Below are 72,089 nucleotides of genomic sequence, written 5' to 3'. Positions count from 1 at the left end.
GAATATACACTGGAGAAAAGACAGCCTCTTCAATAAGTGGTGCTCGGAAAAGTGGACTGCTACATGTAAAAGAATGAAATTAGAACACTCCTTAACACCATATACAAAAATGAACTCAAAGTGGATTAAAAACTAAATGTAAGGCCAGATACTATAAACTCTTAGTGGAAATCATAGAATACTTCTTGACATAAATCGCAGCAAGATCTTTTTTGACCCACCTCCTAGAATAATGAAAATATAAACAAAAATAAACAAATGGGACCTAATGAAACTTAAAAGCTTTTGCACAGCACAGGAAACCATAAACAACATGAAAAGACAGCCCTCAGTATGGGAGAAATATTTGCAAAAGAAACAACTGACAAAGATTAATCTCCAAAATGTGCAAACAGCTCATGCAGCTCAATATCAAAAGGATAAACAACCCAATCCAAAAATGGGCAGAAGAGCTAAATAGACATTTCTGCAAAGAAGACATACAGATGGTCAAGAGGTACATGAAAAGCTGCTCAACATCACTAATTATTAGAGAAATGCAAATCAAAACTGCAATGAGGAATCACCTCACACCAGTCAGAATGGCCATCATCAAAAAATCTACCAACAATGAAGGCTGGAGAGGATGTGGAGAAAAGGAAACCCTCTTGCACTGTTGGTGGTAATGTAAATTGAGACTACCACTTTGGAGAACGGTATAGAGTTTCCTTAAAAAACTAAAAATAGAACTACCATATGACCCAGCAACCCCACTCCTAGGCATATACCCAGAGAAAACCATAATTCAAAAAGACACATGCACCCCCATATTCACTGCAGCACTATTTACAATAGCCAGGACTTGGAAGCAACCTAAATGTCCATCAACAGAGGAATGGATAAAGAAGATGTGGTACATATATACATGGAATATTACTCAGCCATAAAAGGGAACGAAATTGGGTCATTTGTAGAGTTGTGGATGGACCTAGAGACTGTCATACAGAATGAAGTAAGTCAGAAAGCGAAAAACAAATATCATATATTAATGCATATATGTGAATTCTAAAAAAATGTTATAGATGAACTTATTTGCAAAGAAGAAATAGAGACACAGATATAGAGAATAAACTTATGGATACCAAGGGGGAAGGGGGCATGGGATTAATTAGGAGATTGTCATTGACATATACACATTACCATATATAAAATAGGTAACTAATGTGAACCTACTGTATAGCACAGGGAACTCTACTCAGTGATCTGCGGTGACCTAAATGGGAAGGAAATCCAAAAAAGAGGGGATATATGTATACATATAGCTGATTCACTTTGCTGTACAGTAGAAACTAACAGAACATTGTAAAGCAGCTATACTCCATTAAAAATTAAAGAAAAGGAATGATTCATTTTCATTTTGTAATCTGAAAACATTAGGCAGTATACTCCCAACTATGATTCATGCCTGCATTTATCCTCTATTCCCAGAGACATAAAAGTGTACAGTGCCTTCTTCATTCCTATACTTAAGAATATATTCTTTTACTCTCAGTCTAAATACCTAGTTTTGAATGTTGACAGAGAAAATATCCTAAGGTTAATATAGTGACAGATCTGATTATCTGTTCAGCTAAGGCTCTGGGCATTGAAATACTATTCTACAAATACTACATCTACCAAGGGAGTTCCTCAATATCAGTAATGAGTTCACCAGTGAGAATTAGTTTTGTTTCAAGGAGCCTTAGGCAAGAAAGTAATTTAATATATAGTATAATGCTTCATTTTAATTATGTCATTCAAAAACAAATAACACATGTGTTAGAGCTGATTTCAAGTGGATGTACCTAATCAGATACTAAACTGTTAAAATTTGGGGTTCCCATCAGAAAGCTGAACATATTCTCCAGTCCTGTGTTTGGAAGGTAAACACGCTATTGCCAGATGTCGGCTTTCTTAAAAGGAAAACGATTCTGTGAATTGCAGGCTTCTAACGCACATTTTGACTCTCATTTGGGGACCATAACTGGACCTTTATCTTACCTAACACAGAAAGGAAATCCTGGCAAGCTTATCAGGACTTCAGAGTTTCAAGAACTTTTTGAAAAGACGAAACATGCTCTGATTTCATTACTAATGTTGAAAGTTCCAGTCTTTTCAAATCCATTCATAGTGGCCTACTACAAAGTTGGATGCAGCTTTGTTTTAGGAACATGAAAATATAAAGCATCTTGTAATATATTTCAATAGAATGTTATTGCTAAACGAAAGAAAATTGTTTTCTTTCTAGAAATATAACCTAGTAATTTTGCAGGATATAATTTTTTTTTTTTTTTTGCTGTACGTGGGCCTCTCACTGTTGTGGCCTTTTCTGTTGCCGAGCACAGGCTCTGGACGCGCAGGCTCAGTGGCCTTGGCTCACGGGCCCAGCTGCTCCGCGGCATGTGGGATCTTCCCGGACCAGGGCACGAACCCGTGTTCCCTGCATCGGCAGGCAGACTCTCAACCACTGCGCCACCAGGGAAGCCCCAATAGGTGTTTTGTAGGAGTTGTTTCACACGTAGATGTATTTCTGATGTATTTGTGGGGAAGAAGGTGATTTCCACGTCTTACTATTCCGCCATCTTGAAGGTCTTCTCTCTCAATATTTTTTTTTACTTGGTCGCCATCTTGAAGGTCTTCTCTCTCAATTTTTTTTTTTACTTGGTTTATTATCATCTAAAGGTCCTTCCTCTGCAGGAATGCTGTTCTTCACTTCACTGCGTGGGAGAAGAGGGAGCAATATTGAAGGCTTTAAGAAGAGAAGTAACATTAGATTTGTATTTTTTATTGAAATATAAATGAAGTAAAATATGTTGATTTCAGGTGTATTACATAATGACTTCATGTTTGCATACATCATGAAATGATCACCATGATAAGTCTTTGTATTTGTCCCCATATAAAGTTTTTACAGTATTTTTGACAATATTACTTATGCTGCATATTACAGCATAATGTGACCTATTTATTATATGACTGGAGGCTTGTACCTCTTAATCCCCTTCATCTATTTTGCCTACTCCCCATCCCCCACCCTTCTGGCAACCATCCATTTGTTCTCTGTATCTATTAGTCTATTTTCATTTTGTTTTGTTTTTTAAATTCCACGTATTCAGTGGATCATGGGGTATTTGTCTTTGTCTGACTTATCTCACTTAGCATAATACCATCCAGATGCATCCACATTTTTGCAAATGGCAAGATTTCATTTTATATTTGGCTGAGTAATATTCAATTGTGCATATATATATGTATATATATACACACACACATACATACAATATCACGTTTCTTTATCCATTCCTCTATCATTGGATACTTATGTTGATTCCATATCTTGGCTATTGTAAATAATGCTGTAATGAATATTTGAGTTCATATGTCTTTTCAAATGATTGTTTTTGTTTTATTGTTATAAATACCCAGAAGTGAAATTGCTGGATCACGTGGCCGTTCTATTTTTATTTTTTTGAGGAAACTCCATACTGTTTTCCATAATGCCTGCACTAATTTTCAATCCCACCAACAGCGCATGAGGATTCCCTTTTTCCACAGCCTCGCCAACACTTGTTATTTGTTTTCTTTTTGATGATAGGCATTCTGACAGATGTGAGGTGGTATTTCATTGTAGTTTTGATTTGCATTTCTCTAATATCAATTTCTCTTTCTGTTAATTGTTAATGTATAGAAATGCAACAAATTTCTTTACATTAATTTTGTATCCTGTAACTTTACTGAATTCATTTATTAGTTCCAATAGTTTTTTCATGGTATTTTTAGGATTTTCTATATATGGTATCATGTCATCTGCAGAGTGACAGTTTTCCTTCTTCCTTTCCAGTTTGGATTCTTTTTATTTCTTTTTTCTTGTCTGGTTGCTGTGGCTAGGACTACCAATGCAATGTTGGATAAAAGTGGCAAGAGTGGGCATCCTTGCCCTCTTCCTGATGTTAGAGGAAATGCTTTCAGCTTTTTACCCTTGAGTATGTTAACTATGGGATTGTCATATATGGCCTTTATTATATTGAGGTATGTGCCCCCTATAACCACTTTGTTGAGAGTTTTTTTTTTACCATAGATGGATGTTGAATTTTGTGAGATGCTTTTTCCTGCATCTATTGAGATGATCATATGATTTTTTTTAAACATCTTTATTGGAGTATAATTGCTTTACAATGATATGTTAGTTTCTGCTTTATAACAAAGTGAATCAGTTATACATATACATATGCCCCCATATCTCTTCCCTCTTGCATCTCCCTCCCTCCCTCCCTCCCTATCCCACCTCTCTATGTGGTCACAAAGCACTGAGCTGATCTCCCTGTGCTATGCGGCTGCTTCCCACTAGCTATCTATTTTACATTTGGTAGTGTATATATGTCCATGCCACTCTCTCACTTTGTCCCGGCTTACCCTTCCCCCTCCCCATATCCTCAAGTTCATTCTCTAGTAGGTCTGCATCTTTATTCCCGTCTTGCCCTTAGGTTCTTCATGAAGATCATATGACTTTTATTCTTCAATTTGTTGATGTGGTGTATCACACTGATTTATTTGCAGATATTGAACTATCCTTGCATCCCTGGGATAAATCCCACTTAATCATGGTGTGTGATCCTTTTAATGTATTGTTGAATTTGGTTTACTAATATTTTGTTGAAGATTTTTGCATCTATGTTCATCCATGATATTGGACTATAATTTTCTTCTTTTGTAGTTTCTTTGTGATGTATCTTAAATTCGGGGGGTGGACAATTGCTCTCTTACCATAATGTTAGTGTTAGTGGAGAAATTGATTTTAGGTACTCTAAAGAAGAACTAGCCTCACTGTAACTTAGACTAGAAGACCTCTACATTCTCTTCCTCCCACTACATCCACAGGCTCTGAACAGCTTCTACATTTAACACTAGAGATCATGGAATTTGCGAAACTTTCCCAACTTTGGAACAATCATATGAATCCCTTCTCTCCAGTTGTTGGCTAACAATTTAGCTGGAGAAACAGCTAAGCCAATCCCCCATCAACCCATCTCCATCTGCCTTTCTGTGAGGGAAAAATGGTGCTGCATGGGTTAGAATTATATTGGAGGAATGTGGCAGACACTTCTGGATGCCATTCCAACACCCATTTTCTCCTTTCCTCTTGCCAACAAAACCTTTATTGTGATCAAAGTCTTGAATGATACAATAGTAAGAATAATGCCCTTCCCCCAAAGATGTCCATGTCATAATCCATAGAACTTGTGGGTTTTACCTTAAATGGTAAAGGGGAATTTAAGTTGCAGATGTACCAAAGGATGCTAATCATCTAATGTCAAGATAGGGAGATTACCCTGGATTTATCTGGGTGGATCCAATGTAATTCTTAAAAGTGGAAGAGAAAGGCAGAAGAGGTATTTGGAGTGATGCAATGTGAGAAGGACTCAACCCACCATTGCTGGCTTTGATGGGGACCATAAGCAAAGAGATGTGAGCAGTTTAGAAGCTGGAAAAGGCAAGGGAACAGATTTTCCCCTAGAGCAGGAGCAATACAGCCATGTCCATACCTTAATTTTAGCCCAGTGAGAGTCATGTTCAGACTTTGACCTACAGAATTGTAAGACAGTAAGTTAGTGTTATAAACCAACTAAGTTCTTGGTGATTTGTTACAGTGGCCATAGGAAACTAATATGAGCAACTAGATAGATGAGCTCACTTTTAGAAATATTGGGTTTTCAATGCTTTTGAGATATCCAAGTTTACAGTGACATTAATCTGCCTCTATCCTCCCAGCTCTTTTGTTCTCTTACCCCTCTCCCAGTCTGCTCATTGACCTGTTGATCTGTTAACAACCTACATCATTGAATAGTCCCAACATCCTTTCAATCATAATAACTTCTTCCTCCCATCTGTGACATCTCATGAGTCTCCATGTCCTGTCAGTTTACTTAGAATTTGCTTCAATCTGCCTTTCTTCTCAATCTATTTCTCTCACTGCTACAGTGATAGGATTCCTCATCTCTACCTTCTAACTGGCCGCTCTGCCTCTCATCTTGTCTCCTTTATTTTTTAAAAAACATTTATTTATTTATTTGGCAGTGCCGGGTCTTAGTTGTAGCATTCAAGATCTTCATTGTGGCATGCAGGATCTTTAGTTGCATCATGCAGGATCTAGTTCCCTAATCAGTGATCAAACCTGGGCCCCCTGCATTGGGAACACTGAGTCTTAACCACAGGACCACCAGGGAAGTCCCTCATCTCCTTTAAATCCATCCTCCACTTAGCCATCAAAGTGATCAATCTAAACATAAAATCTGATTATGATTATTTAAAACCCTTCAAAGGATCCCCATAACCAATAAAATTTAGTCTAAACTCATTAACAAGACATATGAGATCCTCCATGACCTAGTTTTTGGCTACCACCTCAGCCTCATCTTTTATCTTATGCCCTTGCTCACTTTTACATGCCAGCAGTACTTGAAGTTCCCTGCATACTCCATGTTGTTTTTCATTTCTCCACTTTTTGCTTTCCCTCTGTCTCAAAAACTCTCTCCCAACCTCACTTCATAAAGCTAACTCCCACTCACCTTTTATGACAGCTTAGGCATCACCTTCTTTTATGGCCTTCGTCCTTCACCATTATCATCACACTTCTCCCTAGGCTTGGTTAATTGTTCTTTGAACTCCTACTTCCTTGTATACATTTTTATCATTGTATTGATAACATTGGATAATAAGTGTTTTTTGTTTCTGTCTCTTCTACCAGCCTGAGCTCCAGGGACTATCTCAGATTCATCTTCGTACCTTTGCAACTAACCAGTGCTTGGCACATAGTTGGTGTGAAATAAGTGCCTTTTAAAGAAAGGAGGGATGAAGGAAGAGAAGTAGGAATAAGGGAAGAAAGGAAAAGGGGAAGGAGCAACCCAGATCTTGGGATCATTCCACAATACCACTCAGTTACGGAAATCATTTAACAATTCTTAGTTTATTTTAAGGAATTAATTTATAATCAAATCACACATTTCAAATAAAATTCATTATTTATATGCCAATGCTTTGGTGCAATTCCATAGATTTATCCAGTAACTAAAAAGTATTCAATATTCTCTATAAGCAATTTGCAACCAACCTTCTATGCATTTCACTGAGTACTTCATAAAGATACATGTCATAAATCAGTAAGCAAGTGTTATGCTGAATTTTGGAGATAACAAGTATTTGCCATCCCTGCTGGTCAAAGAAGTTGGATATTGGAAGTGAAAGTTTCGCTCTGTGGTCATAGAAGGAAGGGTTGGGGGAAGGAAAAGTTAAACATATAAAGAGATAACAATTGATGGCATTAATACAGAAAGAAAGGTAAAGTATAATTTATAGCATAGGTAACTCATACCCATAGTTTTCTAAAAATATTCCAAGTATGCTTTGAAAATGATCAAATTATATTATATATATAAATTATATATATATACAGATTTTTTTCTGCCGGAAACGTTTAATAGTTGGGTTTTGTCTGCACACGTCCTATCTTATAAGGGATTTCTGGCTCTTCAGAAATTGGGTATCCAACTTGTTGTCTCTCTCTTTGAGTGTAGCTTGACTTTGGAACTCCTGGTGTGGCCAAACTCTGCAAGGAAGTTAAAAATATCAAACATAATTAAATGATATTTAATAAAATTTCTATTCTTGTTTAGATACGTTGTGTATTAGAAAATTGTGCATATAATATCTGAATCATTTTAGAAATTTGTTTAACCACCATTATACATTTTAGTTATTTAAAAACACACACACAGAGAATTTTTTTTTAGCAACTGAATTGTTGGCTGCTTTTAAATAACCATTAAATACTGTACTCATAGTACAGTTTCCCTAGACAAGTTTAGATATTGTCCAATCCAGAATCTCTGTACTAAAGTAAGAACCTAACATTACAGGAGCAAATTTATGGAAGAAAAACAGATACCTCTTTTTTCTGAAATTACAGTACCAAAGTCCACACTCTAATCTTGCAGTGATGAATGTTAGTACTATATAACTGCACAATTACATTTGTTGCTTTTATGAAGTATCTCACTTTTCTTTTGTTGTATGATCTTATTCACAAATATTAAACTACATTACTAGTGTTTCCACATCATATGTTATTATAACAACATTGTTTATGTCATAGTAGCCCAGACTTCTGTTACCACTATAATATTGTTTTATGATAGGGGTTCATGCTAAAACCTCATTTTCTCAGCATAACGTGTTACTTTTTGACAATTAATCTATACTCACAGATGCACTTTTCTATTGCAAAGACCCTCAGAAACATGTTCATGAGCATTTAAAAATACCATTTTAAAACAGATCTGAGAAAGAAATGAAGGCCTTTATTTTGAGAATTCTCTATTTTTATTGGAAAACATTGCACTGATCACTTTCCTCAGTTGTAAGAGAATGGTTCAAAGATAAACACACATATGTGCACATATACACATATGTTGACCACCACTCTGTGGCAGGCATTGTACTTGGCACTAAGGATACAATAATGAATAAGTGAGGGTTCTTGATCTGGATGAATTAAAAATCAAGTGGAAGATACATACCAATAGTCAGGTAGATAAATAATTATAACATAATATCTTAGTATAAGAATGAAGGCAATAATAGTGCTGCTGGGAGGGCAGAGGATAGAGCACTACCTCTGCTTAAAGGTTTGGGAAAGGCTTCATGAATGTGATATTCAAAGTGCATATTAGGATGACTAGGAGTTTTCCAGGCATGGAACCATAAATGCTTTGGAACCATATACTTGAGAAACCATACATGTGGTATGGCTGGAACATAGAGTGCAAACCTAAGATCAGCCAGAGATGAAGCTGTAGAGCTGGAGAGATGAGGGGAGCTAAAATCTTTCACATTATGCTTACTTGAGGAATTTTGACTTTGACCTATTGGTAATAAGGATCAAGTATGGTCTTTTAAGCTAGATAACAATAAGATCATATTTGGTTTTAAGATAATAACTTTGGCAGCTGTGTGACAGTTAAGCCTGAAATAGAGACACAGGTGGCAGAGGAATTAGTTGGTGATAATTTAGAAGGGACATGCTGAAGACCTGAATTTAGTCCGTGGCAGAGGGATTGAGTTTTCCCAGAACTGAGCGGGTTCCTGGAATGTGGGACTTTCACTTTTAAAACCAGGACTGTCCCAAGCAAATTGTGGTGAGATGGTCACCCTAGATTTAAGGGAAAAAATTAATAACACATGACTTTGTGCATGATTAGATTTAGAGAGAGTAGTAAAGGAGAGAAAAGAGCCTCCTAGTGCTCACAGACTTCAGTTTTAGATGATTGGGTAGATGGCACTATTCACTTTAATACAGAATACAGGAGAGGAGCAGGGTGGAGTGAAGAGATAATGACATAGGTCTTTAAAGGGCCTGCTAGACATACAAATGTACAGATATCCTGTAGATTACTCAAATCACTGGTCTAGATCTAGAGAAACTTCTATGAGTTGAAATTAGATTTGAAATTCACAAACAAGATGGAACTCTGAAAAAACAGCACCATTTAAATTGTGGACAGAGTTGGAAGTGTTTCAGAAGGAGTTTGAGGAATAATAATCAGAGAAGTATGCAGAGAACAAGGGCAGTGGTACCCTGGCAGTCAAATGATGAGTCAGGAAGCAGTGAGTGTCAAATGCCAACAGAGACGTCAAGTAAGGTAAAGTCTTAAAATAAGCCTTTAGGTTTGCTTATCAGGGGCTTACACGTATATGTAATGAGAGCAATCTTAATAATATGGTTTAATAAAATGCTGAGCTTGGTCTCCTGTGTCCTTTAAATGATAGTACAATGGAAGATTTCTTGAGAAAAAGATAAGTTGAAGTTGTTAAAAGAAACTCAGATGAAAATTTCCCTAGGTATTAAGTAAGGAGCTCTTGGCATATTGTTTTCTTGTTTGGTGCACTACCTTCTACCCTTATCAATATCAACTTCACTTCAACCTTTTCTCTTACCTTGCCTCCTCCATTTCCAGCCCTGCCCCTACTTAGAAATTGCTACTACTTTTTGACTGAGGTAGCCACAAAAGGGAGCTACAGCCCACTTCTTCCCTTTTAAGTCTCTTGTCCAACTCTTGTATATTACTGCTTTTCTTTTAGTGACTGTAATTAAGGGTAAAATTGATATGCGCACTCCATTGAAAGTGACTGCACCAACTTTGTTATTTTCTCTCACTACCCTCTGAGCTATTTCCTCATAGCACTTATTACAATTAGTAATCCTATATGTGTTTATTTGCTTAATATATTTCCCCCACTATATTACAGCTCCATGGAGCAGGAACTTTTCTTTCATCATTCTTTAACTACCACAGCAGTGCTTGGCATGTAATGGGCAACAAATTAGTTGAGTGAATGAAAAATGTCATGTTACTCTGTTAGCTTCACTCAGTTTTAAAAGATTAATCTGTCTGTCCCAAGATTTCTATAACTCTATAATCTTTAAGGGTCACTATTTTTTTTCTGTTCACCTAGTCTTCCAGTAAAATGCTGTTTTAGTACCATTTTAGTCCACTTTAAGAGGTAACCTGCTATTTATCTGGACACACCCTAAAGAATGACCCTCCAATGAGTCATGTCCCCTGTGTAACCCCCTACCCTTGAGTGTGAGCAGAACCTGTGACTCGCTTTTAGCCAATAGAATATGGAGAAAATAATAGGAAATGTCAATGGAATAGTTATTCCCTTGAATAGATTTTCTTATATGACTCCATCTTAGGAGAATGGAGCTGAAGCTTCTTCTGCTGGCCTTGAAGAAAGCTGTAATGTTGTGAGAGAGTCTGTCAGAAGGCCAAGTGGCAACTGTAGGTAGCCTCTACGGACCGACAGTGACCCCCTAGTTGACAGCCAGCAAGGAAAGATATGGGGCAGGGTGGGCGGAATCACCTAAGTGATTCCTAAGGAACTGGATTCTACCAACAACCATGTGAACTTAGAAGAGGACCCAAACTCCAGATGAGAATACAGCCTGCCTGACACCTTGATTGCAGCTTGGTGCAACCCTGAGCAGAGCACCCAGAAAAGCCATATCCAGACTCCTGATCCACGTAAATTGTGACACAATAAATGTATAATGCTTTAAACTGCAGAGTCTATGGTAATTTGTTATGCAGCAACAGAGAACTAATACATAGATCAAAACTAATCATGATGTCACCTGCATTCAAACCCAGACAGTTTACCTGTTATATTTTCAATATTAGTCTTTCCTCTTTCATTATTTAGATTGTATTTTCTCTTGGATTTCCACGTATATTGACCCACAATGAGTTCAGTACCATTCTCTATTTCCTTCTCTTTCTGATTTAATATGTCACTTAAAAATTCCCAGTTTCTTCCCAGTTCTATCTTCCAGAATCACTGGTCCACATACATAGTACCATTTATCTAATGTGTGAAAAATCAGTTTTTATTCCATCACACATCCAGCATTTTGCCTTTTTCTTGTACGTTACTAAAACTCCACATTTGTATTTCCTTTCTTTACCTCTCTGAGATCACTCATCAATTCACAGTGTTTTTTTCTCCCAATTTTAATGAGAAATAATTAACATGCATCACTGTATAAGATTAAGGGGTACAGCACGATGGTTTGATTTACATATATCGTGAAATAATTACAACAGGTTTAGTTAACATCCATCATCTCATATAGCTACAATAAGACGGAAAAAACTTTTTTTCCTTGTGATGAGAATACTTAGGATCTACTCTCTTAACAACTTTCCTATGTATCATACATGAGTGTTAACTATAGTTATCATGTGGTACATTACATCCCTAGTAGTTATTTATCTTATAACTGGAAATTTATACCTTTTGACCACCTTCCTCCAATTCCCCTCCCTTCACCCCCACTTCTGGTAACCACAAATCTGATTTCTTTTTCTATGAGTTTGGTGGTTTTTCATTTGTTTGTTTTACATTCCACTTCAAGGACCATCCATGTTGTTGCAAATGGTAGGATTTCCTCGTTTTTATCTTGCTGAATAATATTCCATTGTGTGTGGTATATATATATATATATATATATATATATATATATATATATACACATACCACAACTTCTTCATCTATCGATGGATGTTTAGGTTGTTTCCATGTCTTGGCCATTGTAAATAATGCTGCTATGGGCATGAGGGTGCAGATCTCTTTTTGAATTAATGTTTTCATTTCTTTTGGATATATTCCCAGAAATGAAATTGCTGGATCATATGGTAGCTCTGTTTTTAAGTTTTTGAAAAATCTTATACCAATTTACAATCCCACCAACAGTGCACCAGGGTTCCCTTTTCTCCACATCCACATCAGCATTTGTTATCACTTGTCTTTTTAACTATGACCATTCTAACAGGTGTGAGGTGATATCTTATTGTGGTTTTAATTTGCTTTTCCCTAATGAATAGTGATGTTGAGCATTATTTTCATGTAACCATTGGCCATTAATATATCTTCCTTGGAAAAATGTCTATACAGGTCCTTTGACTATTTTAAATTTAATTATTATTTTCCTGTTAAGTTGGATTAGTTCTTTATATATTTTGGATATTAACCCCTTATCAGATATATGGTTTGCAAATATTTTCCCCATTCTGTAGGTTGTCTTTTTACTCTGTTGATGGTTTCTTTTGCTGTACAGAAGCTTTTTAGTTTGATGTTATCCCACTTGTTTATTTTTTATTTTGTTGTTTGTGCTTTAGGTGTGAGTTTCCAAAAAATAATTACTGAGACTTGTGTCAAGAAGATTTGTTCCTATGCTTTCTCTTAGAATTTTCATGGTTTCAGGTCTTACATTTAAGTTTTTAACACATTTTGAGTTAATTTTTGTAAGTGGTATAAGAGAGGGGTCAAGTTTCATTCTATTACATGTGAATATCCAATTTTCCCAGCACCATTTATTGAAAAGACTGTCTTTTCTCCATTGAGTATTCTTGGATCTTTCACATCATTGGTTAAATTTATTCCTAAGTAGTTTACTGTTTTTGATACTATTGTAAATAGCTCAGTTAGTTCTTCTTTTTCTATTACTTAAGGCATAGAGTTAGGTTGTTTATTTGGGATCTTTCTTGCTTCATAATGTAGTCATTTATTGCTATGAAATTCCCTCTTAGAACTGCTTTTGCTGCATCCCATAAGTTCTCATACGTTGTGCTTCCATTTTCGTTTGTCTCAAGAAATTTTTAATTTCTCTTTTAATGTATTTTTTGATCCAGTGGTTGTTCAGGAGAGTGTTGTTTAATTTCTATGTGTTTGTGAATTTACCAATTTTCTCTTGTTATTGATTTCTAGTTTCATGCCATTGTGGTCAGAAAAGGTAATTGGTATGATTTCAGTCTTCTTCAAGTCACTAAGACTTGTTTTGTGGCCTAATGTATGGTCTATTCTAAATAATGTTCCATGTGCAATTGAGAAGAATGTATATTCCGATGTTGTTTGATAGAATGTTCTGTAAGGTCAATTGGACTATAGCGTTGTTCAAATCCAAATCCACTGTTTCTTTATTAATTCTCTGGCTGATCTATCAATTGTTGAGAATAGGGTATTAAAGTCCCCAAATGTTATTGTATTACTGTTTATTTCTCCTTTTAATGTGTTATTGTTTGTTTTATATATTTAGGTGCTCCAATGTTGGGTGCATAAATATTTGCAATTGTTATATCTTCTTGATGGATTGACTACTTTATCATTATATTATGACCTTCTTTGTCTCTTTTTACCAATTTTAGTTTAAAGTCCATCTTTTTCTCATATAAGAATAGCTACTTCTGCTTTTGTTTTTGGTCACCATTTGTTTGAAATGTCTTTTTCTATCCCTTCACTCTCAGTGTATTCATCTAAGGCTAAAGTAAGTCTCTCGTAGGCAACCAATCATTGGATCTTGCTTTTATTTTTTTTAAATCCATTCAGCTATTTCATGTCTTTTGATTGGAGAATTTAATCTATTTCAGTTTAAGGTAATTATTGATAAATAAGGACTTACTATTACCAATTTGTTAATTTTTTTCTGGTTGTTTTGTAGATCCATTGATTCTTGTTTCTTATCCTGCTCTCTTTTTTTGTGTTTTGATGCTTTTGGTATCAGTAAGCTTTGACATCTTTATCCTATTCTTTTGTGTAATTGCAGCAGATTTTTTCCCTTATGGTTATCATGAGGCTTACATAAAATATATATAAAAGCTTAACTTCAATGAAATTCCTAAACTCTACACTTTTCCTTCTCTTCCCTCTTACATTTTATGTTACTGCTGTTATAATTTACATATATTATGTTGTGTAACTAATAACAGATTATTGTAGTTATGGTTATCTTTACCACATTCATTTTCTTAAACATTTAAACTAGAGTTGTAAGTGAATTACGCACCACCATTACCATATTATAGAATCTAACTTTGAGTATATATTTACCATTAACAGTGAGTTTTTGCTACCTTTTTAATGTTTTTATGATGTTAATTAATGTGCTTTTGCTTCCACTCAGAGAACTCCCTTTAGCATTTCTTGTAAGGTAGGTCACATGGTAATAAACTCCTTTAGCTTTTTTATTTTTTCAGGAAAGTCATTATCCCTCCTTCAGTTCTGAAGGACAGCTTCACTGGGTATACAATTATTGGTTGACAGGTTTTTTTCTTTCAATATTTTGAATGTCATCCCATTCTCTCCTGGCCTGAAAAGTTTCTTTGGAGAAATCTGCTGATAATCTCATGGGGGTTCCCTTTTATGTAACTTCTCTCTTTAGTCTTGCTGCTTTTAAAATTCTTCATTGCCTTTGACTTTTGACAATTTAAATAATGTCTCAGTGTAGCCCTATTTGGGTTCAACCTATTTGGGGTCCTTTGGGCCTCATGGATCTGGATGTCAATTTCTCTCCCCAGGTTCAGAAGTTTTCAGCCATTATTGCTATAAATATACTTTCTGTTTCTTTCTCTTTCTTTTCTCCTTCTGGAATTCCAATCATGCAAATATTGTTTCTTTTCATTGTGTCCCATAAGTCCCATAGTCTTTCTTCACTCTTTTGCATTCTTCTTTCCTTTGCTTCTCTGACCGGATAATTTTAAATGTCCAGTCTTCCAGGTTGCTGATTGCTTCTTCTGCATGGTCGAGTCTGCTTTTGAAACTCTATTGGATTCTTCAGTTCAGTTTTCATATTTTCCAACTCTAGGATTTCTGGTTGGGTTGTTCTGATAATTTCTATTTCTTTGCTGAACTTGTCATTTTGCTCATGTACTGTTTTTGTAATTTCAGTTTTTTGTTATCTATTCCTTGTTTTTAATTACAGGGTAACACAGTAAACTCCAACACAAAGGTAGGGATGGGGGAGTGCAAAAGGAATAAAGAAAACAGAACCAGTATTTCACAAAAGAATCAAGCCAGTGATGAAGTAGCAGTTAATGCTTTGCAGAGTCTTGAGGGTAGAATTTGCTCAGGGTGCTCTGAGGGATTCTCTTCAGCATTTCTTTGGAGAAGGTTTGAAGCAGCTGCCAGCCAATGTTCAAAGTCTCATAGACAGGGCAATTTTCACAAGGACTCTGAGCAATAAAGTTCTTCTCAAACTTCTGCAGAAATTCTAAGTAAAGAACATCATCTGAGGTAAGGGCTTCATATCCAACTACAGCTTTCATGGCTTGTGCATCCTTACCAATAGCATAGCATGCATACAGCTGGTTAGATACATTGGCATGATCCTTTCTGGTTATACCTTCTTCAATAGTAGACTTCATTAACTGTGATAATGAAGGCAGCACATTAATAGGTGGGGAAATCTGTCCGTGTGTAGATCTGCCCCTCTGTAATATATCCAGTCAAGTCAGGGATTCAGTGAGTGATATCATTGTTATGCATAGTGAGAATAGGAATTTGAGTAATAGAGTCATTTCTACCTTCCACTCGACCAGCACATTCATATATTGTGGGTAAATCTGTATACATATAATTTTGGAAGCCTCGTTGACCAGGAACCTCCTTCCTGGCTGCTGAAACCTCTCAAAGTGCTTCAGCATAAGAACTCATGTCTGTTAGTGTAACCAATACATGTTTTTCATACTGATCTTCACTACTCAGCTGTGGTTAGAGCCAAATGAGGAGTGATAATTTGCTCAATAGCTGGGTCTTTAGCCAAGTTAAAAAAGAGGCAGGCATTGCCCCTTGAGTCATTTTCTTCAAAGTCAGATTTGAAGAACCGGGCAGTTTCCATGTTTACACCCATAGCAGCAAATACAATCACAAAATTTTCCTCATTGTAGTCCACTACATCTTTGGATTTTTTTTACCATACCAGGCGGGCAATAGATTAGAGCTGCAATCTAATTGTGTGGTAAGCCAGCTTCAGAGAAGACAGGAATTTTCATGCCATCTATGGGCAAAATACCAGTCTGAATCATCTCCTCTGAATAGCTTCGACACTGAGGATTGATTGCCTGGCCCATGATGTCAATGAACTCTTCAGCCAGTACAATAGGACCTCTGTTGATTGTTTTTTCTAATCCATTGAATACCCCACCAAGCACCTCCTTAGACACTGGTGTTTGGAGAATATCCTCAGTAAACTCACAGGACGTTTTCTTGACATCTATACCTGAAGTCCCTTCAAATACCTGAACGACTGCTTTGGAACCACTGACATCTAGAACTTGCCCACTCCGCTTCATGCCATCAGGTAATGTCAAGTGCACAATCTTAGCGTATCTGGGAAACTTAACATGAACTAAGATCACTAGTGGACCATTGACTCCTGATACTGTCTTGTATGCCCTAAAACAATTTCTTCATTGTTCTCATTTTAAAAGCATGCAAATATTGTTTTTCAAAGACTTTCTAAAATCAACTGTCTGGCTCATCACTTGTTCTTTAACTCTATGCTGCTGCTCAAATTCTAAAACTGAACTGTTCATTTTTTTGTGGTCTGGGACACTCTGTATCATTACTGAAAAACAACCTTTCTCCAGTGGAGTGTAGCCACTGGAGAAGTTCTTTGGTCACTGGCTAAGCACACACTGAATGTTGAGAAATCATAGTTATCTCCCTTAAGGGTTTACAACCTTAATCATGGAGTACTCTTTAAACTATGTTATTGTTTCAGTTGATACTCTCTGAATTGAGATTGAGTGAATAATTATATGGAAAAGTGACAGCTGCCCCTTATAATCTTTTCCTAGAAGCTGCCCCTCCTAGGGGCAAAACATATAAATGAAATTCATAAAAGAGTATTTATAATTGTTAGGTATAAATTTATTGTCATAAGAATGCAACATCTGTCAGTTACTTGACACATCTACTTCAGCTCACATAAACTCCCCAAAGGCATTCTCTAATGCAAATAATTCCCATTATAAAAAGCACATCTGGGAGAGGAGGGATAAATTAGGAGTTTGGGATTAAAATATACACACTACTGTTTATAAAATAGATCACCAACAGGGACCTAGTGTATAGCACAGGGAACTATACTCAATATCTTGTAATAACCTATAAGGGAAAAGAGTCTTAAAAAGAGTATATAGGGCTTCCCTGGTGGCGCAGTGGTTGAGAGTCCGCCTGCCGATGCAGGGGACACGGGTTCGTGCCCCAGTCCGGGAAGATCTCACATGCCGCGGAGCGGCTGGGCCCGTGAGCCATGGCCGCTGAGCCTGCGCGTCCGGAGCCTGTGCTCCGCAACGGGAGAGGCCACAACAGTGAGAGGCCCGCGTACCGCAAAAAAAAAAAAAAAAAAAAAAAAAAAGAGTATATATACGGAATCACTTTGCTGTACACCTGAAACTAACACAATATTCTAAATCAACAAAATTTTTTTTTATAAAAGCACATCTCCTCAAACCATAGAATCAAGTCTTTTCCTTCTTCCTTACACTGCAGTGCTGTCACATGACCCAGTGACTGATCAGGACAGGATTAGTCAGGCAGGAGAGCGCCCAGACTGATACTCTTCATCTGAAATTCTTTTTAACCAATGAGCCACAAACAGGCACTCTGGCAATTAACCAGTGCAAACATAGTCTTACAACTTGGGGAAACATCAGGTGCTTTCCTAAGTTTTAAAGAGTCTACTTCCAGGGCTCATCACCAGTTCCTAAGGAAGCTATGAAGAGGTCTGATGCTACACAATTGTATTGTTTAGTAATCAAGAACCATTTCTTTCAGAACTGCTGAGCAGTCCACTTAAGCCTGGTTTATTAAGGTCTTTTTACAATCACAACACTTAAACATATCAGTGCATATGCTTTGGATATATGCTATATAATATGGGCAAAGCTGCTTGTCTTCCCCAAAGAGAGCCTTGAGCTGAAAAAAGTTAATGGTAGAAAAAGGTCAAACAAGACTTAAGAAACCTGGAATTTTCCTGCTCTGCCAATAATCAGGTGTCTAAATCCTGCCAAGCCCTGTCCCTCCCATAACCTTAGGCTTCTCACTGTAAAATGAGAGGGTTAGACTAGATGACCTGCAGGGTACTTTTCAGCTCTAGCCTTCTCTGATATCTAGGTGTCCTCCTGCAGAGCAGCCTCTCCACTGAACAACACCTCCCTCTGGCTGCGGGCCTGACCTCCATCCATGAAAGCAGTTTTCCTAATTTCATTTAGTTTTTTTTGTGTGTGTTCTTGTATTTTGCTAGATTTCCTTAAGAGAATTATTCTGAATTATTTGTCTGACAGTTCATAGATCTCCATTTTGTTAGCGTCAGTTCTTGGAGCTTTATTAGTTTCCTTTGTTGGTGTCATATTTTCTTGGTTTTTCGTTATCCTTGATTCCTTACATTGGTACCTGCACATTTGAGTAATTGGGGTCCTCATACAGACTTTACAGGTTTGCCTTGGCAGAGACAGATCTTCACCAGTCAGCTCAGTTTGGATCTCTAGGCATATTTGTTGGTAATATGCTTAGGCAAGTGGGGCCTACTCTTATGCTGGGGGTGGAGGGAGGCAACTGTTCAAGCTCTGAGGTTGGGGGTGGGAAGGTGTGCCACTGGCTGAGAACAGTTGGATAGGACTGCTGGCTTGGTTCCCTACCCAAGTAAGGCTGTTAGATGGTGCTGTACTTTCCTGGATTCTCTGGTCAGGCTTACTAAATGGTTGGGACTGGGTACTATATTCAGTAGTAGATGGGGCTATGAATTAGCTTCACTCCCTGGTAGGGTAGCAAGGACCTGTATGGGCTTATTGTTTGGGAACCCAGATCAGGCGACAGTGTACACTGAATTCCCTGATCAGGTGAGACCACCAGTTTTTTTCTGCAAATGGGGAAAGACATGGCTTGTGCTCTCTGTTCAAGTGCCACTCTAGTCTGGGCTGTTGGATGGGCTATGCAGCTTCCTGTGTGCTCTGATTAGGTTCCCTGGTTAGGCAGGCTAGAGGCTGTATTCAGCAATGAGCAGGGCTATGAATTAATTTTCCTGCCTGGGTGCAGTGAGAGAAGCAACATAAAGCCAGTAAAGCTCTTTGTTGTCTTAACTAAAGCCAACCTGCACTCCAAGTTCTCTGGCCGAACAGGTTCATTGGCTTTGCTCTGCGAACTATCAGCTCTGCCTGCCTGCCTCTTGCCTTGAGTGCTGCTAGGCTGCACAGCTTCCAGTTTTTTTGCCAGCCTTTCTGATCAGATGGGGTGAGAGATACAGTCCACAGTGAGTGGGGATATGTCTCAGTTCCCTTGCCTGGGCAGGCCCGCATCTTGGCTCAAGCATTGTTGGTTACACAGCTTCTAGGGGTTCTTGCCAGCTCTTGTGGTCAGATGGAGCTCTGGAGCCACAATGGGCAGGGCTATGTTTCAGGTCACTTGCTTGAGTGGGACAGTGAAGGGTCACTCCAGGCAACTCCCATTTTTCTCCAAGCAGGCTTTCTGGTCTTGAGGGGTTGGGAGCTACCCTCAGCCTTGGCTATGAGTTAATCCCCCTGCCTGGGCTTAGCAAGAGAACCCTCCATGCCCAGTATTGGCTTTACTCTGGGGGCAATCAGCTCTGCATGTCTCTCAGCTGGAGTGTTGCTAGGCTACACAACTTCCCGGTGCTCTCACTAGCTACTCATCAGATGGGGCTGGGAGACACTCTTCCTAGTGGATGGATCTATGACTCAGCTCCTTGCCTCAGACTCCTTGGTCCAGGCTCTACGGCCAGAAAAACTCCTCATTTGAGTACCCAAATCAATCAGATCTGCATCTTAATGGGTTCCCTAGTCAAAGTGCACCACTGACTTGGTTCTGCATATGGGCAAAGCCATTAATTAGGATTACTACTTGGGCACTGCAGGTATGAACTTGGTCTGCCAAGATCTTTGTTGCAAGCCCCTTCTCTCTTCTCCATAACAGTCAGATTCCCAGTGGTTGAGCCCTGCAGATTTCCCTGCAGTCTCCATGTAGCGAGACCAGAGTAGGGGCTCCCACATGAGTAGGGGCTCCAAGAAACTTAGGAGGTTTGTTGTCCCCCTTGCCTCTCCTTTCCCACTGGAGGAACCAGAGACTCAGGGAAGACCTCTCTGTGTGTTGCTACACTGGCAATGGGAGGGACAATGCAGTCATTGTGTAGCAGCTTCTCTTATCCTTCTGAAGCAGTATCTTTTGCTCTCTGTGGTGCAGGGGGTGCTTTAGTCTCACCCTTATTTCTAGAATTCTTTCAGTAGTGCCATGTACTTGAATAGATATTAGTTTTCCTTCTGAGGGGGAGTGAAGTCAGGAATGACATATGTTGCCATCTTGGTGATATCACTCTCTCCACTGTGGGTTTTTTGGGGAAGGTTATTTTGTCAGTGGTCACTCAACTAAAAATGACCCTTCCCCCCAAAAAACACAAAAATTCAATATGTCAACAAACATAAGGTATTCATTTTTGGTGAATTATTTTCATTTTTCTATAATTCATTGCATTTGTCAAGAACATTCATAAAGATAACTTTCGGGTGATGATCCATTTCACTTTTTTTTCTGATTTCTGGTTTTAAACACTTATACAGAGAAACACAGTTTGCACTTCATGATAATTGTTAATATGTCTTGTAATTAGAGATCAGCAATTAGCCAGTATTCAGCATTAGCTTGAGCAATGTACTATTTAATGTATTAAGTACACTAAAACACAAAATAGCAGTTGCCTTGTAAAATTATGATAATTTAATGATTATCATAAGACCAGTCTCACGGAATTTAACCAGTCTTCCTTTGATCTCAAATCTCCTTTCTAAAGATTGCAAATTTAAGTTACATACATAGTATATTTATACATATGAAGTATTATATATACTATACCTTTGACTCATATTTCCTAATCCCATTTAACAAAATGAAATAGTAGTGATAGTGAGTCTTATAAGCTAAACTTTCCATATCTTTATCTCAAATGATTCTGTCATATCATTTTGCTATAGCAAAGTCTTAGTATTCATTATATTACCTTTACTAGAACTACGGTGATGATAACCATATATAGAAATGGAAATGCATGATACATACGAAAAGTGGCTTCATATGCATGGCTGAAGAATACTTGTCCCCATAATTTGCTTCAGGTCTAGCTGTTCCCAGAGAGCCATTCCAATTAAAAGATGGATGGATGTAAGGATTGTCCTCTTTGGGCTCATAAGTCATAATGCTATTTTAAATGAAAAAACAAACATGAAATATTTCAGGATATTTTAAAAATATCAAACACACATAGATTCTTATCACTATATTCTCTAGGAAGCAAATAAATGAAACCATCCAGAAGGCACATTAGATCGATATACTAAAATAATGGCATCTTCATAAAACAAAGAAAATGGTTCTGCTTTTATTCTATTCCTCACTAAGACTAGGGTTTTTTTAGGGAATATTTCCTATGGTCTAAGAATGTCTGAGAAATTACTATGGTACTTAGATAAGTGAAGGAAATACAATTTAAAAAATCTTACAGATTAATCTAGGTCAGTGCTTTTTTCCTCAGGAAATGTGTTATCTTCTGGCATAAACACAATTATGTATATATTCATAGTTAGAAACACTGTTATCTCTGACTATGCCTCTCCTTCTCTGCAACCCCACCTCCTACTGAAAAATAAATACATAAAACTTTCTGCTAAAATTCTTTCCAAATAATATCCTGCTTTCTTTCTTTTTCAGTATTTACAAGCTTTAAATTTCCTTTTAAGGGATTGCTTACTTGTAATTTCTTCCAGAGAACTGTTGTGGTGGAGATACAGGACTTCTAGGAAGGATGCTCTGAAGGGATGAACTCCAGGGATTCTGCAGGTAGATTTTGTTTTTTGTTTAAGGGAGAGAGGAAAGGTTTAGCCATGATTTTAAGGAAATTTGAAATACAATGGCTCATATTGATACCACATGCTAAATATCTAAATGTTAAGATACCTCCAGGCCTGCTCCTAAAAAATGACAAATAAGCAAAGGTATTATTAAAAGGCAAATGTTTACATATTATAGTGGTAATTTAGCAGGTCTTTGTCTATTTCTATCTATTATCTATTTATATTTATCTATCTTTCTCTCTATGTTGTAGAATGGCTTACTGAAGGGGAAATGCAAATGGAAGATTCATTTCAGCTGGTACTCTAAGCAATACGTGAAGCTTCCAGTCAAAAGAATTAAATATAAATCCCCCTTCCTATTGTCATAGTGTGAAAAACGCTAATCCCCAGACAAAACAGAGTTGACAAAAAGTAACTTAGAGAATACTGAAGCTGAATATAGAGAACTGCAACATTAAACAGTTACAGCATACAGCAGAGTTTTGGAGGGAAACAAATACAAATCAATTGATAAAGAGTTGGTTCTTAAAGACCATACTTTAAGTACATAAGCAAAGAGTAAATTGTAGCAATACGGACTTTGAAATAAGGAATTGGCATTTTAACACAGACGTGAGGCATATAAGTGGATGCAGACCAGATCTACACAGAGCCTATTCTTACAGCCATACTGGTTATGTGTGGGTACATAACATTCTGACATAGCCATTTTGATGGAGCCATATTGAAATCAAGGATATTTTTATATAGGTACTTTGATAGAGACATTTTGACACAGGGGAATTTGATGCAGACTATAAAATAATCCATTGCACTTTCTGATTAAAATAAGATTAAATTGGATGTGAAATATATACCATGACTCATTTTTAAGTTTAAGCTCATGTCCATCCACAACCACCCCTGGAGGAGGAACCTTGGATTGATAATAATGTTGGAGATGAGATAAAGGTTAAGTATCATCTGGGGAAAAAAAAAACTGATACAAACAGGAAGAATGAGACAGACTCAATATTTTTCCTCTATTGTTTAAATATTTGTCTTTGAGCTTTCCTTTTCTGCTTTGTTTTTGCAATCTTCTTTAAAATAAAATTTAAAAAACCCACAAAACTAAAAAAGAAAACCATGACTCTTGAAAGTGTGATTTCAGTGAAGCTTGGCAAGAAAGCTTCACTTGTGTCTATAGCCAGTCCCTCTTTTCTTGGCTCCCTGATGTCATAGTAGACAGAATCACGGGTTTCTGAGCATTCTGTACATCAGTTCTTAAAGGGGCTACCTTTCCTTCCATGGACTTAATTTCATTGGTCCAGGCCTTTTTCTCCAGCAGGCAAGAGAGAATAGCATATCTGATGCAATGAAAAGAGAGCTATCTAAAATTTGGATTTGCGGACCACAGAACAGATTTTCTAGCTGAAGCAGTATGGATATATTTGGGGAGAAGGATCCCATAGGAAGTAGTAGGTGAGTCTCCGCTACTATATAGAGGAATGCTGCATACTTCCCACTTGTCCATTTTGGGCCTAATTTAAATTCATTAAGCCAGACCTGGGCCTTGATACAGCTAGATAGATGTAGAAAAGTGTTTCAGGCAGAACCTAAGGAGTATAAACTTATAGAATACAAGGCAGGGTCAGACTGACATGGTGACTTATTTATTTATTTATTTTTTGAGATCAGGTCCTAGGGGTGGTGGTGATGGTCATGTGATCATAGTGTGACACCCTACTCTTTTTTTTTAACATCTTTATTGAAGTGTAATTGCTTTAAAATGGTGTGTTACTTTCTGTTTCATAACAAAGTGAATCAGTTATACATATATATATGTCCCCATATCTCTTCCCTCTTGCACCTCCCTCCCTCCCACCCTCCCTATCCCACCCCTCTAGGTGGTCACAAAGCACCGAGCTGATCTCCCTGTGCTATGCGGCTGCTTCCCACTAGCTATCTATTTTATGTTTGGTAGTGTATGTATGTCCATGCCACTCTCTCACTTTGTCACAGCTTACCCTTCCCCCTCCCCATATCCTCAAGTCCATGCTCTAGTAGGTCTGTGTCTTTATTCCTGTCTTGCCCCTCAGTTCTTCATGAACTTTTTTTTTCTTAGATTCCATATATATGTGTTAGCGTACAGTATTTGTTTTTCTCTTTCTGATTTACTTCACTCTGTATGACAGACTCTAGGTCCATCCATCTCACTACAAATAACTCAATTTCATTTCTTTTTATGGCTGAGTAATATTCCATTTTATATATGTGCCACATCTTCTTTATCCATTCATCTGTTGATGGACACTTAGGTTGCTTCCATGTCCTGGCTATTGTAAACAGAGCTGTAATGAACATTTTTGTACATGACTCTTTTTGAATTATGGTTTTCTCAGGGTATATGCCCAGTAGTGGGATTGCTGGGTCATATGGGAGTTCTATTTTTAGTGTTTTAAGGAACCTCCATACTGTTCTCCATAGTGGCTGTATCAATCTACATTCCCACCAACAGTGCAAGAGGGTTCCCTTTTCTCCACACCCCCTCCAGCCTTTATTGCTAGTAGATTTTTTTGATGATGGCCATTCTGAATGGTGAGAGATGATATCTCATTGTAGTTTTGATTTGCATTTCTCTAATGATTAATGATGTTGAGCATTCTTTCATGTGTTTGTTGGCAGTCTGTATATCTTCTTTGGAGAAATGTCTATTTAGGTCTTCTGCCCATTTTTGGATTAGGTTGTTTGTTTTTTTGTTATTGAGCTGCACGAGCTGCTTGTAAACTTTGGAGATTAATCCTTTGTCAGTTGCTTCATTTGCAAATATTTTCTCCCATTCTGAGGGTTGTCTTTTGGTCTTGTTTATGGTTTCCTTTGCTGTGCAAAAGCTTTGAAGTTTCATTAGGTCCCATTTGTTTATCTTTGTTTTTACTTCCATTTCTCTAGGAGGTGGGTCAAAAAGGATCTTGCTGTGATTTATGTCATAGAGTGTTCTGCCTATGTTTTCCTCTAAGAGTTTGATAGTGACATCCTACTCTTATGAGCCCATAGGGGTTCAGAAAGAATAGCAGCTAGCTATGAAGACATTTTTCTCCACAATCAATGACTGTATCAGCTTCTTGAGGTAGAATGACTATATAATTTATTGCCCAAACCAGAACACTTATGAAAGTGACAGGGGTAACTGTTCATGTTTACATTGGAACAACCAACAGAAAGTGGGGCTATCCTGATCACCCTACATTGAAATCACTGTTGTTGTAACCAAAAGCTGAGCCTCCACCTGTTTTTCAGAAATACAGTCAATACGGCTTCCACTTTCTCCATCAAAAGAAATTTCTCTTCTATATCTTACTTCAGAAAACCTTGAAATACCCTATTTGGTATTACATAGGCACAATCATTAATTCCATTGTTCAGCACCCACAAGTAGGTTGACCCTGTGAGTGTGTGAGACAGATGTGTTCAGTAAAGCATTAAGCCATGGTCCATCTTGACAATTTCAAAGGAGAATGAAAAAGCCATGTGGAGGGAAAAATTAGCATATGATAAGTGTAGAAAAGTCAGCAGATTCTGATTTAAATCTATGATCAAAGAGCAAAACATCATGTGAGGGTTGGGAAAATTAAAGAAATCAAGAGAAGTCTCTGGAACTCTGTGATGACATTCCAAAGAGCAAAATTTGTATGTAGGAAGACCCACAGGTCATTCTAATATATCTGGGACAGCCTGACTAGGTGCCCCATGTATTGAGAGTCAGAGGCAAATTACTTGTCCTATTCATTCTCTTCTCCAATGCCAGTGAAGTTTTTCCAATTGTTACAATCAAGGCTCTTTCTAGGGTATCAATACCTGGAACCAGGAGTAGACTGCGCCAATGGAGGACTGGATTTTAGTTTCTCAGATGAATTTCGTATTTTAAAATGTATGATTAAAAATCTCCAAAGGGCCAAACAGCACTGTCTAGCAATCCTACAATTTCCTAATTTATTTTCCTATTCTCTGAGACAACTATTTCACCATTCCGTCTCTCCACAAATCTTCAACTTCTCCTCTATGTTCTTTATTCCCAGTTAATGGCCTCACATCTTATTTCACTAAGAAAATAGGAACAGTCAGAAGAGAACTATTTCATTTTCCAACCAGCAAATTTACCAACCGACCTGAATCTGTATCCACATACTCTATTATGGATAAAATGTCTCTTGTATCAAAGACCAACTCTTCCAAATGTTCTCAGGATCCCTCTTTTTGCCCTTCCATGGCTTTTCTTCATGCAATTATTAGCATTCTATCCCATAGTGTCACATTTTTCCCTCTCAACTGGATCATTCCTATTAATATGTAGATTTGCATTACACAAAACTCTCTTAACTCCACATAATTTCCCAGCTGCTGCCTCATTTTTCTGCTTCTTACATTAAAACATCACAAAAAAATGACACCCTCATTGTAACCGTTTTCTCACCTCTCTTTCACTGTTCAGTCCGTGTCAGTCTTGCTTCTGTCCCCACCACTCTGCTGAAACAGCTCTTGTGAAGGTTACCAGCCATCTCATTTTACCAAATCTAATGTTATTTCTCAGTCTTCACCTGACTTTATCTCTCAGTATCATTTAATATAGTGGATCATTCCCTAATTCTTGAAATACTTTCTTTTCTCTCTTTGCTTCCTTGAGACTACACTCTCCTAGTTTTTCTCCTATTGCTGTATATGATCCATCCCAGATCCTTTTTCTGGCCCAGCTTCTCCTTTGCTACATGATCTCTAAATGTTGGAACACCTGAGGGCTTGTTACCAACTTCTCTTTTCCTCTATATTTATACTCTGTCTATAAGTCCAGTAACATGACTTTAATTAGCACTCATATCCTGATGACTATCAAATTCATATCTCCAGTTTGTACTTGTCCCCTGAGATCTAAATTCATATATCCAACTGCCAACTCAAGGCCTCCACTTGGAAGTCTAATAGACATACCCAACTAACCATGAAAAACCCAAAAAATTTGACCCCTCTTCCATCTAAAAACACTCTGCTTTTCCTCCAGTATTCCTCATACATCCGGTTGCTCAAATCAAAATCCTTGAAGTCATCCTTTGTTCCTCTCTTTTCCTCATGCTTCATATACACTCTGTCAGTAAGTTTTCAGCATTCAGAATCATTCCCATGGAGAAAGTCCTCCAGTGTGACTTTCCACTGAACTAATAACAAAATCAAATCCTACATACCTTACCATATCCTACAAAAACCCAGTATAATCTGCTTACCTCACCAGCAATTCAGTCATGTTGAATTTCTTTTTTTGAGCACATCAAGCCTGTTTTTTTCCCTTAGGGTTTTTGTACTCTTTCTGCTTAGAAAGTTCTTTCCCTGACTTTTTATATGGAAGTGTTTTTTACAACTTTCAGTCTTAATTTAAATATCACATTTTCAAAAAGTCATCTCTGACTTTCCCATCTAACGTTTCCCCACTCCAAGTCACTATTATATCACTGTTTATTGTACTTATAGAATTTATCACAATCTGAAATTATCTTATTTATTTACTTGCTTATTTGTTTATTGTCTGCCTCCTCTCCCTTCTCTAATGTAAGATCAATGAGGACAAGACTTAATCTCAAATACCACTGTATCCTCAGAGTATAGAACAGTTCCAAGAACATAGTAGGCATTTGGTAAATTTTTTGTTCAATGGATAAATGAATAATGATATCTAATGAACACAACTGAGTACATTTTTATGTTAAGAACCAAAGTGAAACATTGGTTCCTTCTTGTTTGGGGTCTGCAATCCCTTTGCTGTGACCTTCTACTTTAATGGCCTCATAATATACCTATCTTGAAAGAATATCAAGCACAGATGAGGAATAATCTGAACAATAATAAGGCATAGTGGGCTCTCAATCAGAACTAGTGTACTGATTATCTAGGATATTTTACTTCTCTATCCTTCTTACTGCCTGCCTGTTGGTACCTTTGTGCCCTCCTAAGGTGAATAAGAATGAAAAAATAAAATTTGATACTCAAACTTATCAATTTGGTTTCCATTAGCAGCTTTAATCAAAAGTTGGTAGAAGAAAAATTATTCTGAAAGGAAATTTGATTAATTTTCTGTTTAGAGATTTAATATATCCACATTTCCTCTTGTCTCACCTCTTGGTCAGGACTAAAGATAATTAAGCATTAGGAATTTAAGATCTGGTGAATAGTGGTCACCTATCCAGGGAAAAAGTGAGTCAAAGAAACGGAAGAAAGTGAAAGAGGTAAGTACTCTTTAAACCCCACTCTAAGATTACTCCAACAGAAAGGAACTGTTTCTTTTCCTGCTTCTGCCTCAAATAATAGTCTTGTCCACCAAAAACAGTGACTCTAGACCTGCTAGAGTTCTTTTGGATCAGTTGTGAAGTGAGTTTTTAACTTGCTAGACTGGCCTGTGAAACTCAGAGAAAAGTTTCACACCCATGACAAACAAAACAAAACAAAACAAAGAAACACATCCATAAGTAAAGTATGTATAAACAGAGTTAAAACAACTCATTGAGAGTACAACTTAAAAAAGATCAAGTCTATATTAACACATGATACAGTCTTTAAAATGGGCCTTGAAACTAGCATAATAGAGCCTTAATCTCCTTTAAAAATTCATGTTAATTAGCAACATCCTAGGCTGTGTTTAAATTCTCTCTAGCCAGAAGCACCAAAGTCTAATGAAATTAGTATTTTAAAGTTTCGAGTAAAATTTTTCTTACTTTTGATCTAAGAAACACATACACATACATGCACACAAAAACATACACACAAACACACATTTATGTGAGTGTGTTGGAAGCTACATTAAAATGCAGTCACCTCTTTGGGTTCTATTTAGTACCACAAAACAGTATCCTGAGGTATTGTAGACCAGAAAGAGTGAATGCATTTGCCAAAGGTATACATTTTACAACGGTTGTAATTTAAATCCTGAGACAGTATGACTCATGTTACTCACAGTTTCCTCCATTAGCACTACACCTAATAGAGCAACCATATGTCTTACCTTTTTATAGGGACAACACTGACTTCATGTAACTTTTTTTTCAATAATGGAAATTTGCTAAATGTATTATAATGCCAGGGACTTCCCTGGTGGCACAGTGGTTAAGAATCCACCTGCCAATGCAGGGGACACAGGTTCAGTCCCTGGTCCAGGAAGATCCTACATGCCATGGAGCAACTAAGCCGTGCACCACAACTACTGAGCCTGCACACCACAACTACTGAAGCCTGATCACTTAGAGTCTGTGCTCTGCAACAAGAGAAGCCACCGCAATGAGAAGCCTGTGCACCGCAATAGTAGTCCCCGCAACTAGAAAAAGCCCACGCACAGCAACGAAGACCCAACGCAGTCAAAAAGAAATAAAATTAATGAAAAAATAAGCATGATGCCATACCTCTGCAAGAACTAGCATTGACATATATACACTACCAAATGTAAAATAGATAGCTAGTGGGAAGCAGCTGCATCGCACGGGGTGATCAGCTCAGTGCTTTGTGACCTAGAGGGGGGGGATAGGGCGGGTGGAAGGGAGAGCAAGAGGGAGGGGATATGGGGATATATGTGTACAAATAGCTGATTCACTTTGTTATACAGCAGAAAATAACACAACACATTGTAAAGCAATTATACTCCAATAAAGATGTTAAAAAAAGATTAGATGAGGTGACTATTTACCTCCCAATAAAAGAAATATACATTGCAAATAATAAATAAATACACAGGGTAAACAAAGAATGTTGCCTGCCCTTCTAGTTCTACAAGGATTAAGTTGCAGCGCACTGCAGTGTGGCCTGAGGGGAATTCAGGATGGAAAAACAGGAAGCATTCTGTGTTTTGGGTATACGGGGCCCCTCAATAGTTAAGATGCACATCTAAGGAAGAATTTCAGTGACCCTAGATTCTTGCATCTTCCCATACATAGAAAAGCACTAAAATCATTAACTTCAGATTTTTTCTTTAGCTTATGAGAACTGGCTTCATTATTTTATAGTAGAATTTTGAACTTGTGTCTCTTTTGAACGAATGACAGGGTCTAGTGATAAGACAATAAAGTACAACTGCTAACTGAATAAGTTCCATTTCATTATTAATTTTATTAAATAGTAGAGTATTTGTTCTAACATCTAGTATATCTTTTAGTGGGTATTACCTAAGATATCCTGTCATTAATGTTCATAGTTCTCTTATAGCACATTTCCTAGTGATTAGCCTTAACCCAGTTATCATGCCTATTAGGAGAATAATACAAACTGGATTGAGTTCCTTGAAAAATAAGACCATCACCTTTATCCAGCTGGGTTAGACACCAACATGTGTGGATTAACCATCTGTAGAAATCATGAGTTTTTAGTATTATTACTATTATTAATTTATTTTTATATCAGATGACTATATCTTATTCAAACAGGTCAGACACTATTGGATATGGACATTGGTTATTAGAATAGAATTTTCCTGGTGAGAGAAAAAGTCCTTTATTTTTGTTATTTCTAAATTTTATTTCTGCTATTTCTAATTTTATGTATCTATATTACAGGCTAGACTATTTTGTCCTTAGCTCATGATGACAAATAGAGGCACATTATTGGCCAAGTGTAGCTGTTTTATAACCATAATTTCAGAATAAATATGTTTCAAAATAATTGTATTAAGACCATTCTGCAATAACTGTAAAGGCTACAACTGGACATTATATTTATTTGTAATTCAGTAAAAGAACATTTTTAAGCATGAATACATAAATGCTCATATTTTTAAGTTTTTTCATTTCTAAAAAAGAGTTTGACAATCATACTTTTCAGTTTAGTAATAGATTGGTATGGGACTAAATCAGCAAGGAAATGATTAAAAAAGAGATAAGAGGTTACTTTCTGTGAGCATTCACTTATTGAATGCTGCTATTAACTATTCTGACCATGCTGTATAGTTAGCGGCTGTCTGGCTCCAACTGTGCAACATCCATATTAGAGCGCTACATGACAATTGAATATTAAATCTTGCCAAGTAGCATTCATAGTCTCATGTTACAGATATCTTGCTGTGCCTGATGTCTGAAAGCTCCATGTATGATTCAAGTGGTTATTAGCATTAATTTCATAGAGAACTTTTATCTGAGATTTTGAAGCAACAGTTACACAAAGTTGCTCCCTTTTTGGGTGCTATGCAGCTATCAGGAAATCTGTGATTACATTTAAGCCTAGGACTGTGGGGAAAACAAAAACTTCCACACTTATTCAGAATTCAGCAAGTTGAAATGCTGAAACCTGGATGAAGACCTTTTGATACAACAAAATGCCACAACAAAATTTTGTTTACTTCCAAAAAGGACCCCCTTAGCAGCAAGTTTTCTGAGATATCATGCCCATAGAATGAGAGATAGAAACTTTCAAAGAAAGAACATTTTAGCAAAGCTAACAGAAATGAAGCTTCACAGTTTCTGTGTTTGGCCGATATGACTAAAATCACTGGAGCTTGAAAGAATTTGGTATGGTTATTTTGATAAGCCTAATGGTTAAATTATATTGCTGCTTGGGTGAGCTAATTAACTGCATGATCAACAATTTGTTCTATACACTGAAATAAAAAATCCAAAAATATTGTGAACAATTTGGCAAACATTGATATAAATAATGCTTTGCTTTAATACGTATGAGAGTTAGAAGTGAGAAGTAAAAGGTGGCACTGTTTACTAAATATCTGTTCTTCATCATCATTAAAGAAAATTAATTGAGCGTTCATGTGGTACATAGCACTCATATAAGCATACAGAAATATCAAGATGAATTTTGTCACATCCTATTTATTAAGAAATTTGCAATCCAAGTGGAAAAGTAATGAAGATATTTCCTCCCAATATTTTATAATATCTCCATTTTGAAATATACTATTTTGCATGTACAAACACGTTTGAGAAAACTATCTCTGCATGAAAAGGCTGTGGCTAATTTATATTAACAATTATTTTCATTTAGATATTCCGTTTTATAATTTTAACTATTTTTACTTCTTACAATAAAAGACACACACACACACCTCTTCCCAAACGTCTCCTTAAATCTTTCCACTTCCCCACATGTCACCCAACTCATAGACATGTAAAACTATCTTCAAACCCACACCAGCCTGGAAATTTTAAATTTAATTATTTTATGGAAAGTATGAAAAAGAGAGCACCATATACCCACTGCATTAAAGCATATTTATTTTGCATTTTCACGTGTGTGTTATGGCCAAATATCTTACTTATTTTTTAACATCATTATTGGAATTATAATTGTTTTACATTATTGTAAAACTTATTATTTGTAAAAATTATTTGTAATAATTTATTTGTAAAAAACTTACTTTTTAACATCATTATTGGAATATAATGGTTTTACATTATTGTGTTAGTTGCTGCTGTATAACAAAGTGAATCAGGTATACATAAACATATATCACCATATCTCCTCCCTCTTGCATATCCCTCCCACCCTCCATATCCCACCCCTCTAGGTGGACACAAAGCACAGATCTGATCTCCCTGTGCTATGCGGCTGCTTCCCACTAGCAATCTATTTTACATTTGGTAATGTATGTATGTCTATGCCACTGCCTCACTTTGTCCCAGCTTACCCTTCCCCCACCCCGTGTCCCCAGGTCCATTCTCTGCGTCTGTGTCTTTATTTCTGCCCTGCCCCTAGGTTCTTCAGAATCTTTGTTTTTTTTTTTTTTTTTTTTTTTTAGTTTCCATATATATGTGTCAGCATACAGTATTTGGTTTCTCTTTCTGACTTACTTAAATCTGTATGACAGACTCTAGGTCCGTCCACCTCACTGCAAATAACTCAATTTCATTTCTTTTTATGTGTGCCACACTTTCTTTATCCATTCTTCTGTCAATGGACACTTAGGTTGCTTCCATGTCCTGGCTATTGTAAATAGAGCTGCAATAAACATTGTGGTACATGACTCTTTTTGAATTATGGTTTTCTCAGGGTATATGCCTAACAGTGGGATTGCTGGGTAATATGGTAGTTCTATTTTTAGTTTTTTAAGAAACCTCCATACTGTTCTCCATAGTGGCTGTATCAACTTACATTCCCACCAAGAGTGCAAGAGGTTAATTTTCCTCTACACCCCATCCGGCATTTATTGTTCGTAGATTTTTTGATGGTGGCCATTCTGACCAGTGTGAGGTGATACCTCATTGTAGTTTTGATTTGCATTTCTCTAATGATTAGTGATGTTGAGAATCCTTTCATGTGTTTGTTGGCAATCTGTATATCTTCTTTGGAGAAATGTCTATTTAGGTCTGCTGCCCATTTTTGGATTGGGTTGTTTGTTTTTTGATATTGAGCTGTATGAGCTGCCTGTATATTTTGGAGATTAATCCTTTGTCAGTTGCTGCACTTGCAGATACTTTCTCACATTCTGAGGGTTGTCTTTTGTCTTGTTTATGGTTTCCTTTGCTGTGCACAAGATTTTAAGTTTCATTAGGTCCCATTTGTTTATTTTTGTTTTTATTTCCATTTCTCTAGCAGGTGGGTCAAAAAGGATCTTGCTATGATGTATGTCATAGAGTGTTCTGCCTATGTTTTCCTCTATGAGTTTAATACTGTCTGACCTTACATTTAGGTCGTTAATCCAGTTTGAGTCTATTTCTGTGTATGGTGTTAGGGAGTGTTTTAATTTCATTCTTTTCCATGTAGCTGTCCAGTTTTCCCAGCACCACTTATTGAAGAGGCTGTCTTTCCTCCATTGTATATTCTTGCCTCCATTATCAAAGATAAGCTGACCATATTTGTATGGGTTTATCTCTGTATTTTCTATCCTGTTCCATTGATCTATATTTCTGTTCTTGTGCCAGTACCATACTGTCTTGATGACAGTAGCTTTGTAGTATAGTCTGAAGCCAGGGAGCATGATGCCTCCAGTGCTCTTGTTCTCTCTCAAGATTGCTTTGGCTATTCAGGGTCTTTTGTATTACCATAAAAATTGAAGATTGTTTTTGTTTTAGTTCTGTGAAAAATACCATTGGTAATTTGATAGGGATTGCATTGAATCTGTAGATTGCTTTAGGTAGTATAGTCATTTTCACAGTGCTGATTCATCCAATCCAAGAACATGGTATATCTCTCCATCTGTTTGTATCATATTTAATTTCTTTCATCAGTGTCTTATAGTTTTCAGCATACAGGTCTTTCATATCCTAAAGTAGGTTTATTCCTAGGTATTTTTTTGTTGTTGTTGTTGCAATGGTAAATGGGAGTATTTCCTTAATTTCTCTTTCAGATTTTTAATCATTAGTGTATAGGAATGCAAGAGATTTCTATGCATTAATTTTGTATCCTGCTACCTTATGAAATTCATTGATTAGCTCTAGTAGTTTTCTGTAAGCGTCTCTGATATACTCTATATACTGTATTATGTCATATGCAAACAGTAGCAGATTAGTTCTTCTTTTCCGATTTGGATTCCTTTCATTTCCTTTTCTTCTCTGATTGCTGTGGCTAAAACTTTCAAAACTATGTTGAAAAATAGTGGTGAGAGTGGGAAGCCTTGTATTGTTCCTGATCTTAGTGGAAATTATTTCAGTTTTTCACCGTTGAGAATGATGTTGGCTGTGGGTTGTCATATGTGGCCTTTATTATGTTGAGGTAAGTTCCCTCTATGCCTACTTTCTGGTGGGATTTTATCATAAATATGTGATGAATTTTGTTGAAAGCTTTTTCTGCATCTATTGAGATGATCATATGGTTTTTATCCTTCAATTTGTTAATATGGTGTATCACATTGATTGATTTGTGTATATTGAAGAATCCTTGCATTCCTGGGATAAACCCCACCTGATCATGGTGTATGATCCTTTAAATGTGCTGTTGGATTCTGTTTGCTAGTATTTTGTTGAGGATTCTGCATGTATGTTCATCAGTGATATTGGCCTGTAGTTTTCTTTCTTTGTGACATATTTGCCTTGTTTTGGTATCAAGGTGATGGTGGCCTCATAGAATGAGTTTGGGAGTGTTCCTCCCTCTGTTATATTTTGGAAGGGCTTGATAAGGATAGGTGTTAGCTCTTCTCTAAATGTTTGATAGAATTTGCCTGTGAAGCCATCTGGTCCTGGGCTTTTGTTTGTTGGAAGATTTTTAATCACAGTCTCAATTTCTGTGCTTGTGATTGGTGTGTTTATATTTTCTATTTCTTCCTGGTTCATTCTCAGAAGGTTGTGCATTTCTAAGAATTTGTTCATTTCTTCCAGGTTGTCCATTTTATTGGCATATATTTGCTTGTAGTAATCTCTCAGATCCTTTGTATTTCTGCAGTGTCAGTTGTTACTTCTCCTTTTTCTTTTCTAATTCTGTTGACTTGCGTCTTTTCCATTCTTTTCTTGATGAGTCTGGCTAATGGTTTTTCAGTTTTGTTTATCTTCTCCAAGAACCAGCTTTTAGTTTTATTGATCTTTGCTATTGTTTCCTTCATTTCTTTTTCATTTATTTCTGGTCTAATTTTTATGATTTCTTACCTTCTGCTAACATTTGGGTCTTTTGTTCTTCGTTCTCTAATTACTTTAGTTGTAAGGTTAGGTTGTTTATTTGAGTTGTTTCTTGTTTCTTGAGGTAGGACTGTATTGCTATTAAATTCCCTCTTAGAACTGCTTTTGCTGCATCCCATAGCTTTTATGTCATTGTGTTTTCATTGTCATTTGTTTCTAGGTATTTCTTGACTTCCTGTTTGATTTCTTCAGTGATCTCTTGGTTATTTAGTAGTGTATTGTTTAGACTCCATGTCTTTGTGTTTTTTACAGATTTTTTCCTGTAATTGATATCTAGTCTCATAGCATTTTGGTCGGAAAAGATACTTGATACGATTTCAATTTTCTTAAATTTACCAAGGCTTGATTTGTGACCCACGATATGATCTATCCTGGAGAATGTTCCATGAGCACTTGAGAAAAAAGTGTATTCTGTCGTTTTTGGATGGAATGTTCTATAAATCAATGAAGTCCATCTTGTTTAATGTATCATTTAAAGCTTGTGCTTCCTTATTTATTTTCATTTTGCATTATTTTTCTATTGGTAAAATTGGGGTGTTAAAGTACCCTACTATGACTGTGTTACTGTCGATTTCCCCTTTTATGGCTGTTAATATTTCCTTAAGTATTGAGGTCCTCCTTTGTTAGGTGCATAAATATTTAAAATTGTTATATCTTCTTCTTGTATTGATCCCTTGATCATTATGTAGTGTCCTTCATTGTCTCTTGTAATAATCTTTATTTTCAAGTCTATTTTATCTGATATGACAATTGCTACTCCAGCTTTCTTTTCTTTTCCATTTGCATGGAATAACGTTTTCCATCCACTCACTCTCAGTCTGTATGTGTCCCTAGGTCTGAAGTGTGTCCCTTGTAGACCGCAGGTATACAGGTCTTGTTTATGTATCCATTCAGCTATTGTATGTCTTTTGGTTGCAGCATTTAATCCATTTACATTTAAGGTAGTTATCGATATGTGTGTTCCTATTACCATTTTCTAAATTGTTTTGGGTTTGTTATTTTAGGTCTTTTCCGTCTCTTGTGTTTCCTGCCTGGAGATTTTCCTTTAGCATTTGTTGTGATGCTGGTTTTGTGGCACTGAATTCTCTTAGCTTTTGCTTGTCTGTAAAGTTTTTAATTTCCCTGTCGAATCTAAATGAGATCCTTGCTGTGTAGAGAAATCTTGGTTGTAGGTTTTTCTCTTTCATCACTTTAAATTTGTCCTGCCACTCCCTTCTGGCCTGCAGAGTTTCTGCTGAAGGATCAGCTGTTATCGTTATGGGGATTCTCTTGTGTGATATTTGTTGCTTTTCCCTGGCTGCTTTTAGTATTTTTTCTTTGTATTTAATTTTTGGTAGTTTGATTAATATGTGTCTTAGCGTGTTTTTTCTTGGATTTATCCTGTATGGGACTCTCTGTGCTTCCTGGACTTGATTGACTATTTCCTTTCCCATATTAGGGAACTTTTCAACTATATTCTCTTCGAATAGTTTCTCAGTCTCTTCTTTTTCTCTTCTTCTTTTGGGAACCCTATAATTTGCATGTTGGTGTGTTGAATGTTGTCCCAGAGGTCTCTGAGACTGTCCTCAATTCTTTTCATTATTTTTTCTTTATTTTGTGCTGTGGTAGCGCTTGCCACTATTTTATCTTCCAGGTCACTTACCCGTTCTTCTGCCTCAGTTATTATGCTATTGATTCCTTCTAGATAATTTTAATTTCCTTTATTGTGTTGTTCATCATTGTTTGTTTGCCCTTTCGTTCTTCTAGGTCCTTGTTAAAGGTTTCTTGTATTTTCTCCATTCTATTTCCAAGATTTTGGATCATCTTTACTATCATTCGTCTGAATTCTTTTTCAGGTAGACTCTATTTCCTCTTCATTTGTTTGGTCTGGTGGTTTTTACCTTGCTCCTTCATCTGCTTTGTGTTTCTCTGTCTTCTCATTTTGCTTATTTACTGTGTTTTAGGTCTCCTTTCTGCAGGCTGCAGGTTCGTGTTTCCCATTGTTTTTGGTGTCTGTCCCCAGTGGCTAACGTTGGTTCAGTGTGTTGTGTAGGCTTCCTTGTGGAGGGGACTGGTGCCTGTGTTCTGGCAGATGAGGCTGGATCTTGTCTTTCTGGTGGGCAGGACTGCATCCGGTGGTGTGTTTTGGGGTGTCTGTGAAATTATTATGATTTTAGACAGCCTCTCTACTAATGGGTGGGGTTGTGTTCCTTTCTTTCCAGTTGTTTGGCATAGTGTGTCATGCACTGTAGCTTGCTTGTCATTGAGTGGAGCTGGGTCCTAGAGTCGAGATGGAGATCTCTGAAAGAGCTTTTGCCATTTGATATTATGTGGGGCTGGGAGGCCTCTGTTGGACCAGTGTCCTGAACTCAGCTCTCCTACCTTAGAGGCTCAGACCTGAGACCCGGCTGGAGCACCAAGACTCTGTCAGCCACACGGCTCAGAAGAAAAGGGAGAGAAAGAAAGAAAGAAAGAAAGAAAGAAAGAAAGAAAGAAAGAAGAAGGAAGGAAGGAAAGAAGGAAGGAAGGAAGGAAAGAAAGAGAAAGAAAGAAAGAAAGGAAGAAAGAAAGAAAGAAAGAAAGAAAAGAAAGAAAGAAAGAAGGAAAGAAAGAAAGTTATTAATTTAAAAATAAAAATATTATTAAAAATAAAACAGTAATAGAAATAAAAAAGAATGAAAGAGAGCAACCAAACCAAAAATCAAATCCACCAATGATAAAAAGTGCTAAAAAATATAGTACAAAAAAAAGAAAAAAAACCGGAGACACAGAACCCTAGGAGAAATGGTAAAAGCAAAGTTATACAGAGAAGATCACACAAAGATGCATAGACATACACACTCATAAAAGGAGAAAAAGGAAAAATATATATATATATAAAAAGGAAGAGAGAAACCAAATCAGTAAACAAATCAACCAATGATAATAAGCTCTAAAGACTAAACTAAGATAAACTTAAAACCAGAAACACATTAGATGCAGAAAGCAAACCCCAAGTCAACAGTTGCTCCCAAATTCCACTGCCTCAATTTTGGTAAGATTCATTGTCTATTTGGGTATTCCAGAGATGCAGGGCACATCAAGTTGATTGTGGAGATTTAATCCCCTGCTCCTGAGGCTGCTGGGAGAAATTTCCCTTTCTGTTCTTTCTTCACACAGTTCCTGGGGTTCAGCTTTGTATTTGGCCCTGCCTCTGCGTGTAGGTCTCCTGAGCGCGTCTGTTCCCTGCCCAGACAAGACAGGGTTAAAGGAGCAGCTGATTAGGGAGCTCTGTCACTCAGGCCAAGGGGAGGGAAGGGTACAGTTGTGGGGCAAGCCTGCAGCAGAAAAGGCCAGCATGACGTTGCAACAGCCTGAGGCGTACCGTGTTTTCTCCTGGGGAAGTTGTCCCTGGATCACGGGACCCTGGGAATGCGGGGCTGCACAAGCTCCCTGGAGGGGAGGTATGGATAGTGACCTGTGCTTGCACACAGGTTTCTTGGGGCCTGCAGCAGCAGCCTTAGCATCTCATGCCCATCTCTAGTGTCTGTGCTGATAGCCGCAGCTCGTGCCCATCTCTGGAGCTCATTTAGGCAGTGCTTTGAATCTCCTCTCATCATGCACCCCAAAACAGTGGTCTCTTGCCTCTTAGGCTGGTCCAGACTTTTTCCCAGACTCCCTCCTGGCTAGCTGTGGCACACTAGCCCCCTTCAGGTTGTGCTCACACAGCCACCCCCAGTCCTCTGCTTGAGATCTGACCTCCAAAGCCCAAGCCTCAGCTCTCAGCCACCACCTGCCCCGGTGGGTGAGCAGACAAGCCTCTCAGGCTGGTGAGAGCTGGTCAGCACCAATCCTCTGTGCAGGAATCTCTCTGCTTTGCCCTCTACAACCCTGTTGCTGTGCTCTTCACCGTGGCCCCAAAGCTTCCCCACCCACCCACCCACCGTCTTCACCAGTGAAGGGGCTTCCTAGTGTGTGGAAGCTTTTCCTCCTTCACAGCTCCCTCCCAGAGGTGCAGGTCCTGTCCGTATTCTTTTGTCTCTGTTTTTTCTTTCTTTCTTTTGCCCTACACAGGTACGTGGGGAATTTCTTGCCTTTTGGAAGTCTGAGGTCTTCTGCCAGCGTTCAGTAGGTGTTCTGTAGGAGTTGTTCCACATGTGGATGTATTTTTGATGTATTTCTGGGGAGGAAGGTGATCTCCATGTCTTACTCCTCTGCCATCTTGAAACTCTGCCCCAAATATCTTTTTACATACTACATTTTTTACATTCAAGAAAGGTAAAAAATTATTTCCAAAGAGATATTAAATGGTAGAATATGCTTAAAACATACCAGAGACCATTCGTAGAGTCATAGTATTTTTTAGATGAATAAATTAGAAACTATTAGAATTCTGTGGTAGTCTGTTTTCTCTTTACAATTATAGAGTAAGGGTTAGAAATTTCCAGAAATTTAAAAGGTCTAGAACTTTTAAAAAATGAAGCCTTGTTTTATTTTGAGAGGTATGCATTTTAAATGTACCAAAAAACCCAGAAAAAGTGTACAGTCACTTTACCTATCTTATTGTTGATTTCCTCGTTATTAAAAATAGGTTAATAAGACTAGACAGGGGCAGTCATGAAGATTCAAATAGATATCCTATGTTACAGACATTCTGTGATTTAAAAATGCCTTGTGTATGGGACATGTTCAATAAATGTTAGTTCTTCTCTACTCCATTACCTTACTTATATCCCAGAGTACCTCAATCACAGTAAAGTCTTAATGATACTGAATGGACGGTTGATTGGGAAAAAAAATCATTTGAACTCCTTGATTACAACGATTCAACAGATTCAGACTGTATAAATTCTATATGTAAAAAGATCACAGAACTATTTCTCAGGCTCTGATCATATGATTCCAAGCTCAGATATTTTTACACCATAACCCAAAGAGGGAAATGAGAGAACAGACAAAAAAGCTAGTTTTAGAATTAACAATAAGATTAGTGAAGACATTACATGAATTATTTTCATTGGTTTTTACTGAGGGAAATTAAGAATAAAGCTTTCCTGAAAGTGTTTAGTAAATCAAAGGGGACTTCTCTGCTGGTCCAGTCGTTAAGAATCTGCCTTCCAATGCAGGGGACGGGAGTTTGATCCCTGGTCGGGGAACTAAGATCCCACATGCCACAGGGCAGCTAAGCCTATGTGCTGCAACTACTGAGCCCATGTGCTCTGGAGTCCACATGCCACAACTAGAGAGAAGCTGGCATGCTGCAACAAAGAGCCCACTCACCGCAACTTAAGACCCAATGCAGCCAAATAAATACATTAAAAAATGTAGATTAAAAAGAATCAAAGGTGTCAGAGAAAAGTTACTTTAAATGTGTAGGGTGGTCTATACCTGTTCTATCCAATATGGTAGTCACTAGTCAGATTTGGTTATTTAAATTTAAATTAATTAAAATAAAATAAACCCACTCCTTAGTCATACTAGCTGAATTTCAAGTCCACTATAGCCATATGTGGCTAGTGGCTGACACATTGGACAGCACAGATTTATAGAACAGTTTTTTCATTGCAGAAAGATTTATTCAGAATCACTTGTCAAGTCTTAGTCAAAATACTAGGTGTAGGAGAATCATAAGGGCTGGAGAGCATCTCTTGAACAGTTTGAAGAAAGTCAAATTTGAAATCGTGGAATAGATGACCACGAAGTGTTACATTTTGTTATAAATGGCCACTATGCTGACTCCAATCCATAAGAATCCTGAGAACAATAGACCAATAATTCTTATTCTTATATTGTGGGTGAGGTGGAAGATTAACAGCAATATCATCAGATGCTTAAGAAAACATAACTTATTATGTAAAAGCAATCATGATTTCTATAAAGGAAAATTATGACTGACAAAATCAACTTGGGTTTTTTGAGCATTTTGAGTAAGGGGGTTGAAATTGTTATAACTTACTTAAACTTTCAAAAAACTTTTACAAGTTTCCACACCAAAGGCCGTTAAAGTGCCTGTCATTGAATAGATGGTCTCTAAAATTTCTTCCATACTAACATCTGATGCTGACCTTCCTGAAAATGAACTGCCAAGCTGACAAGGATAATCTGCGTGGAGATCTCACAAGACTGAGTGAGTGGGTAGAACTCAGCAGATAAGCTTCAATGAGCTAAATATTACTTATTAGAAAATGAGCTTCAAACAATAACCTTGGCATTTAACATACTGAAAACACAGAGTTGAAGGATAGCAATAAACAAAAGCTCCTTTGATTCTTCAAATATGAAGGAAGCTGAAGCAAATTTAAAGGGTGATATGCCAGAAAGGATACAGAATCTTAGCAGTGACTATCATAGAATCTTATCTGTTATCTAGTCTATTCTTCCACCTGAAGATGTCACTCCTGTCTCATCCTACCCTTTTTTGGAATATTTTCAGTTTTGAGGAGTGCTCCCCTCACGGGACCAATCTGTTTAATTATTTGATTGCTCCAACTGTTAGAAAACAGATATATTACATCTGATTGAAGTTTGCCTACCATAATCTCCACCATTGGTTTTGGTTCTGAATTTCGGAGCTAGGCAAAAGAAAAATAATCTTTCTTCCACTTACATTCCCTACACATGCTTTAAGACACCTATCATGTACAATATGTACATACATTTTCCTGCTCCTAGTGGGGAAGAAGATATTAAAAAAAAAGTCACCCAAACCAGAATATAGTTGCAAAATAAGATATGTTACTAAGGAAGAAACATCTTCCTGCAAGAGGGTATAGCATGATTTCCCTGGTGGTGCAGTGGTTAAGAATCTGCCTGCCAATGCAGGGGACGTGGGTTCAAACCCTGGTCTGGGAAGATACCCCATGCTGCAGAGCAACTAAGCCTGTGTGCCACAACTACTGAGCCTGCGCTCTATAGCCCGCAAGCCACAACTACTGAGCCGAGGTGCCACAACTACTGAAGCCCGCGCGCCTAGATCCCGTGCTCCTCAACAAGAGAAGCCACTGCCATGAGAAGCCCGCACACCACAACGAAGAGTAGCCCCCGTTCAACGCAAGTAGAGAAAGCCCTCATGCAGCAACGAAGACCCAACACAGCAAAAAATAAATAAAATAAATAAATAAATTTATTTAAAAAAATAAAAAGAGGGTATAGCAAAGGAACCTGACCTAGACTTGTCCATTGTTTCATGGATCTTTATCATATCCCTGGATACCAGGCATAATGATGTTCATCTGTCTTCCTACACATTCCAGCAGGACTTTGGACCAAAGAGGTTTTCAACCAATGTTTATTTTTTAAAACGTTTATTTTGAAATGACTTTAGACTTACAGACAAGTTGCAAAAATTGCACAGTGAGTTCCTATATTACCTTGACTCTGCTTCCTCTAAAGTTTACATCTTATATAGCTATAGTACATTATCAAAATCAGGAAAATAATAATGGCACAATATTACTAACAGCTGTAACTAATTAACTAACTAAAGTTTTATTTTTTCCATTATTAAAAGCAAAATACTCTGAAAATTTTTGAATAAGTAATAATTTAAACAATGAATTTCTTTTTCTCACCCCTGACCTCCAACAATTCAGTCTCCACCCGCAATCCCCTAAGCAGTAATCATTTTTATAGTTGCTTGTGTATTAATCCAAAGTTTTTTTATATAAATATAAGCAACATGAATATATATTCTTACTTCCTCCTCTTTCTTATACAAAACGAAGCACACCATACACACTTTTTTGCACCATTTTTTGTTTTTCACTATACCTGTCTTGGAGATATTTTCATATCAGTACAGAGATAATCCATTTCGTCTTTTGTAAAGTCCAATAGCGTTCCATTGTATGGATGTACTATAGATTATTTAACTAGCCTCTCTTGATAGGCATTTGTGTGGTTTCCAATCCTTTCCTATTGTAATCCATGCAGCAATAAAAATATTATAAACATATCAGTCTGCACTTATGGGAATATATCTGCAGGATATTCACTCCCCCAAGTGATATTGCTAGGTCAAATGATATATGCATTTGTAATTGCCAAACTGCCTTTACACCAGCCATTTTCCTCAGAGCCTTTCTAATAGAATATATTATCAAACTTTTGGATCTTTACTAAAATGATAGGCAAAAAATGGTATTTCAGTATAATTACAGTCATGTTTCATAATAATGAAGGAAGGTTAACATATTTTTATATGTTTAAGAGCTATTCGAATTTCCTTTTCAATGAACTGTCAGTTCATCAAATTTGTCCATTCTTTTATTGAATTGTTGATCATTTACTTCACGATTATGAAGAATTTTTATATATTAAGGAAAATTAACCTATAGTTTCCCACCTAAAGAAAAGTATTGTTAATATTTTGGCATACGTATTTCCATCATATATGTATACTTTAGAAAAAGGATAGTTGTGATCCTTCAGCATTACAGTTTTCTATTTTCCTATTTTCCACTTGATTGATGCTTGCTTTACAATGCTGTTAGTGTGACACAAATCAGTTAAGATTTTATCAGAATCGCCATAATTTGATACTGATGGTAAGTCCTCTCAATGATTTGGCCCTGAGTGCTTAACTACAGGTTTTCTGCTTTTGAATTTTTACAAAGGAGGCTCTTCCTCAGCAAACCAGAACGGCCTAGGAAGATACACTTAATGGTTGATCACTGCCATCTGTTGGTAAATATGGAGAATTTCATCCAGTGACTTTCCCCTGTGGCGTGGATATTTTATTGTTTTTGAAAACATATCTTAAAAATTCCAGAAAATTTGGGTGCGTGATAATCTTAAATAAAATGACAAAAATAGGAACAAAGATTAAGGAAGCTTAGGAGTTTAGTCAGAACATATTTTTCTTCGAAACACTGATTCAAAAAGGTGCATACACCTCAATGTTCATAGCAACATTATTTACAATAACCAAAACAAGGAAACAACTGAAGTGTCCATCAGCAGATGAAGAAGATGTGGTATAGATATACAATGGAATACTACTCAGACATAAAAAAGAATGAAGTTTTGCCATTTGCAGCAGCATGGATGCACTTGGAGGTTATTATGCTTAGTGAAATAAGTCAGGGAAAGATAAATACTGTATGATATCACTTATATGTGGAATCTAAAAAGTACAACAAACTAGTGAATATAACATAAAAGAAGCAGACTCACAGATATAGAGAATACAACTAGTGATTACCAGTCAGGGGAGAGGGAGAGGGAAGGGCACTATAGGGGCAGGGGAGTGGGAGGTACAAACTATTGGGTGTCAGATAGGCTCAAGGATATATTGTACAACACGAGGAATATAGCCAATATTTTGCAACAACTGTAAATGGAAAGTAACCTTTAAAAATTGTATAAAAATAAAAAGTAAAAAGAAATAAAATAAAGGTTAAAAAAGCTGCAAAATAATATTCCCCTTCCAATTACTAAGATTCCTTTAGTGTTTCTAACCAATTAATATTATTTTCCTAAGCAGAATATTGGACTGTTGAAAAACACTAATCTCAGTAAAAGATATTATTTCTACCTTGCTGATTTCCAGTTCACTTTACATAACTGGTTGTCATGGACAAATTAATTTCATGAATTGGATAAGTGACACGACATAAGGTTTTAACTATGCAAATATTCATAAAGCTGTGACTAATTGTTTACTGATAAGGTAGAATAATGTACATATCCAAAGATAATGCAGACTGAAAATGTAGCAACGGTCTGGAGATTATCACAATTTGCACAGTGCCATCTGTAGTGGAGTTCTTGATAATGTTTAACTGTTTGAAGATGATATTAACAACTTCTAGTGAGAAATTACTTAAATAATATAATATTCTCAGGTATCAGTAAAGAATACTTTAATTATTGGATATTATATTCATTTATTATCTAGGAAGAATAATCTCCTGGATTTGGTAAATTGATCATTTAAAGCTTAGCTCATTATCTCCTCCTGCTTTCAATTCATTCTATTTGAAAACACAGTAAATCCAGCAATTTGGTAAGTTTGTGATTATAATGCCAAATTTAGAAGATCTTATTTTTAGTCAAAGTATTCTTCCTTTTCAGTGAGCACATCTCAATATTTGTTGCCTCCACTATATGGTTTATTATATGCTCTTTAAGTCATACCAGTATTTATTTCTTTGCTCTTCAGACTATGCCAGTTACCTGGGTCTCTATTAAATGTAAGGGTATTTTTTCCCCCCTCTGGACATAGTTGTCATATATTTTCACCAGGTGAAAGTAGCTAAAGCATGTTATATCCTGTGGCTGAATGTGGCTGAATCATTACCTGGCATGATAAACTTAAAGGCAGATAAACTTAAAAAAACATATTTATGATCAGAACAATAACTGAAAAAAAAACAACAGTAGCAATGGTGAATTCTCACAGGACTAAACTATGCAGCACACCTTCCTGCCAGAGATTCACAGAATATATTGGGACTTCTAATTATATGCTCATGCTAGTATTGTAACAGCTTTGAAAGCCACAAGCTATTCTGTGCTAAAAGTAAAAGTGGATGGAGGTGAAGAAGAGGTAGCAAATATGTAGTCTTACCTCCACCCACTCAAATCTAATTGTTAAGTCAATTAGAAAAGATTAACGTTGAAAATTCAAGAATGAACTCAGGCTCTGCTTATTAATTCCTGGTTCTCTGCGTGTGAGTTAGCTGAATAAAGAAAATAGTGATTAATTTGCATGAAAAAGCATTATTCACGTCTGTGGAAACCTGATCTGGGCCTTAGCTTCTGAAAAGTCATCACACGCCAAAGTCAATATTTTAAATGTACACTCAGAGCACAGTGCATCTGGACACCCTTCTAAAAAGTTTAACTCAGTTGAAAAGTTTCCTAGTCCTCTATTAAATTGTTAACCTGCAGTCCACTTCTACTTCCTAATGCCCTATACTCTGGGAAACCCTCAAGAAGAGAAGAATATGGTAGATTGAGACCAGGCATGGTGGTTCACTTGTGCCGTCCTCAGTAAAGGGAAATTTAGGAAATGTTCACAGCAATGAAGAGAAAGTGTCTACAGTGGAGGTATTCAGATAGATGTAACAGGAACGGAGCAGACATTTAGCCATAGGAAGACTGAGACCAGGAAAAGGGAGAGTAACATTTATTGAATATAGCCTAAACGATGTGCATTATATTGGCCCTCCTCCTGAATTTTATCCACTATTAGAGCTTGTATAGCATTAAGTAAAAAAGGGATGATGAAAGGAGAGAAGGAGATTTGAAAAATAGGTGGGTAGCCAAAGTAACTACAGAGGCTAAGAATAAGTGAATACTTAGAAGAGGAAAAACACCACCTCCCTGCTTGCTTTTCTAACTCATAGGATTCATCTACAAAATAATTGGTCACTTCAGGAGAACAACTGACAACTAAAACAATCTGACAGCCCTAGAGTTAGCCTTTCATAACATCAACATTATTCACCATAGTATATTCATCCAGAGTACCTTAAACTTCGTTTTTGAAAAATGTTTTAGATAGATAGATAGACACAGATATATTCAGAAACACATAAATCCTATCCTCATTCTCTAAGTTCCAATATTTAACTGTTCTGACTTCTAATAGAAAATATATGACCACTATCATTCACTCATCCACCATTTATCAACTTTTTATCTTAACCTTTTCATGAATTTTAATTTTAACTGGCCTTGATACTATTGAGAAGGTACCATATCAGGAATATATGTAGAATTATACTGAGGCTTGTGTTCTTTAGCCTCAAAGTAGGTCTTTCTTAAAATATAGAGATCATAATTGGGCATATTCTAGGACTAAAATACCATAACAAAAAGATGATGCTGCAGTGTCTTACTAGCGATTTGTTTGATTTAAAACAATAAAAGCATTGCTGCTGCTTCTGACACTTGTGGTTGGGTATGACATCCAGACCTCTTACTTCAGAGCTATTCCTAAGGTACAATGAATTGAAGAGATCCACACAAGTCTTCTGTTTCAGAGGATCTGTGCTACTGAGAACATATTGTTAGATAAGAAGAGATTTTCAGCTAATTCAAAAAAAAAAAAAACCACATAGCTCTAATCCGTGTCCTGTTACCCATATCTTTCTAGCCCTCTTTTAGTGGCTTCCTTTTCCCCTTTGATATGTGTTTTAACTTTCCCCAAGGCTGCCTTTGATATATGTTTTAACTTGATTTTACCTGGAAACAAATGCTGGAGAAAAGAAGGAGAGAGAACTCCCAGTGTAATTTGCCCCAGGCCTGGCCTGTACTCTACTGATAAATAACTTGTCATCAACAATCCCATATTTGTACAATTTGATCTTCTGATCACACTTCATTTTGTTGTCTCTGACTACTTCTTTAATCTCCCAAAGTTCTTTTTGTTTCTCTAAGGCATTTATCTCTTTGGTGTCTTCTGTAAACTTAGTTTACCTTACAAATGAATTTCAGTGTTTACCTGGCCTTGATCAGGTTGAGAAGGTCTCATAGCAGTATCAAAAGCATGTGCAGAATTATACTGAGGTTGGAGTCCTGATAAACTCCTCTGTTCTCTGGCACAGTAAATTAAAAAATATATATATATATATAGTTAGGATAGAGAAGTAGCTTAATTGGTTATAAATCACTTTTTAAAATAAACTCATTTTTGACAACACAGAATGAATGTTCCCATCTTAAGACTCCATTATTATATGTACCCGAGAGAATGCAATAATATTGGCTACCATTTGTTGAGTATTTTCCATGCTCAAAGTGTTTTACTTTACATTATCTGATTTTTCCCAACATTTTATTAGGAAAATTTTCAAACACACACCAAAATTGAATTTTATAGTGAATGCCCATGTATCTACCACCTCGATTTAATCATTAACATTTTACTATACTTGCTTTTGCATATATCTATCCATCTATCCATCCTTCTATCCACCCATTAATCCATTATATTTTTAATGCAATTGAAAGTAAATTTCACACATCAGTTTATTTCACAAAAATTACATTATCTTACTTGAGTAAGGCTTGCAAGATAAGTATTGTTAACTCCATTTTACATATGAGAAACCTGAGGCTGAGAAATTTTAAGGAAATTCCCCAAGGCCACACAGTCAGTGATTTATAGGGCAGGGATTTGAATCCCAGTCTGTCTTGCTCTATGTCCATACATTTTCCACTACACTAAGGAATCTTCCAGAGTATATATAGAAACACTCTGTCAATTCACAATTGAGGGAATGGCAGAAGGGAAAAAAAGGAGCTCAAACTAAATTATATTTTAACTGAAGAAAAATAAGGCAGATTAATTCTTTACCCAAAAAACCTGTAAATAAGTCTAAATGCTTATAAACACTACTACTATTCTAATCTATAATCAAGCTTTTTGTTTTGCTTTTGCTTCTCAATGCAGTTTTCCATTAATTATTTCATTTGATTCTCACAACTATAGAGAAGAAGGATATGTATACCTAACTCTTCATTTATAAAGGAGGAAACAGGGGCTAAGTGATCCTCTCAAACTCATAGACAATTAGTAGAAGAGAGAGGATTGGAATACAAATCTAGTCTTCTAGAAAGCTTTGGAGTAGGAAAATTATGGAGAATACTTAAAAGGTGACTTGTTTATGGGTATGATTTCTAATTAAAATGATTCTTTAAAATCTCAGGAGGTTTCCAACCTAATTCTATTCTTAGAAGTGTAAGGCTGACAGTACAAGCCACTTCCAATTTTAAAGTAATATTTCAAACTATCTTCATACTGCATAGAGGGTAACATTATCTTGTCACTGGAGAATGATACTTTAAAGTAGATGCTAATTTGAATTAACTGATATAAAATTGGTGAGATTTTACCCTACTGGTATTTACCTTTCATATTTCTATCATTTAGAGGCAGTGCAAAATATAAAGGATACTATTTGCTTTTAAGCAAAAAAACAAAAGGAATGCAACAGGGCTTTACAGCTTTCAGAGCACTGTTTTATCTCATTAGAGTCCATTAGTGTAGCATGGGGATTAGAGTTTAAGCCTGGGAGTCAGATTGCCTGGGTATAGACTTAGCCCTGTAACCTCAGCCAAGTTATTTGATCTCTCTGTGCCTTAGTAATCTCATCTGTACTTTATAGGGTTCTTGTGAGGATTACATGGGCCGTTAGGTATGAAACATTTATAAGTCAGCCTGATACATATAATAAGCTATCTGTAAATGATTGTTGTTTTCAGTGTCAATCTCACCATCTCTGTGAGATGTGTAGGTCAGATTATAGCAATCTCTACAGCTGAGAAAATTGAAGCCCAGTGAAGTGACGAGATTTGCCCAAGACAGAGTCAGAATACAGTCAAGCCTATTGGATGCTGGGGGTTGGGGTAAATAGGAGATACTGGTACAGCTGTCCCCCTTCCCCCACCTCAACTCTTAGGACAGTATGTGTGGTGCATACAAATAGCACGTTGGTGGAAGGAAGGCAATGAAGTAGGACAATTGTTTAGTGAATTACACTTGGCTCACTTGGTTTTTATCTGAGGAAGGGGCTTTACAGTTTTTGTTGTATCCAAATCCTGAACAAAATTTATTTAGTTATCCTGACTTTTGTTTTAATTTAATTAAATGTTGATGAATATGGAAGGGAATATATCAGCTGTATGCATGATAAATGATATCCATTATTTCTTGAATCATTTACTGATCTCACAAGTGATTTCCCATCATTCTCAGATGTATTTAGAAATTTCTTACCGGTGATCATTTGTATTCCTTGACTTCTTTTTACAGTAGTGGATAGTCTGGATTGTTACACCAACTAGTAAAGCCAGTCCTATTCCAGGCAATGCTGCTACTAAAATCAGGTCCAGGGTATTCCAGAGCTGGTCACATTTGGTCCCCATGTACCAATAATTTCCCCACCGGCCTCTGAAATTTGGACATCTTGATAGAGATAATAATAATAGAAAAAGCTCACAAATTAGAGAAATAAAAACAAATTGTTTCCCCTGAAAGAATACAATCTTTCATTGTTACTAAACCATAAGTTTTCCCTTTAAGGCCCTCAAGAGATTTCTATTGTCCTATTTTTCCACTTGAGCAAATATGCTAAAATGTACAGGTTTGAACACATGGAATTAGCATGCAGAAGGTGGTCAGGGTTTCCCAACCATTGGCTAATGAAGATGTGGTACTTAGAAGTGAAAAAAAAGTCTCACCCAGAATGGCTGTCTCAACACTGCTTTTACAACTATCCACATTTTGCCCATTGCTCATGCCTCTATTCACTCTGGCTACTTCAGTTCTATGACTGCTATGAAAACAGTTTGAAGTGGCCTAATCTATTAGTTCTGTAACTGCAGCTGGGTGTTCCCTTGACCAACTCCTACAGTGATGAATGCAGGTTAACAGCCTGACTATGCCACTCGACAGCAAATACAAGAAGAAACATGAGAAGGTGAGAATAGACTGTCTGCCAGCAAAATCTGCCTGTTTCCATCTTTCCCATGACTCCAGATCTTCCTCCTCTATTTTAAAGAAATAACTGACTCATACATAAACTTCTTGTGTTTTTATAAAGCCTGATACTTTGCCAGATAACCTGAGTGTGGTTCTCTGGTGCCTAGATTGAACTGGCATAGCACACACCCACATAGAAATGTCTATGGGTTTGTGGAAAGGAAAAATGTGACTTCTCACCATCCTCAATTAGAGTGACTAATGGTGAGGTTAGTTCATGTAGTGTCTTTAGAGATTACTTCATTATCTCCTGTAGAATTGATAAAGGATTACCCAGTTTAACAGTGAATGTCAGATCCTAAGTAAACTAAACCTGGTTTGTATTGTTCCAATACATTGGGTACTGTCATGGATGACATGAAGGGATTGATTAGATGATTACTATAATCTTTTATAGCTCTGATACTCTAGGCTTCTATAATAAAGTGCAGCTACCAGCTTCAAATAGGTAGTAATCTACTCAATGGGACATGGCTTCTAATATGTAATATAATGTAATTCATTTAAGCAAGTTAAAATATGTTTGAAAAATATGTCTTATAAACTCTCACAGATTTCTTCCTAGAAAAAAAGACTTTTTCAAGAGTGTATTTCTTGTTTAATTTAGGACTGAGTCACAAAAGGAATTATATATAAAACAGTAACAGTTCATTCATTTATTCAACAACATTTATTGGGTTCGTACCATGTACCAAGTACTGTGCCAGGCATTTGAGATAGACCAGTAAATAAAACAAAGATCCATGTTCTCAAGCATCTTAAAATGTAGGAAAGGAAGACAGACAACAAAAATAAGCATCATTAGTAAATTATATAGAATGTTTAAAGGTGATAAGTGCTAAGGAATAAAGAAAAAGTAGAGCAGGGTAAGGGGGATTAGCAATTTGGGGGGGGCAGGATAGTGGGACAGGTTGCAGTGATATAATAGGTTACTAAAGGGCAGGCCTTATTGAGAAGATAATATTTGAAGAAAGACTGAAGGAGGTGAGGGCGTTAGACACAGGTTTATTTGGGGTGAAGAGCATTCCAAGAAGCAGGAACAGCAAGTACAAAGGTTCTAAAGCAGAATGGAATGTGCCTACATGTCTGAGGATCACAGGAAAATCAGTGTGGCTGAAGCAGAGTAAGGGAGTAGGGTAGAAGATAAGGCCAAAGAAAGAAGGAGACCAGATCACAAAAGTCCTTATAGGTCATTGTAAGGACTTTAACTTTTATACTGAGTGAAATGAGGAATAGTTACAGGATTTTGAGGAGTGACATGATCTAGGTTGTTTTACAAGGATCGCTCTGTTTTCTACAGTATTGAAAAAAAGACTATAGTGGACAAAGGTAGAAGCAGGGAGAAAGGTCACAAAGCTGTTCAGTAATCCAGGTAAGAGATGACCAGAGTAGTTTAGACCAGAATGATAACAGTGGGGGTGAGGATAAAAGATGGTTGATTTCTGCTTATCTTTTTAAAGATAGAACCAGCAGGATTTCCTGATAGACAAGAAGGAGAGTGTGCAAGAAAAAGAGGACTGAAGGATGACTTTAAGTTTTTTGGCCTAAGCAAATGAAAGGATGGCGTTGCCATCAACTGAGATGGGAAAGACTGTGTAGAAAGAACATTTTGGGTTGGGAGTGATGGGAGTTGGGGAGTTCAGTTTTGTACTTGCTGATTTTGAAAGGAGTATTAGATATCCAAGTAGAAATGTTGAGTAGGCAGTTATACCTCTAAGTCTGGAGGTATGAATTTTCCCAGTTGGATGGTATTTAAAGACATGAGACTGGATGAGATCACCAAGGGAGGAGGTACAGATAAAGAAGATGAAGGACTAAGTCCTCGGACACTCCAACATTAAGTAGGTGGGGACAAGAGAAGAGATTAGCAAAAGTAATTCAGAAGTGGGCAGTGAAGCAGAAGAAAAAAAATAAAAACAGGAGAGAGGGATATCCTGGAAGCTAAGTGAAAATTCAAGGAAGAGAGATTTATCAACTGTGTTAATTGCTGCTGTTGGGTAAAGTAAGATGAAGACTGAGAATTGACCATTGAGCTTAACATCATAGTGGCTAGGGAGAAGAAATGAACTGACTTTGCGGGAGCACATTTCTGAACCAGTTACTTTATGAGGAATTTTAAGTATTTTATCTTACTTAATTCTCATAGCAATCCTGGGAGGTATGTAATTTTTTTCTATCATAAATGGAAAATAAAGCCGTTATATAAAAATACACTTAAAATATAGTTTAGATTTTTTTTTCCTCAGAAACCAGTAAGTATGTGAGAAATGTGAATATTGGTTGAGAGATACATTAACTGTTCCAAGTAAAAATAGTCAAACTCATAGAAGCAGAGAATAGAATAGTGGTTTTCAGGGGCTGGGGGCGGAAATAGGGAATTATTTCTCAATGGGTATGAAGTTTCAGTTGTGCATGATGAGTAAGTTCTAGAGTCTGTTGTACAACATAGTACATATAGTTTACAATACGGAATTGTGCACTTTAAAATATATTAAGAGGATAGGGGATTGGAGACAAGGTGGTGGAGAAGAAGGACCTTGAGCTCACCTCCTCTCACAAACACACCAAAATCACAACTAACTGCTGAACAATCATCGATTAAAAAGATTGGAACCTACCAAAAAAGATATTCTGTTAATACATCCAAAGACATAAAGAAGACCACAACAAGATAGTAGGAAGGGTGCACTTGGGATATAATCAAATCCCATACAACCTGGGTGGGCAACTCACAAACTGGAGAATAATGATATTGCAGAAGTTCTTCCACAGGAGTGAGAGCTCTGAGCACCATATCAGGCTCCCCAGCTTAGGGGTCCATCATCAGGAGGAACAGCCCCCAGAGCATTTAGCTTTGAAGGTTAGTGGGGCTTCATTGCAGGAGCTCCACAGGACTGGGGGAAACAAAGACTCCGCTCTTAGAGGGTGCACACAAGGTCTATCACACACTGAGACCCAGGCAAAAGCACTGACTTCATAGGAGCCTTGGCCTGACCTACCTGCTGGTCTTGGAGGGTCTCCTGGGGAGGTTAGGGGCAGCAGTGGCTCTCTCTGGGGTCATAAGAAGTGGTGGACATATCGGGGACTGTTCATCTATATGAACTCTTGCTGGGGGTTGACAGCAAGACCCTTGCTCGAGTCATTAGCACCAAGATCTGGCCCCACCTAACAGCTTGTAGGCTCAGCTGGGACACCTCAGGCCAAACAACCAACAGGGTGGGAACAAAGACCCGCTTTTCAGCAGAGAGGCAGCCCAAAGACTTCCTCACCCCACAACTACCTCTAGACACTTCCCTTGACACAGCCCTGCCCACCAGAGGGTCAAGACCCAGATCCACCCACCAGGGGGCAGACACCAGAAGCAAGAAAACTGTCATATCAGAGCCTGTGGAACTGAGTCTGCAAACATGGGTCAGAACTGATCCTGGGACCAGCTGGTCCCTGACCCTTGGGTGACAAGAGGAGAGTGTACTGCTTGGACACATAGGACATCCCCTACAGAGGGCCAATTCTCCAAGATCGAGAAACATAATTAACTTACTACATACATAAAAACACAAATAGAATTTATAAAAAATGAGACAGCAAAGGAATATGTTCCAGATGAAGGAACAAGATAAAACCCCAGAAGAACAACTAAGTGACATGGAGATAGGCAATGTACACGAGAAAGAGTTCAGAGTAATGATTGTAAAGATGATCCAAGAACTCAGGAAAAGAATGGATACACAGAGTGAGAAGTTACAAGATGTTTTTAAGAAAGAGTTAAAATATTTTGAGAGGATAGATCTCGTGTTGTGTTCTTATTAAACAAAGAAAAAAAAGGTGGGGTGGGGGGGAAGCAAGCAAGGAAGAAAGTAAAGATACCACAAAAGAACACAAGAACATTTTTGGAGTTGATGGATATGTTTAGTACCTTGGTTGTGATGATGATATCACTGGTGTATGCATACGTTCAAACTCATCCAGATATAAACATTAAATGTGTGCAATTTTTGTAGAGCAATTATACCTCAATAAAACAGGAATACCAAAAAAAGATTTGCATCCTGTTTAAATATACTGAGGTACTGATTCTCATTTTGATGAGTGATGGACATAGGGGGTCAGAGTTAATTGAATTTTTTTTTTTTTTTTTGCGGTAGGCGGGCCTCTCACTGTTGTGGCCTCTCCCGTTGCGGAGCACAGGCTCCGGATGCACAGGCTCAGCGGCCATGGCTCACGGGCCCAGCCACTCCGCGGCATGTGGTATCTTCCCGGACCAGGGCACGAACCCATGTCCCCTGAATTGGCAGGCGGACTCTCAACCACTGTGCCACCGGGAAGCCCATAATTGATATTTTTAAAAATATAAAATGATCTTAAATAAGCTTTATTCTATTTGAATCAATGTAAAATGTAGTTCTTTTAAACAAAACATGACTGAAAAATTAAAAAGTGTGTATCAGGCATGTGTTCTTAGTTTGGCCAATTTTCTTAAATTGTTTCTCTTTAAATATATTTTAAATTTGGCTTTTGTTCATTCATTATTTGAATGAAATATTTGGAACATCTGTGCATGTACGTGTGTGTGTGACAGAAATCTGCCTGGAGGGGTGTGGGTGGTGGTGATGGTATATATATCCTGACAATTTCAGCAATGCCATTAAAATGTTTTAAGAACTTAAAAATAATGATCATACCATTTAATTTGATATGTTCAATTATAATTTGTTAGTGCCTAACTCTGATTAGCAATGTCAAAATAACTGACTCAAACTGTGTGGTGCTAATATATTTAATAATAAAAATGATCCCTTGTCATTAGGTAGACATTCAAAGAACCTGACAGATACATATATACACAGGCACACCAAGTCCAGAGCAGTTATGCTCCACATTGAGATCTACCAGTAAAATAGGTTGAAGTAATTTGTTTGAATCAACTTTGTGGAGAAAAACTTTAAAATAGGCCTAATGTCAATGTGATGTGGCAATTAACAATTGTAAAGACTTGTAAAAGAAATGAGGTACATAATTATAATAAGGATTAGGAAGACAGGTAAAAGGTAATTAGCTTTTAGCCAAAATTTTGATTACATGCCTCCAGAATTCCTCCAACTAAGAGTTTACAAATAACATTAAAATTGTCAGATGACTTATATATGTTTCTTCATTGCCGTATTACATTTACTTCCTACTCCTTGGATGTAATTTTGCAATCTGGTTTGTATTCTCATCTCAGTCTTGGAATATTCTCAAAGATTATAACCAACAACTCCTAAATGCTAAATCCAATGGATTTTTAAAATCACTTTTTATCTTTTTCAATATTTTTCCAATATTTTGCACTATTGAATTACTGATTCATTCAACAAACCCTTGCAGAACGTCTTCTATATGACAGGCATTGTGCTAGGTGCTGGAGATAAATAAAACTAAATTTTTGTTCTTGTGGTGCTTTCAAAAAGGAAACATACACCCTACATTCATAGGCAGAACACTCTATGACAAAAGGAATACAGCAAGATCCTTTTTGACCCACCTCCTAGAGAAATGGAAATAAAAACAAAAATAAACAAATGGGACCTAATGAAACTTCAAAGCTTTTGCACAGCAAAGGAAACCATAAACAAGACGAAAAGACAACCCCAAGAATGGGAGAAAATATTTGCAAGTGAAGCAACTGACAAAGGATTAATCTCCAAAATATACAAGCAGCTCATGCAGCTAAATATCAAAAAACAAAAAACCCAATTCAAAAATGGGCAGAAGACCTAAATAGACATTTCTCCAAAGATATACAGATTGCCAACAAACACATGAAAGGATGCTCAACATCACTTATCATTAGAGAAGTGCAAATCAAAAGCACAATGAGGTTTCACCTCACACCGGTCAGAATGACCATCATCAAAAAATCTACAAACAGGGCTTCCCTGGTGGCGCAGTGGTTGGGAGCCCGCCTACCGATGCAGGGGACATGGGTTTTTTCCCCGGTCTGGGAGGACCCCACATGCCGTGGAGCAGCTGGGCCCATGAGCCATGGCCGCTGAGCCTGCACATCCGGAGAGTGTGTTCTGCAAAGGGAGAGGCCACAACAGTGAGAGGCCCGTGTACCGCACAAAAAAAAAAAAAAAAAAAAAGTCTACAAACAATAAATGCTGGAGAGGGTGTGGAGAAAAGGGAACCCTCTTACACGTTGGTGGGAATGTAAATTGTTACAGCCACTGTGGAGAACCGTATGGAGGTTCCTTAAAAAACTAAAAATAGAACTACCATATGACCCAGCAATCCCACTACTGGACATAGACCCTGAGAAAAACATAACTCAAAAAGAGTCATGCACCCCAATGTTTGTTGCAGCACTATTTAAAATAGCCAGGACATGGAAGCAACCTAAGTGTCCATCGACAGATGAATGGATAAAGATGTGGCACATATATATAATGGAATATTACTCAGCCATAAAAAGGAACGAAATTGAGTTATTTGTAGGGAGGTAGATGGACCTAGAGTCTGTCATACAGAGTGAAGTAAGTCAGAAAGAGAAAAACAAATACCATATACTAACACATATATATGGAATCTTAAAAAAAAAAGGTTCTGATGAACCTAGGGGCAGGACAGGAATAAAGACACAGATGTAGAGAATGGACTTGAGGACATGGGAAGGGGGAAGGGTAAGCTGGGATGAAGCGAGAGAGTGGCATGGACATATATACATGACCAAATGTAAAATAGATAGCTAGTTGGAAGCAACCACATAGCACAGGGAGGTCAGCTGGGTGTTTTGTGATGACCTAGAGGGGTGGGATAGGGAGGGTGGGAGGGAGGCGCAAGAGGGAGGGGATATGGGGATATATGTATACATATAGCTGATATACTTTGTTATACAGCAGAAACTAACACAACAATGTAAAGCAATTATACTCCAATAAAGATGTTTTTAAAAAATAAAATAAAATTGAGAGGAAAGACACCCAGAAATTGCAGTAGAGTAGTTTAAGTGCTATGTTAGAAATATGATGGAGCTTACTCTTGAAGGTTAAGTAGGAATTCACCAGGGGAAGAAGAGCTGTGATGAGAGGAGGGAGGGTGAATGAACAGTAATAGAGAGAAGTTGTAGTATATGTCAACATCCAAAGGTGAGAGAGAAAATAGTGCACTTGAAGAACTGCAAATACTGTTATTCAGTACATCCAGAGCATGGTGTGCAAACTAGTCACATTTCTCCAAACACAAAATTCTCTCAAACCTCAGGTCCCTTTGCCTACCCCTGGTTTTCTTACTATCAGTTTAAGAGGCAGGGACCCAGGAAAACCTTTCACTATTGTCCCATCCCCACCTATCCTCTCTTTCTCTCACTTATGAATGCTTTCTTATTCTTGTGTTATGTTTTTTCCTAGGTCTCCTTCTATTTTTTGCTCAAATACTCTCATATTTTTGATTAGAGCAAAGTAGAAAATCTGCCTAAATTCATATCAAAGAATACATACTTTTATAAAAAGCAAACCTGGAAACAAAGAGGGGGAACCACAGTACATTTAAGATATTTCTTGATTTACAAAAAAACTTTATTTACACATAACATTTCAGGATTATTGCTATTGCATAACATGAGGCACACCTTAAGTTCTTCTTCTTTAGAACAGCAAAATAATTTATTCATGAGTATATATAACTAATCTATTAAAAGTCTGTCTGAGGAAAGCTCTTTTGAATGATGCTAATCTCTTAAAGTTAATAAAAGTGTCTCAGTTAATCTTTTAAATTTTATTATATTGCTTTTAGAACAGTAGATTAAACTGTTTTAGGGAATCTACAATAACTGTACTATATGTGTAGGGGTTATTTCTGATTAAAATATTATTTTAAAAGAAGTGTTGCATTGTTGAATATAACAAACAAAAACAAAGTGCATTATTACTTACAGTATATTGTACTTTGCTTTTACAGCATACATAACCACTTACTTGCAAAAAGGCTTTCCATCTTTGCATGCACAAACAATATTCTCTGGACAGAAATGTGTTATATTCCCTCGACAATCATCAAAGTCAGTCACAGATGTACAATTGGCTGTAAATAACAACATTCAAAAATCCCTCAACAATATAGAACAAATGTTTCAAACTTAGCTAATACACATGTGAAAAGTTCTACATGTTAGAAAAACTACATGTTAAAGAATCTTAAAACATAAAAATGAAAATAACTTTGTTGTACTTTGAAAATGTTCAAATACCATATTTTCAAGTACCAGTCTCCAAAAATCAAGATGAACAACACAAATGATTTCATTCTGTTATTTTGTACCTGATGGATTTTTACAACATGGCTTCAAAAACAGTCACTACACGCCATTATAGCTTAAAGGCTATCTAACATTTGAAATAAAGTTCTTTTGTACTAAATTTGAGAATCATCTCTGGCTAAGGGAAGACATAACAATATATCCAAAGATAGGATCAACACACATCCTGGTTGGCAAGGACAGTTTCAGTTTATGTCTGTTGTCCTGGAATAAATATTAATACTTCTCTCTTCACTTTCAAAGTGTTCTGGTTGAGACAGGTAGATTAGTTACCCTACTAGTAGGTCACTGGGGGTGGCAGACACCTCAGCCCCAATCCTTGATGATTTTCTGATATTTCTAAGGTTACCCTGGAGAGTCATTCTGTCAATGATATGGCTGCAGTACCCCTTCCAGAAATCTGGACTCAGAAAAGGTTTTCTAGAGTCTGAAAATCAGTGAGTAGGAACATTTATCTGGGGTCACAGGACCTATAAACATGCACAGAAACTGTAATTTCAAGAAAGTGAAAACTATTTTGACCCTCCACCAGCCTAAACACAAAGAAGAAATTCTATAAGCGTGAGACTTCAGATTGCCCAAGTCCCAAGGTTAGAGGTGACAGGCAAGAAGGGAAAACAGCTCCAATAAGATCAGGTCTATAGAATCCAAAAGAAAACTGTTTGCCCTTTGGAGAGCATATTTTTTCCTAATGTAAAATATGACACATTGATTTTGCTACATAAACATATTTTTTTAAATAAATGAAAGAGTGACATCAGAAAAATACAGTACTTTAAAACAGTTTCTTCGAATCTGGAAACCATTTCAGTTGACCAAAATGCACAACTGACCATCTAAGTACCAACTAACATTGCAAAACTCCCTCACCAGAATTAGTGAGTCAAATGGTATTGCTTGGAGAAATTTCAACAGGCAATATTTTGAAAAAGAATTGTACTTCTGGTCTCAGCAAAGATGTTAGGCCATTTTACAGACCAATATGATTATATAATTTATTTCTTTGGATATCTCTTTCCTTTTATAGGGATTCACATGGTTTATATTATGTCAAGTAAGTACCTGTTTGTATTGGACATGTTAACAGAGCAAAATTTTTCTGAAAAATAAAGTATAACCTTATATATTGTAAGAAACAAAGTGTTAAATATAAATAGCCTAAAACAATCACTAATATTGATGCAAGTAAACATTTTAGTTGGTAGTCCATAGAATTTTTCATATTTATCTTAGATATCAGAGACAAACATGTCAGCTTCAAGATAAAACAATTATTTATCCCTTCTAAGAATAAATATCTTTTAAAAGAACCAGATACTTTCAGGTTTGTGAATTTTTAACAATAGAACCTTTGCTTAGAGTTCTGTTTAGTCCCTTAGGCTACCTACTGCAGCCTTGATTCCTTCTCTGATTAATATCTAATAAATTCTTTACATCTTCAACCTATGGAAATAAAGCAATTAAAAAATTTCTTACGTTGTGCACAATGTACAGTCAGAAAACAGCAGGAGATGAAGAAAATTCGAGTCAATATAAACATGCAATCCACCATCGTGAGAGTAAGACAGAAATACAAACAGTCCTCACAGCAGCACTTAACGACTACTGCAATTATGAGAGAAGATCAGCACACAGAGACTGTGAGTGGTTAATATAGGAGATAAGTGAGCATGGATTTTGAGCTTTCTCCTCCACCCTGCGTAAATTACTAGATAACTTTTTCATTGTACACTTGTTGGTTCCTCACATCTATAGTTCCTATATATAGAACATACATGACTTGTTTGTGAGTTGTATACTGCTTGTGTTTAGTCACAGGAATTTGTTACTTGTAAAAGCTATTTGTTCATCTTTGTACTAGGTTTCATCATGTTTTATTATTTGCCAAAAAATCCCCCACATCTTATGCATGAAATATACTGCTATGAATGCAGTTTTCAACCCTGTGCAAATCAGAGATCTCTGACCTTATAGCCACCAGGACTGCTAAACAATAATCTGAGGATATCATTGAGTATCATTGGCAAGGAGAAGAGATGAAGAAAAAGTAAGGGAAAAAAAGCAAGTGGAAAAAGACAGAAAGAGTGAAACAGAGGTAAGGAGAGTTGCCAGGAAGAGAAAATAAGGAGGAGACAGGGAAAGAAGTATTAGGCAGGGCAACAGACACAGATGTAATCCAGCTGGGACACCAGGCTTTCGTTAAGATTCATTCTCTCTCTCTCTCTCTCTCTCTCTCTCTCTCTCTCTCTCTCTCTCTCTCTCTCTCTCCTCTGTCTTTCTTTCTCTCTCCCTCAAGTCTACATTTGCCAGGATGTCACTTCACATTCTGCTAATATTCCCTACCATATATTTTCCATTTAGGTCATTTTGATAAGTTGTTAACCTTCTACCCATTGTGTACCTCAAATTCTACTACTTCCCTTACTTATTGGCAAATATATTTTATGTACTATTTCCTGCTTGGAATATATGCATTTTGTACTTTATTCTCCACTCCTTCTTCCTGGAAACCAATAAAATGGAAGTTTCATGAGAATGAGAATTCCAGGGTGATTCATGCCACCTGTTAATGCAAATAATTTTTTATCTACCTGGCCACCTTGACCTACTATAATTTATTTGTTTCCAGTAACTATATCTCATTTGAAAAATAATCTCCTTGTTTTAGAATACTTAGAGCAGTAAAATAGGTACTTCATGGTATTAGTACAATATTATGAGAATATATATACCCATCTTTGAAAAATGGGAATTTTTAATTTATTTATATTATCGTGAGAACCAAGTCCTTATTTGAGTGTTTAGTAAGAAATAAGATACAAAGGGTTATGAACCACAGAGGGTAGTAGAATCTAACTCTATGTAACCTCTATCAGAATTCCCTTCACAAAATTACACTGGCCTTTGAGATGAATCTCAGCTTCTCTTGGTTCAGAATTTATAGATTACTATTGCCCCTAAAGTGCTCTGCTTAAACATTCTGGTGACAGGTAACTCAGACCCTCTGGAAGCAGCCAGCTCTGTCAGAAGTATTAGTCCTATTAAACCAAAGTCTACTCTCCTGAAACTTCCAGTCAATATGGAGCAAACTCACCATGGACCACTGAAAGACCTGTCATATGGTGAGACTTCAGAAGCACAGTGGCAGACAAGTTGTGGGAAGAGAATATTTCAGCTAACTTATTTACTACGGGTGTAGTTAATGTCCCCCTTCTTCATCTCTATCCTTTCTAAGACATTAAGATTTTTTTGTACTGAAAGGAATAATGAGTGACAGTAACATTTTTAATGATAATGATAACAACTCATATGTTGGTTCTCAACTTCTCTTGCCTACTTAAGGATTCTGCTCAGCAATGCTTCCCTCTCTCTTTTGCATTAGAATTTTTGGTTCTCCATTGTATCATTCCCATCAATAAACGTGCTCTCATGCCAAGCATCTCAAAAACAAACAAAAATCCCTTGACCTTACATCTTCCTCCAGGTATGTTCCTTTACTCCCATTAACAGCAAAATTCCTCAAAGGAGATGTCTAGACTTGTTATCTCCAATTTTTCTTCCACTTTGTCTTGAACCCACTTCAGTCAAACTTTCTTCTCACTATTCCACTAAAACTTCTCCTAGCATGCTCACCAGGGATTACCATGATGCTAAATACAATGGCCAATTCTCAATTCTCAACTTACTTGACTTATTTTGGTGACCATGTGTTCCAGTTTGCCCAGGACAGTCACGGTTTTAGCCGGTTCTACCCACATGATTATTAATACTGTTATCTGTCACTCTCATAAGTGTCCCATTTTGATCACCCCACCATACCTATTTGACACAGTTGCTTACTCTTTATTTCTTGAAAAACTTTCTTTACTTGGGTTCCAGGACATCCCTCTCTTTTGCTTTTCTTCTTAGTTTTCTGGCCATTCCTTCGGAGTTGTCTCTGTTGGCTTGTTAATTTCTTAACCCAGGTCTATAGCTAAACCTCTTCTCTTTTCTATCTCACTTCATAGGAGATATCATCTCACCCCAGGCAAATGACTCCTGCATTTCTATCTCTACCCCAAACCACTCAGAACTCCAGACTCAAATATCCAACAACTTACCTAACTTTTCCACTTTGTTGTGTAATAGGTGTCTCAAACTTATTTCCAAAAGCCCCTTCTGATCTTTCCCCTTAAACCAACCCCTCAAAGTCTTACAATAGACTAAGATTGTACATACTCTAACCATATATCCTTCTAATTGCTTCCTTATTTACTGAGCTTCAAACTACTACACTGGCCTCCTTACTGTTATTCCAAAATGTTAGGCACTCTCCTTCTCTGGGAGTATGTACTTGTTGTTCCCTCAGCCTGGAATGCTCCAACTCCAAATATCCAAAAATTTCACTCTTTCATTCTTTCAAGTTTCTGCTAAATGTCAACTTTTAAGTGCGGCCTTTCCTGGCCACCCTAATTTAATTTTGCATCACCTCCACAACACCAGCTCTTCCAAATTTCCTTCCTTGTTTTATGTTTTTTCATAACAGTTATAACCATCTGACATTCTATACATTTTGTTAGCTGATTATTTCTGTCTCCCTCAATTAAAAGGTAAGATTTATGAAGGCAAGGATGATATTTAAGCAGAGACTTAAAGGAATTAATGGAGGAGTCACGTGGTTTTCTACCTGAAGGGCATTCTGGGCAAAGGGAACAGGATGACATCATGTTACCGAACCAAACTTGGGTTCACTTGCTTGCGTGCAGTAAAGCCAATCTACTGACATCGGGTTGTGGTGAAGGAAAGTGCAGTATTTATTGCAGGGTGCCAAGCAAGGAGTCTAGGGCAGCTAGTGCTTAAAAGACCCGAACTTTCTGAAGGTTTTCAGGGAAAGGTTTATAAAGACAGGGTGAGGGAGTGGGGTTGTGGGGTGTGTGATGGGCTCATGGACAGTCTTCTGATAGGTTGGTGGTGAGGTAATCAGGAGTCAACATCATCAACCTTCTGGTTCCAACCGGTCTGGGGCAGCATACGGTTAACTTCTTCTACCTGGTGGGGCTTTCAGTACCTGCAAAACAGCTCAAAAGACATGGCTCAGAATACTATCTATAGTAGGGGTCCCCAACCCCCGGGCCACAGCCTGTTAGGAACCAGGCCACACAGCAGGAGGTGAGCAGCAGGTGAGCAAGCAAAGTTTCATCTGCTGCTCCCCATATCTCCCCATCACTCGCATTACCACCTGAACCATATTCCACATCCCCATCCGTGGAAAAACTGTCTTCCACGGAACTGGTCCCTGGTGCCTAAAAGGTTGAGGACCACTGATCTATAGCCCTTGAGGAGGAACTAAATACCCTTGACTTTGTTTAATGGCTAAACTATTATTATTTTGTCTTGCTTGACTGTTTTCCTTTCTTTCTGCATTTTCTCACTTCTCTGATTAAATGTACTCTTTGGAACTCGAGGAAGCTTAGGAGGCTACAGTTTTTCTACAGACAAGAGGCAGGTGGAGGACATGGAGGGGTACTGTTCTGAGAAGGCTCCATTGGGTCCTGCTCGGTTACAATTATATGACTTAAGTTTTTAAAAGCATCACATTGGCTACTGATAAAATACTTCAAGGGTAAAGGGTAGAAGCAGGGGGACAGTAGAAAGCTATCATGGCCTTCTGGTTTCAGCTCCCATACGTGAAGAGCTTGTAAGTCGTCACTCCCATCCTTACAGCAAGGAAAAGGCTGAACAAACTGAAGATCAGTGATTTTCTTAGACCCATCAGATAATTGAGGTCACAGGCCAAGTCATTGCCCCCAAAACTAGAGTGACAGGTGAACATAGAAAATAAAAGTCCAGATTGTCTTATCTGGAATAGAAGCCACTGGAGCCAGTAACTGGTAGAAACACTTAAATGCTAATTGAAGAATTGCTGGAGGCTGAACATCGACCAGCTGGAGAGTTAAAAAACTCCTGGGGCCCGGTCTAGGGGCTGGGCACACTTTCATTAATTTTAACTCCAGGAGTCCCACCAGATTCTCATGGTGAAGATCAGATGAAAATTTCTCATATTTTGGGCAGGTGGAGGGGAAAAGTAACCACATTGAAATATGACCAGAGGAAAATAACCACTTTGAAATGTCCATAGAGTTCTTTTCTCTGTAAAAAAGCCCTGCCCTCAAGGGAAACTACTTTACCAGAGCCTTATCTGACTTAAGGGAAGGGCATTTAGGCAACTCCAGCCCACTATAGTTTTCCTTTTTCAGATACAAGAGGTGAAAAAAAACTAAGAAATACTTCTGAAAATCACAGCCCAAGGACTCAGGTCCACTAACAAAATGAGATCTAATCACAAGACTGTAGAATGCTTCCCCTCCCCAATACCTTACTGCCACATCAACAGGGTTGCAGTATAATAACAGTGGATTACAACTGAGAGAGCTACAAGTCACAGACTTTATTTAAGGAGTCTCTAGGAAAATCCAAAGACAATAGGAGGCAAAAACAAGGAGAGTAGAGGACATTTTAGCCACTGACACCACAACTATAGCAAACAGTAAGTACAGCCTAACTCCAGCTAAACATAATACCTCACACTAAATGTCGACCTACATTAGCTCCTTCTACCTCATACATTATATCTATTTTTCAAAAAAAAAAATTTAGCATGCTAAAAAACATGCTAGAAATCAGGGAAAATAAAGTCTGAAAAGCAACCAAACCAAGTATCAGAACTAGACTCAGATATGGCAGAGATTTCAGAATTATCAAATTGGAAATTTAAAATTATCGTGATTCATATGCTAAACCTTCTAATGGAAAAAGTGGACAGCATGTAGGAATAGATGGGTAAGGTAAACAGAAAAATAGATGCTGTAAGACAGTGTCAAATGAAATGCTGCAAAGCAAAACACTGTAACAAATGAAGGACACATTTAATGGGCTTATTATTAGACTGGACATGGCTGGGGAAAGAATCTGAGCTAGAAAATGTCAATAGAGAAGGAGAGAGAGGGAGAGACCTCCATCAAGCTCATTGCCCCTTCAGTTATCACTATTTCTTTCTTCATAGTACACCTAGTTGGAAGAGTCACACTCATTCATTGCTTCTACTCCTTCACTTCTTATCCATTCCTCAGCCTATTGCAGTTTGATTCCACTTCCTTCATTTTACTGAAATCGAAACTGTATTCAATAAGTTTATATACAACCTAATTGTTGGTAAATCCAGTGGGTACTTTACAATCTTTATCTCCTGTGAACATTTACAGCATCTGACACTGGTGACCACTCCCTTCTGGAAACTCTCTGCTCCCTTGGCCTCTGTGACGTCACTATCTTTCTGATTTTTCCCATACCTTTATGGCAATTCTTTTCAATCTTCTTCAGGTGCTTCTCTTCTTCCATTTAGTCTATATACATTGGTACTCCTTAGGACTCTATCATTGGGGTTTTAATCTTCTCACCTTCTATACTGTTTATTGAGTAACCTCGCTGTGATTGTGTCCTCAAATACCATGTCTTTGAAAGTAGGTCTAAATCTATCTCCAGCGCAGATGTCGAACTGCTAACTGAATATCTTTGCTTGGAAATTTCAAAGATAACTCAAGTTTGATTATGGCTGAACACATAATTTTGCTTCCTTGCCTGCTCCTTTCCCTTCCTATTTGCCATGTTTCATTAAACTGTACTCTTATCCATCTACTCACTAAAGCCCCAAACTAGGGATCTTCCTATGACCTACCATCTCCCTCATCCTCACATGTAGTCAGTCACCAAGTCTTCTCACTTCTACCTTCTAAAGAATTCTTGAATGTGTCCCTTTCCCCCCATCTTCACAGCTTTACTTCAGAACCTCATTTTTTTCCTTAAATCTAGATTAAAGTAATGAACTCTCAACTGGTTTTGGCTCTTTCCTCTTTTCATTAGATTTATCTCTAAAACACAAAACTTGTCACTGTTTTGCTTAAGTTTCTTCGATGGCTTTCAGTCACTTCTGTATAAAGCCAAACTCCTTAGCAAAGTCATACCAAGTTCTTTCAAGATCTGGCTCCCTCTGATCTCTTCAACTTCATGTATTGCTACTCCTCCTTCCCTCACACTCTAAGCATTGAACAAGTTGCAGATTTCTGGAATCCTTCTTGCTTTTTGTTATCTCCAGACTTTCATAAAGGATTCTTTTACTCCCTGGAATACACCCCCTCTCCTTTAATATGAATAACCCCTATTTCTCAACTGTAACTTAGCTCAGAATGTCACTTCCTCCAAAAAGCCTTACTTGACCCTTCAGTTTGAAACAGATGTTCTTTTCATCTGCTCCTTTGCCAGCCTCTGCATATCTCTAGCACAGCACTTACACCGACTTTTTATCTATCTATCTATCTATCTATCTATCTCTCCAAGAATACTGAAAACTTTGAGAGCAGAGATTTATCCTATTCATCTTTGCCTCCTCAGAGCCTAATGTAATATCTGTCTGACATAAAGTAGATGATCAATAAAGTTTTATGAATAAATGCTTAACTGAATGAATCCTTTTCCCCTTTATTCAATCTAATCTCCAAATTTCTACATTCTCCTTCACTCATTTCTTCCCTTTCTTATAAGCCAAACATTTCTCTTTTTTGATTTAATGTCTTAAAGACTTCTGTCTTGAAGTGTTCCACTGGGAGAAAACTTTGTGTGTTTGTGTGTGTGTGTATATACATATACACATATATATTCAAAGAACTTTTATGTTGTTATTACTGAAACAGAATACTCATTCATTAGAGTTCATATACTTTTTGAGTTTTAATTCTGAGCACGGAAGAAGTATTTGCTCCCGGTACAAGCTTATTTTATTTACTTCAAGAGCTCTCTAAAATATCTATTTTTTCAGTTTATTTTTGTGTAATGCAAGGAGATTAATTTACTCTTTTCCATATAAGGTAATATACATACAGCATTTGCTTCATCATCATTTATAATTATAGAAAACAGGAGGAATTAAAATAATTTATTCATGCAAAAGAGTTATGTAACTACTAAATGGCAATGCAAGACAATGACATAAAATGGCATGGGTTGAAAAAATTCAGTAACAATTCAGTTTTTTTTTGTTTGTTTTTTAGTATCAGTTTTTCTGTTATTTGCCAACAGGATATGGAGGAAATTAAGATCATTAGATCACAAAATGTTAAAACTGTAAGCTGCTTTGTTTTACAAATGGTGAGAATGAGGTTCAGGGAAGTTAATGCCTTCAATCAAATCCCACAGTTTAGATTAGGGGCTAATGTAAACTAACATTTCTGTTCTCAGACCTGATACTATGAATAATAATAATAAAACCTACAGTTGTATAGTGCTTTAAAGTTTTTTGGTTTTTTTTTTTTTTTGGCGGTACGCGGACCTCTCACTGTTGTGGCCTCTCCCGTTGCAGAGCAAAGGCTCCAGACGCGCAGGCTCAGGGGCCATAGCTCACGGGCCCAGTCGCTCCACAGCATGTGGGATCTTCCCGGACCGGGGCATGAACCCGTTTCCCCTGCATCGGCAGGCGGACTCTCAACCACTGCGCCACCAGGGAAGCCCTGCTTTAAAGTTTAAAAAGTACTTTCAGATGCATTATCCTCTTTGATCCTCAAAACCATCTTTGAGGTAAGGCAAATATTATCCCCAATTTATAGATGAGAAAGCAGGTGGTGGTGGAGGAAGGGCTTAAAGAGATTAAATAACCTCTCAAATTTATATAACTAGTAAAGATGTAGAGCTGGGACTAGGATTCAAGTCCTTTAGCTCTAAATCACACAATAAATCACAATAAACTAAATAGGAATCTGAATCAGCAAGTTAGTAACAAAAATTAATTCGCTTTTTAATTTAATTTTATCTTCTCCTTTTGGTAAAATACCTCACTAAAGAATTATAAAATGTCAGACTTTGAGGAAGTTGAGTTGATAAATTAAAATACTCCCTGAGTCCGTTTTCCAATGTTTCACAATAATTTTGAACCTTGATTCATGAGTCATTTTAACTATGGTGAATAATTTCCTATAATGGTATATATCAGCTTAAAATAATCAGCAGGGTGAAATTTGTAATGAGAGGAATAAAGGTCATCATTAGATATTTCAACCTCTGGAGGTTTGCTCAAGTCTTGGGCAACTTATTAGGTACCTAGCCCTGTCCTAGGCCCTGAAGAGATTTTTTAGACCAGGAGCAACACAGGATTACAATGAATGAAGCATACTTAAATCGCTTAAACTACATCATGGGTCAATCAATTCTTTCCCTTCAGAGTTCATTAAGAACCTTGAGCAGGCAGTTCACAATTTTTGAAAAAAAATCACACATACAAATTTAAGGCATTGCTCAGCAATGGATCACATATTCGGTGAGGTCTTCAATGGAATAATTCAAGAATGAATTGACTGGAATGTGGAAGGACAGTTTTAGTATTGCAAGTTTCACGGCATTGATACATTGCAAAGAAAACTTACAGTTTGCTAGTAAAAAGATTTGAAAAGTACTTGAGCATTCAAACACGGTTTTGGGTTTTTTTTCCTACGATATATATATATATATATATATATATAGATAGATAGATAGATAGATAGAGATAGATAGAGATAGAGATAGAGATAGATATACATATGGTTTTTCATCTGAAATCTGTACATTGCATGTTATGTTACTGTAGATGTTTGGTTAAGCAAATTCCTATGGGCTCATTACAGATTGACTTTGAGATAAGTTCTCAAGTGTGCAGAGTTCAGAAATGTTATCTACCATTTACATAAGCCAGTGGGCAATTCTCCATTCTTTTTTCTCTCCCTACACGCAGGCACACAAACTTTCCTGTTTTTCTACCTTCAAATGGAAGGAAGAAAAATCATGCTTCAGATTAATGCAATACAGGGGTCTTTTTGCTTTTGCCTTCATTTTTGCCTGGCCAACTCCTAATCAGTTTCTTCCCAAGGAAGATACCTACTTTTCCATGTTAAAAGAAAACCCAACAAATTATTGGGTTACCCTGTGCTGCTCTCTCATAGCACCCTTTGATTCTTCTTCACAGTACATATCACACCTTTTTCTCTAGGCAGATAGATATAATTTAATGTCTGTGTCCCCCAGGGACCACGCTGGCTTTGTGCACCAGTGTATTCCCAGTGCATAAAGTGATGTCTACCACATAGGTGCTCAGTACATATTTGTTTAATGAACAAAGTGGAGAAGAAAGATGGCATTTATTGAACACCTGGTCCTATGCTAGACACTTTCACATAACTCACATTTATTCTTTATAACAGTTTTGTGAGGAAGGTACTATTAGCACATTTATAAGAGGATGAAAGTCAGAGAGACTAAACAATTTTTCTAACATCACAGCATTATTAACTGGCAGTGTCAGGATTCAAACTGAGGATCCTCTGACTTCAAAGCTAGTGCTCTAACTCTACCATATTGCTTCTTTTTTTATTTTAAATTGAGATGTAATTGACATACAACATTGTGTAAATTATATATCACAACAGGATCACTACAGGAGTGCTAGCTAACACCTCTATCATGTCACATAATTATCCTTTCATTTTTTTGTTGAGAACAGTTAAGATCTAGTCTCTTAGCAACTTTAAAATTTATAATAGAGTTTTGTTGTCTATAACCACTATGCTGTGCATTAGATTTCCAGAACTTATTTACCTATTAGTTGCAAGTTTTTACCCTTAAACAACATCTCCCCAGGTCCCCCATCTCCAAGCCTTTACTACATTGCTTCAGTGTCTGTCTAGTGTGACTTCTCCATTGACTCAGTGATGTAAAGGATGTACTAGCAAGCCATATTTAAAAGAAACAGAAGGAAGGAATAAGGTAAATATTTGAAGCTAAATACTTTCGCTTTAATTCCCAAATATCTAAATATCACAGAGAAAGTTGGATTACAAACAACTACCCAAATACATTTTTGTAGAGTAGCATATTGATAAATTTTGGCATCAGTAACACAGCCCTGAACTTTTAAAAACATATTTTATTTTGGGTGTTTTTTAAATTTAAAAGGTAATATGTCTACAAATAAGAAATGCTGTAGGGTGTGTGGAGAAAAGGGAACCCTCCTACACTGTTGGTGGGAATGTAAATTGGTGCAGCCACTGTGGAGAACAGTATGGAGGTTCCTTAAAAAACTAAAAATAGAGCTACCATATGATCCAGCAATCCCACTTGTGGGCATATATTCAGAGAAAATCATAATTCGAAAAGATACATGCAACCCAATATTCATAGCAGTGCTATTTACAATAGCCAAGACATGGAAGCAACCTAAGTTTCCATCAACAGATGAATGGATAAAGATGTGGTACATATATACAATAGAATATTACTCAGCCATAAAAAGGAACAAAATAGTGCCATTTGCAGCAACACAGATGGACCTAGAGATTATCATACTAAGTGAAGTAAATCAGACAAAGAAAGACAAATATTATATGCTATTGCTTATATGTGGAATCTAAAAAATACAAATGAACTTATTTACAAAGCAGAAAGAGACTCACAGACATAGA

At 37.1% G+C, this 72,089-nt stretch overlaps 1 protein-coding gene and 1 pseudogene across 1 annotated transcript in view; one reads left to right on the top strand and one right to left on the bottom strand.

Annotated features, from left to right (window-relative positions):
* Positions 1 to 15,440: 15,440 nt before the first annotated feature.
* LOC136142170 (V-type proton ATPase subunit B, brain isoform pseudogene) lies at positions 15,441 to 50,662 on the bottom strand (annotated as a pseudogene).
* A 10,398-nt stretch (positions 50,663 to 61,060) lies between these two features.
* The window catches only part of SATL1 (spermidine/spermine N1-acetyl transferase like 1), a 36,916-nt gene continuing 25,887 nt past the window's right edge, over positions 61,061 to 72,089 (top strand). The window contains exons 1-2 of the mRNA XM_065900206.1: positions 61,061 to 61,214; positions 62,565 to 62,696. Of these exons, the coding sequence (XP_065756278.1) occupies positions 61,061 to 61,214; positions 62,565 to 62,696 (286 nt within the window). The remainder of the gene's footprint in view (positions 61,215 to 62,564; positions 62,697 to 72,089) is intronic.

This window comes from Phocoena phocoena, chromosome X (assembly GCF_963924675.1).
Source record: "Phocoena phocoena chromosome X, mPhoPho1.1, whole genome shotgun sequence".
In the NCBI taxonomy this organism is placed as follows: domain Eukaryota; kingdom Metazoa; phylum Chordata; class Mammalia; order Artiodactyla; family Phocoenidae; genus Phocoena; species Phocoena phocoena.
This window is presented reverse-complemented; position numbering and strand designations above follow the sequence as displayed.